This window comes from Buteo buteo, chromosome 12, assembly GCF_964188355.1.
Source record: "Buteo buteo chromosome 12, bButBut1.hap1.1, whole genome shotgun sequence".
Lineage (NCBI taxonomy): Eukaryota > Metazoa > Chordata > Aves > Accipitriformes > Accipitridae > Buteo > Buteo buteo.
In genome coordinates, this window is record NC_134182.1 from 6,603,589 (window position 1) to 6,675,677 (window position 72,089).

Below are 72,089 nucleotides of genomic sequence, written 5' to 3' on the forward strand. Positions count from 1 at the left end.
TTTAGCTCTGCACATCGTGTGTTCAAACCACGAAAACGCAGCCCTACCCCATTTGGCTATGGGCCTTCCAACCACGACCGCTACCGAGCACCTGGTTAGCACCAGGTCGTGATACTTGAGCTTTGGGCACTTACCCTGGGGAAGCGGAGCGGGGACACTGCTTCAGCCAGGAGCACACGCCGCGCTGTAAGGGGATCCATTTCCAAAGCATGGAGACACTGCCAGCAAGTCCCTTTCAGGGGGAGGGGAGGAAAAGTCTTTTTTTTTTTTTTTTTTGGCTCCCCCAGTATTGTTTTACACTAGAAGCCTTTGGCAGCACGTGGCTGCGCCCACCACCCTAGAAGGCAAGGCTCTGTGGGGCACCAGTCTCTTGCTAAATAAAGTCTCCCGAGGGGCCGGCAGGAGGTCTGGTCTTCACATGGTGCCAGTGGATGGAAGCAGGGGACAGCCCCAGTCAGTTCAGCAGTACAATACAATTTACAGCAAGCACGTTTCTCAAGACATCTGCAAGGACAGAGCTTCATTGAGCATCATATATACGCAGACAGTAGAGGAGGCTGAGCTGAGTCCTCCGCTACCATGAAGCAGTCAAGGATGGACTCTCGGGGTAGGGAGAAAGTACCACTGGTTTGCTTTTACATACTGTACATATATCTATTAATAGCTCCTTGGCATTTGATGTTTGCCGCCGGTTTCCTTTAACAGTGAGCATAAAAAGGAGGCAAAACGTCTTCAGCTACTTCCTCCTGGGAGGAGAGAGAAAGCAGCATCTCCTGCTCCCCCAGCTCAGCTGCCTGCCCAGGTGCCACCTTCGCCAGGGGTGTCTCCTCCTCCCGCCACCTTCCTCCTCCTCATCGGCCGCCCACCACGTGCTGGCCGGGGCCAGTCCTAACCCATGCCGTGCTCGCCCCATCTCCGCTGCTCAATAGGATCAGTGCAAGTCTCCGTCGGCTGCTCTGCACCTCCGCTCCGCTGGACGGGCAGATGAACCGGGTTCAGACAGAAGGAAACAAAAGAAAAGTAAGAAGAAGAAAGACAAAGGGTAATGAAAAGGTCCGTGGCCCACAGCTGCCAAAGGGAATCTCTCGCCGTGTTTCTCTGACCATACTTGTCCCAGCCACTACAGCTGCTGTGGGATCCCCTGTTCCTTGTAGCCTGTGAGGAGGGAGGGGAAGGGAACATGATTAGTGTTAATTCCTAACGAGGACCCTCGGCGAGGCTCAAGCGAGCCGTGAGCCTGGTTTACTGGGAATGGCAAACCATGTGGGAGAATAGGGGGGGAATGCCAGGCTGCCCCGGGGCAGGCTCAGCCCGGCAAGCTGCCCTGCCTTGCTTTTGCCAACACCTGCCCGGTGCAACCACGGTCCTGGGCACGGCGATGCGGCTGCCGGCGGCCAGCCTTGCCGCTGCAGTGCCTGCCGGCCACCGGCCCTGGCGTGGGCAGAGGCACATCTACTTGAAGAGGTTATAAAGGCACAGTCGGTACCGGTGGCCACCAATTCCAGTACAGCCCAATAACCTAAAACCTTTACAGAGCGTGTTTTTTGTATGCCCTTATATACTGCTCCAGAGACACCGCTCTTCCCAAGCGCTGACCTGGCAGCTTGCTGGCCGTGCATCCGACGCACTCTCATCTCTACTTGCGATCTACATCCGAACCTTGTCCTTCCAGAGGACTGCCAGGTAGGAGGAGGCTGGTTTCCTCTATCCACCTTTTAGTTCCATGCTGGCCTTTGCTAACAGCTCTCCAGCAACAACCAATTTGCGCTGCGGTTTGCAGAGTTGAACAAACATGTCTTGGAGGAGAAGGGGGACGCCTTTAATCACAGGCTGGCATGCCAGAGTTCAAACACAGACCTCGGGATGCCTCTGTGGGCCCTTTCCCTGACTATATTCTCACTGCCTTGTTATGCACTTGCTTTGCTCCAGCCCAGCAGAATTACAGGTGCTTTTGTCAGGGCACAGCAGCCGTCCAGTGGCACTGGAGAAAATGGAGCTTTCGAGCAGCAAAACTGATTGCACTGGGAAACTGCCTCAATCCCTTCTCCTCCACCCCTTCTCCTCTTTCCCTGGCCATGGAGTCTAATGCACCTCCTGGCCAAGGCAGCAAAGCCCTTGGGGGGTCTCTGTGTTGGCTCATGCTTGGCCCCAGCGGACACCAGGGCCCTGCTGCGTTGCAGCCACATGGATGCTGCAAAGGCTAAAGCAGCCTGTCCCGCTGCTCGTCACAGCTTCTCCAGGGCCTGGGGCCTCACTTTGTTTCCTATCCTGTAGGTAGTGGTTGAGGGGAGGCTGCAAATCCCATAGAGGAGGGCTCCTTCCCCCAGGGGGCCAGGGCAGGGAAGGGCAATAGGAGAGCACCCACTGCTCTTGTGCCGACACAGGATAATGAGAAAAATATTGGGGTTTTTTAACACTTTCCTAGGTGGTTGCAATGACTGCACCAGAAGCTTTACCTGCTTTCTTTTTAAGAGAAGCTGGGATTGTTGTTATGATAGTATCAATGCAAAAGATCTCCTTTTTAAAGAAGCAAACAAACTCTCCTTACCTGAGCTGCCTGTGATAATGAAGGTCTTTCAACTAGAAACCTTCTAAAAAATCTGGAGCTTTTTTTATTTTGCTTAAATAATGTAAGTAGCTTGTCATTTTTATGTTTTTGAATTTCAAATGAGTCTGGAATTTCACATCTTAGAAGAATGCTTAACTCATCAAACACTTTTCCATTGACGCTTTTTAATATTTATTTCCAACTCTTATGTCAGGCTTTTGTAAGTCCTTTAAAAAAAGCTGAACACAAAATACCAGTAGGTGCCATAAGCCCTAACTTTAAGGGACTTCTTGCTGAACTAAGAATTGCCTCTGGCAAATAAATTTTGCTATACTCTGGAAAATCCATGCATGCCCCCAGCCTTGGCAGTCTGGGTCTCCTGCTGCTAAATGAGCACAAGGAATAGAGGAGATTAACGACACTTATCAGCACTGCACTGCATTGCTGCCCATCATGTGCAGCTGAACAGAAAGACTCTCGCCTTTTTTCAAACAGCTTTTTCTAGGAGGAAAAATGATGTTTTCTTATACATTTATGTGCTAAGTGTGAGTTGGCTCTGAAGGCAAGATGAGCTGGTTGGAAACCTGTAATATGGGCTTGTCTACAGTATCGGTTCAATTTGTTTAGGGAGCACAGTAAAAAAACCCAAAACAAAACAACCAACCACATGGACCAAAGAGTTGGGGCATGCCATGAATCCTTAGCTAAAGTAAGCAAGCTAGGTTATGCTTACAGTAACTTGCTTGTATAGCCATGCCTTTTATTAAGGCATACTAGAAATCCTTTCAGTCCTGCTGTGAGTTTTGAAGCTGGCTAGAAGACAGTTACGGTGGCCAAGCCTGTATCTCTCTTTATGTGACCAAAGTAAGCCAGAAGATGACCTGTCCTATGCTAAACTTATTTATTAAACTACTTCAGACTTAACTTGTTAAATAGTTTATATATGGAAATAGTTATTATATTTCTTGCATAGGAATAGCTATTCTGTATGAAGCAGCTTTATGTTAGTACATCTGCAATACAGTTAAGGTGCAGTTCTGTAAAGCAGACAGCTCTGGGATCAAGATTAAGTTGGTCTGAGTATCTGCGCACAAAATCACTGATTTAATCAAGTTTGCTTGAAATTGCACTTCTTCTGTAAACCATTGCAAGTAAGATTCAGGCAAAAATAAACCAGTCTGTGCGCTGGTTGTCTTACTGGGACTGGGTTCATGCTGAGGGTGGCTTCAGGATGCTCTCGAGGCTGAAATGGGCTCAAGGGTGCCCTTGGGGCAGCCCAAGAGGCATTTCAAGGTTGGGTGGAGAACATGTCCCCACGGCTGAGTGGCCACAGGACAGACAGAGAGACAGGTGGACACAGGCACGTACAGGCACATGGCTGGACTTGGGCTGGGAACAGGCAGCACTGACCAAAGCGAATCCCAAATGGTTTGCCCCAGCTGAGCGCTCACTGCTCTCCATGGGGAGCTGCCACGGCAGGGGAGGAGGAGGAGGAGGAAGAGGAAGAACGGAAACAGACTTACCTTGTGAAACTTTGATGGTGAACAAATGGAGGCAAAGGAACATGAAAGAAAGAGAGAGGGAGAAATGTAACTGTAGACAATATATCCGAAACACATGGAGAACCAGAAAAGAACAAATAAATTGGGGCTGCAGAGTAAACGGAGAACAGCTGCTCTACCATCAGACATTCACACCAGGGCTAAACATTATTTAAAATCCTTGTACTTGAAGTGGATCATTTCATTTGGGGCTCTTGTTTAAAGAAGATGGGGGAATCCTCACGTGCTTTCCAGCTCACCTGCCCTGAGCCGGACAGGCTGGATGAACTAACACCTCTGAGCGATGCTCCCACACACACTTTCCTCTGTGACATTGCTATTTCACAGGTTTGACCAAAGGGGAACTGCTGAAGGAAATCAGCAAACAAGACATCACAGCGTACCGGATGGCACGTGGCATGGTGTTTATGGTCCAAGAGCTGGGAAAACTACACCTGATGGCTTTTTGGCAGTTTTGCTGCTGAGTTTGCTTGTGCCCAGAGATAACTCACAATGGCAGCATGCCTCAGCCCGGCTGGGTGCTGCAGACCCTGGTGGTATTTAACACTCCTACAATATTTTAAGAACTTACCCTACTGCAGCATTTGGTAGAAAACTGCAAAAAAGGGTATTTTAACTACTTTCCTCAGGCATAGTTTGGGGCATGGCTCTATTTAGATTAAAAAAACCCCAAAACATAATAGGTCTAAGCCAGCAATATGTCCTCAGAATTTCCTTCATATAATGAAGGGTTACCAGCTGGTTTAGGATGTTGCTCTCTTCCAAGTCTCAAGCGCTTTCTGCTCCCTTTCCTTCCCAGGGCAGCTGCGTTACCTGCCCTAGCAGGGACCTTGCAGAGAATAGAGGTTCAGTGATGCTTTCCAAAGTCCCTCGGAGCCCGAGCATACAGTAACCATGCAATCATCTGCTGCTGCTTCTGGCAAGGTCTGAGCACTGTAATTAGCAAAGGAGTGACAAGTGGACAGCATGATTACAGGTAATTTCTTACTCCTGGCTGGCAATCAGTCCCTGAGAGTCAGCTGCGCACTGCAGAAGCAGGGGTTGCAGCAGGAGTCCCCGTTCTGTGACACCACAAGCAATGGCACCTTTGCTCGTTCATAGGCGCAGCCATGCAAGTCGTTAATTCAGGGGCCAGAAGCTGAGCAAGGGCTTCCTTCAGAACCCAGGCTTGACTTCTTGGCTGCGTTCATTAGAGACAAAACAATGCCTGGACAAACAGTCCCTGACTTCTGTCCCCTACGCCACCTCAGTGTGACATTACTATATTGATTTCTATGGTATTTCTGTCAAGAAATGGCATAAACCTTTTATAACGAGCTCTGAGCAGCTAGGGAGTTCCTGGAAAGGCCGTTCCCCTGCGTTCATTCTGCACAAAGCAGCTAATGAAGACGTGTGCTGCGTGGGCTGGGGACAAGGTGTGCCTTTAGCAGAGGGAAACTTGCCCAGAAAGCCTTAGGAGGCTTATTTTCCAGTTGGCCTTGGCCAGCTAATTAGCTCTCTTTTGCCTCAGCTCCATGCCTCGTCCCCACAGCTGTGACAAGGGGTTCGAGGAGAGCACAGTGCGGCAGTGCTGCCCAGCCACCACTAAGGGCAGGTGGATATTTGCAGCGGCAAGGGGAGAGTCCAGTTTGGGTTGTTTTTTTGGGGTTTTTTTGCAAAAGAATTAAGTGCTTCCTTTTAGTCTACCTTTGCCTTCAGGCAGCAGGTAAAGCAAAGGACGGTTTCCAAAGCCATATGGCTGCTTAAAGAAGATATCTGTGGCATTTAATGGGGCCAGCTGGCAATTCATTTAAATTAGCAGAGAAAATGCCCCATGCCATTGTGCTGCCAAAAGTAATTAAGTGTGACAGCAAAGCTGCATTCAATTAATCCTCCTTCTGGGATATATGCTGCTAAAGGGCACCTTACAGGAGATGAGAGCTGGACGGGACCCCCTGAGGTCAGTCAGTCTCTTGCTGTGTCCCACCTTGTTCCTTACAGATGTGGGTCTACTTGCTCTCGGGGTCTTCCAGTGACGGAGAGGGCAGATCCTGCCATGCCACCTCTTCAGCATTTTGACCTTACTGGAGCTAAAGTGTCTCCTGACTTCCACACAGATCTTTCCTGCTGTTATTTAAGCCTGTCTTAGGCTAAATAGCCTGCTGAACTTCTTCATTGCCTGCTGTCTCACAGTCCCCTGGACTCTCTCCAGGTTGTCCCCATGAAGTACACCCTCCAAAGCTGGACACAAGCCTCGCCGCAGCTTTACGTGTGCCGAGAAAGGCGAGGGCACCAGTTAATGTCCTACAGGCTCTGCTCCTACCTGCCTGGGCAGTGTTTGTTCCCTCCACAGCAATATACTCCTGTGCAGCTCGTGACTCACTGCAGCCACCACATCCTTCTCTGAAAAACAAGTTGTTCCCTAGTGTGTATTTAAGCAGTTGATTAATCCTTCCTTAGTGTCTTGGACTTGTCTCCACTGAGTAGCATTTATTCTTTTCAGACCATTTCTTCGATTTGCTTGAACCTGCACGCTGCCCTCCCTGCGCCTGCCATCCTTGCAGCCACCGGTGGTGCGGGGCTGCTAAGACCCTTCTCCTGTCCATCATCAAGCTATGAATGAAAATACTGAACAGAGCTGGATTCAGGAAGGACCTTTCAACACACCTCTCCTTATATCTTTCCGGTTCACGAAAATGCATTTAGAGAACAGTTCTCAAGTGCATTTTCACCCAGGCCACGTCTCCCTGGCTTGCTGGTAGGAACGCTGTGCGAGACAGCGTCAGCGCCTGAAAGTCAGGAGGGACGGCTGCCCGCCGCTGCCACTCACAAAATGAATCCCTCTGCCACAGAAGGGAATCAAGCCAGTCTGACATAACTCGCTCTGGAGAAACCCAGGTTGACTTTGTTTCTTTTTATTTTCTAAATGCATGCAAGTCACTTGTTTGATTACTTCTTCCAGGAATTGAAGGATACCTGACTGGCCTATAATTCTTCTCCTTTTCCCTTCATTAAAGACAATATGACATCAGCCCAAAGCTCTCCCCTCGGAGCAGGCTCCCCCTTTTAATGGCTGAGAATTAGCATGAGAAGATGAAAAACTGCGACGAGCCTCCCTAACTCCCACCCAGCTCCCTACCAGCTAATAGAGAGACCGGCCCTGATCCAGGGAGCGAGGCACTCAGCCCCCAGGGAAAGCCAGAGCGGTGTCCCCAAATCCCAGCTGCTTCCCACCCTTCTCCTCGCTGTTAGCCCCCATCAGGTTCAACCCCACCCGCTGTGCCCTGCCTCTAGCCCATCGAAATCGTATGGCACCCTCGCAGGGACGGGTGGAATTGGCCATGTGGAATTGGCCATTTCAAGGTGAGGAAGACTAGAGGTGAGCAGTAATTTCATATTTTTTTTAACTGTTTCCCACCCACACGCAGATTCAAGTGGCAACGGTGTAGAGTTTCTGTCCAGTGCATCAAATTGTTTGTTTGTATGCAAACAAAACCCAACCAAAGCAAACTGTTTCTTGGCAGTGTTTTTAAATTAAATGTCTTGTATTTGAAACATTGTTTCCTTTTGAAGTTTGGTTTTTGGTTTGTTTTTTTTTTTACATGAAAACAAAACATGAAAAAACAAACCATTTTGGGACTGACAGGGCTGTTTTATCCAGCTGGGAGCAATTGATCACTTCTGTTCTTTGTTTTGATTGAAAAATGAGTTTGTTCTTTTATTCTGCATGAACCAAGGGCTGCTTTATTTAGCCATTATTTTCTCTGCATGGTAAGTAAACTTAAAACCCAGCAATTTAATGAGACAGCAAGAAACTGCCAAGGGCTGCAACTTGTCAGATGATATATAGCTGGTTAATATAAGACACGTTGATTCTTCTTACCCTTCCCTACTGCCACCAGAGGGGCCAGGATGAAATACTGTTGCTGGGGTCGGGGACCTCTTGGCCTGAGCATCCCCAGCACACGGTGCTCACCCACCCTCTGCCTCCCAAACCGGTGGGGTCCAGCCAGGTGCAGGGAACAGCTTTGGGGTGGTATTTCCAAGCTGTATGGTTTCTCCCAGGAACCAAACTGGAAAACCAGTAAGACCCTCCTGAGCTCCAGCCCCTCTACCCAGAGGATGTACAAGAACAGGACTGTGGAGAAAAGCAAGTCACGGTTTCAGCTGTAGCTCTTTAGCTGGACAGGTGCTTTTCTGCCTTTCCCCACAGCTGCAGAACTGGGTCCTGCCAGACAGCAAACCGTACACAGAGGCTGTCCAGCAGAGCAATGGCAGAAGAGCATATGATTATGAACACGTAATTATGGGATTACACACAAATTGGGCAGGTTCTTAAAGACACGTCACAGATGTACACCAATTCACAGTTTATCCTCAGAAATAACTCAGGCTACCCCTGCTCTGCGGGTACATCTGAGAGGAAACTTGGCAGGTGGTTTGCAGGGAAAAATGAAGGGCAGCCCTGCTTTGTCCTGAGGAAAGCCTTTTGCCTCGCTTATGTTCAGGTTTTTAATATCCATCATTTGCTCTGGGTGGGGATTGCCTTTAACTCAGCCTGTAAATTGAACCTGGCTCAGAAATCAGCAGGTGGTTTGTTGAGAGGGTTTAAACCCTGGGTTTGGCAGCTGAAGATGTGCACTGTTTTCCTGCTGTTTTTTTCAGTTTCATCCATTTCATCTTTAGGCAGGTGCCTGGCAATTTCCTGAGATCCTCTCTCCTCCTCCGTCATGCAGCCACAGATGTCATCAGCAGAGATGACAAAGTGGAGCCCTTTCAAACCAAAGAGCCAAAGCTGCTGGTAAGATGTTCTCTGGGAGAAGCGCTTGCTTTGGGAACTGTCTGCCCTGCCAACCTGAAGGATCTCAGACCTGTTTGGTTTGGGGCAATGCCCACCAGCCTGTGCCAGCCTTTGGAATGAGAGTGGGGTCTTGCAGACGTAATCAGCACCCTGAGTTGTGGGCTGCTTCTGGCTTTGGAGGTGAGGTTGTCACCTTAATTCTCTGTGATATGATACAACTTTTACACCAGTAAAAGTCTTTAGCAGAGAAAGTTACAGAGCCTGTATTCTAGATTGGTAATATATACTAACTGGGTGATCTAAATTATGTATGTTCAAAAAAGGTTTCCTCTCTTCTTCCCCTAGACTAATGTTTTGGAGGCTCCTTAAAGGGTGCAGGGGAAATCCTTCTAGGAGTAGCTAAACAGTCCTGCACAGCCTAAGAACTTGGTGTGAAACATGAAAAAAAGCCCTCGGGTAAATATATCCTGGGGAGGAAGGAGAGGGTCCAGGATAGTCCCCAGGGCTCTCCTGGGGACAGCTGGCCCTGCATGCTCCCTGGGAGCAGAACCAGCCTCGCAGGGAGGTCTTGCTAACCGGAGAGATGCAGCTGGAGTCATGAGGGAGAAAGGGCTCTCTCCTTCAAACACGCATGTGGATGCGGCCAGGGCAGAAGGGACTCCAGGCAGCAGAGTTCACAGTGCTGGGGGCCTCACCCCTTCCTCCACTTTCCATTTGATAAAGGGGAAAGGAAGATCCTAACCCGTGTGGTGGGATGGGAGCCTCTTCCAGATGTGTCACGGGGCCTATCCCAACTGCCTCCCAGCAGCTCCTCTGCCTACTGTGTTTCTCATGGACTTGCAGAGCCCATCCTGTGGCTCTTCTTCCCTATAATGCAGTCTGATGGCTTGCGGGGTTGTTAGCTGGCACCCAGCAACATGGCCACTGAGGGGAGAAGTCGGGGAGGTGAGTGAACTGTACTTACTTGCAAGAATGACCATGTCCATCCCCCAAAATATACTCATAATCCAGCCAACCATCACGATCGCCGTCAGGATCTGAATCAGAGCAGCAGCAATGTTCAGCCAGAAGACACAACACATGTGCCTGTCAGGGAGGTCAGTCCGGGCTCCGCACAGCACGGTAAAAGCCGATACAAATGTTCCTAGGGAGAGAGCAGCAACAAAACACCCAGTGAAAGCCACGGCTTCGTGCCAAATTCCTTCCCTTAGACCCACTTCTCATAGCATCCCACTCCTTGTGCTCCCACTGCGGTGCTGAAAAGCTGGAAACACTTTACAGGAGGACAAATGGAGGCACAGCCCACATCTCACTCGAACATACTACTGTCTCCCATTGAATTATATCGATACGTGTACCTGAAAACCAGGACAGAAGAAACACTCTTTGGGTTTTGGCTCCTTTCTCCCCACCCAACAGTAACCACTTATGCACTGTTGGCAGTTTACAAGGGAGTGCTGCGTGTCTGTGGAAATACCAGTCTACCTTTTTTCTGCCTGGTGGCTCTCTCTGGGGGAGAACATTTACTACATAGAAGTTCTAAAAGGGAAAATTGCACTCAGAGTTAGAGCAGGACTGTGTCTAGAAAGCTATATGGGTCTGGCAGTCTGTTACTATTCACAAATACTGCTCTAGAAAGAGCACACACAAAAAAAAGGGTGCTAAGGTGGCACTGCATCTCGCACAATGTTTCCCCCAGTTGTAAGTTGTTACCTGAGAGCATGTTTTAACAAAGCAGAAGCAGCTAAACCAGGGCTGGAGCCAGGTGACCTGGCGTTGCAGCCCTTGGCTCTGCTTGAGACCAGCTTACAAAACTTGTAAACACCCTTCAGACTTCCTAAAACAATTCAGATGAAGGATCTTGTTGACATATGAAAGTTAAAGCTGGGGCGAAAAAACTACACCACAGCAGCCTTTACAAAGATTTTTCCTGAATTTACCACATTGGACAAGCCTGATCATTTATTCACAGCTGATGTCCGGGGTTCATAGTTAGCTGAAACCCGCAGCTCAGGGAAGCCTTGTCTGTCCCACAATCAACCTGCAGAAATATGCAACACAGGCAAAGAGCAGAAGAATCTGTTTCTGACGCCTATAATGTACAAGCTGTTGGCCAAGAGGTTCACTCACCTGATCTAAGTATGTATTTCAACACCTCTTATCATTATGAATTGTCTTTGTGTTTTTTTAATATAAACACAGCATTGCTAAGGTAGGTACAAAGGTGTAATGTGGATTGTATTGGATAATGTAGTTCTGTGAAATGCTTTATTTAGTGAATGTCTTGAATTAAAAATCCTGCAGCATGACGTCCAGTGGTTTGTACAGAAATTGCCCTTTTTCCTATCAAATGATGGAAGCCTGCAAACACCCTGTAAGATGTGAATGAATGAGCTCATCTTCGATGCACGCAAGTGCCTTGTTGAACTCGGGGGAAGGAGGGAGTCCTTTGGTTTGACTGAAGATGGGGAAGAAACATTCAGTTTACACCCACCAGAGAGAGAGGAGAAGGATCTGGTTAGGAGCAAAATACCATTTTGTCCTGCACTGCCAGGGTGGTGGAAGAGATAATGTCTTTCATTGCTGCCTCTTCTTCAGTGGGTCACGAGGATAACAGGCTGTTAAGATGCCGAAATGCTGAGGAAGGCTGACTACAGCCTATTTTTAATCTCACCATCCTCTGCAGGCTTCAACTCCAGCATATTCCTAACACTCCACCAGCTCCTAAAACCCCGCTCATCTTCCTGCCGCTGGCTCAATCTGATTTCATACTCCCACCCGCTCCCTTCGCCGCACGCCGAAGCCGGGCACGGAGCAGCGGCAGAGTGACACTGTGGCGGAGGGGAGTGGGTGAGTGCTGCTGGGGTGGTGGGAGGCAGCCCCACGGCAGAGCATCACGGGCAGGGAGAGGGGCTGCCTCTTCTCCCGTGGCAGAAATCCCCCCTGGGCTTCATCGTCTGACTGTTTAGCTTCCACAGGCAGGGTTTCATCCCCTTATCCACCAAAACAAAAGGGTCTGCACAGAGGAAAAGGGGAAATCATTTTAATCCCAAAGGATGCTGTGTAAGTCTCCCCATTGCTTGTTAAAACAAAGGCTGTCTTTTGCTCTATGGCTTTGTCTTCCATGTTTTTTGTGTCCTCCACATGGGATTATGTGAGATCTCTGCCTCGCTTCACCTACCTTTTTTTTCCTTTAGAGTTTCTCCAAGCAGAAGGAAGCCTGGAATATTCCCCCATGCTTCCTGAAACTGTTGTCTGCAAAGGTACACCACAGCACTCTCTCAGATTAAATATGGATTGAGGCAAGATCAGAGACTGAATGTTTACATTTTCCCATCAAGATGCAAAATCTTGCCAAATGGAAATACATGTCTCTTTTTAAAATGAAAATCTTCCCCTCTCGCCTTACCTTTAACTCTTCCAAGATGTGTTACAAAAAAGGTTGTAAATGAGTAATAATTCTTAAGCTACAGCTTCAAATCCTTCCAGTGAAGCTTTTAAGATTTTTACATCATTAGAGTGAGGTGCTGAATTAGCTAATTAATCCCCTAAACACCACAGTGACTAAGCTAATGTCTAGCCCCATTCAGAAAGGAATAAAGCAAACAAAGCAGTTAAGTGTCCCTCTCTGGACAGGGAACTGATACAGAAATTAGGATTAAAATCTCATGAACCTTGGCTTCCGATTCCCTCTCCAGGCCACCTTCCTACTCAGAGGAGCCAATTAATTTTCCAATGCCAGTGCATTTTCTTTATTAATTATGATTAGCTAATCTTTGGGAGGTTGTTGGCATTTTTAAATGCAAGACTTGAGACATGCCAGCAGACATAAGACGGAAGTATTTTTCCTCTAGTCCACATATGCTTTAAAATGTGAAGCAGAAGAAAAAGTCTTAAATGCATTTGCCAAGGTAGATGTTTTCCCCTTAAGAAGCCATCGTAGTTACACATTGCCGAATATGGAAGCGTTTGCATCTGGAAGCAGAGAGGTGGAGAGGAGGAGGAAGGCAAGCAAGCTGCATCTGCTGATACTGCCTGGCTGCATCAGAGCTGGGGCACTGAACCATTTCCCTTCCTGACCAAGCATTCAGACACTTGAATACCTATAGCCTAGAAATCATAAACTCAGTATGCAAACTGCAGCTGGGATGATGTGGCCAAATAAATCACCTGTCCAAAAAGGTCTCAGGCTGTGAGTGTAACCAGCAGATGCAAACTGCTAACTTTGCCAGCAGATGTAAACTAAAAGCCCCTACAGCTATGCCAGCATAACATAAGTAAGTTATATCAAGCATTTCTTATATCTTCCCAATGCAAAAATACCCAAAATGCATTCAAATCTGGGATTATTCTAAATCGTGAATTAATACGGCCTCTTTTGGGACAGAGGAGACGTGGTGGAGAGATGTCCCACACTACCTAACAAGTCTGTCTGTTCAGCCTCATGGTGCATCAGGGCCCATTGCAATCACCTGGCTGAGCCACACAGCCCACCTGGCACCCGGGGCCAGCAGGTACCAGGGACTGGGCAGAGGGATGGGTGGGAGCTGAGGTTTGCCCTTCTGGAGCAGCTGGGGGGCAGAGGGTGAAGGCACCATGTGCAGCGACGCTGAGAGGGGATGAGAAGCCGAGCTTGCTCTTTCAACTCATCTCATCTCACTTGGGGCAGTGTCAGCCAGCCAGGACACTGTGTGCCATTTTCAGCAAGGGAAGAAAGCCTCTGGGAGCCTGTGTTTGCTTTTGCTGTCAGCAGAATTGGGGTATTTTTAGATTACACCAGTAAATATGGAAGGCTTTTTGTTTTCAACAGTTTAACCCATTGAACACAAAGGGGATGTGTTATCTGTAGGACAAAACTGTAAAGGGAGAGACAAAGGAGGGGCTTTTGCCCTTTTTCTCCTCTCGGGTCCATTGTCACCCAGGATAAAGTCCCCTCTCCAGTGTATGCTGGTACCCTGGCAGCCATGGCCTTCCCAAGAGAATCACCTGCTGGTTCCTGGTGTCACAGAGTACGTCAAATTAGTATGAGAGAGGAATACTTTGGGTTTTTTCTCTTGGAGGAGAAATTCACACCCTGGAGAGAGCTCTCCTGGTTTACTACTGTTTGGGTCACTCATCCAGAGTGGAGGAAGACATGAGGTCAAGCCCACGGTCTGTCCTGAGCACAGTCTCCTCCGTGCTACCCGAGTACAGCAGTGACTATGTTACGGAATATCTTAAGCTGCATGAGGGAAGTTTTTCTCTCCTGTTTTTGCAAGAAAGCCTGTCCTAGGCATTTCTGTAGGAGCCTTAGCCAGACATAGAGCTTGGCATATTTCACGTGAAGGACCTGGCTATGAGAAAACTTCTGATGGCACCTTCCCAGAAACATCAGAAGTGGGAGCCTGGTTGGAGCCAGGGTGCAAACCAGAGCAAGACAAGACACTGATGGCCACAGCCTAAGTGTAAGTAATTTCAGCATACAGATAACTTGTTAGTGGGCTTCCCACTGACTACCAGATATCTGAAACTTCACAACAGAAAGCATCTCTGCTGCAAGAAAATCACATCCGATGAGCTGCCCTGTTACAGGTGGAGGAACAGCAGAAACCCAAATTATTGCAGTCATGGTCCCTACACTACAAAAGCCTGGAGCTAGGGAGGGGCTGGGAAACACCCCTTGCTCTTCCCACAAGCCTGGAGTTCATTTAAGATGTTCCCCTATAACACTGGGAGTAAATGAGGTGGTGGGATGGTGCCTCCTTTCCTGCTCTCAGAGGGAAAAAACGGAACCCTGTCAGGATGCTGGAGCACAGCTGCAGGTAAGCACAAGCAAAGACGGGAAGGAGAGGGGAATGAAATCTGAGGTGTCTGTAGGAGCAAGGAAGGCTGTTGGATCGATGGTGGGAGATGTAGTTAATGTGTGTGTTTTGTGGGGATGAGATGTACCTGTATAGCTGTATTGTATCAGGGGAGTGCTCTGTGTGGGGACACGTCTGATGTGCCTTTGAATTTTTTAAGTAAAATGATTATTAGCTGTCATTAAACAGTGTTGGCAGGTATAGGAGGTAGATGTTGTGGATGTGCTGAAAATTCATGAGATGTGCTGGCTCCTGCTTGCGTGAGTCAGAAAAACTGTGCGAGAAGGGTAATAAGGATTGCACTTGTTTGCTCAGTATTACATGAATGTGGTATCCATTGGTTAAGACATCCTTGGGTCCTAAGTCTCCTGAATTTGTTTTTATACTCTAGTTTGAACTGTAAGAAGTTGTTTCGGTTGTGGAGGTCTTTCATCCTTGGTATCAATCCACATGCTAAGCTGTAGCCCTTTGGATTATGATGAGGGAAATTAAACTACTAAAACTTGCCCAAGAAAGGGCTATAGCAGCATCTGCTGATGCCAAAAACCTTTCCCCACTGCTTACAAGGGTAGAGCTGGGCTACACAATAAAATGAAATTGCAAAGCATTAACATTCAGGTTGACTATCTGCTGAAGTTTCCTAAAGCAGAGAATTGTTTGTGTCTTTGCTTGAGAAAACGGACACAAGGTAAAACCCCCTGGAAGCGTTCTGGCCAGCACAAGTCCTCACCAGTGTCCCCAGTTTCTCCCTCACTGGAACTCAATAGGGCTTAGGCCATATCAGAGAGAACCTGCCAGTGCAAGTGTATCACCCAAACCCTCTGAGATGAGAGCATTCTCTCCAAGCTTACTGCAGGTCTCTGAACAGAAGAGGCTAGTCCAGAAGAGCACTTGATATACCTGTGTGTGAGCTACCGTGGCTCTTGTGGGCAGGGGCCATGCAGCAAATCTCTCTGGTTCACAGCAAAAGTGGAGGTGCAGAGGCTGGGGGGTGTCCTCCTGTGGAAGCGAACCATTCTCAAGTGCCTGGGCCTGGCTCCATGGCCAGATGTGCTCCTCTGTTAGGAGGCATATTCCCGCCTGGTTTCCTCAGAGGCACTCGAAGCAAGCAATGGAAGACACCAACCCGCTCGCCATTCAGGCCCCTCTGAAAATAGGTGCACACAGCTACGGCTGCACTCACAGCATCCAGCTGAAGTGTCTGTGACCGCCTCGCACCGAGCAGCTTGGGACCGCTGAAGAATTTGTGCTGCTGCTATGGGTTGGGGCCAGTGCTTAGTCCAGGGTACAGAGACTGTTATTTACACAGCAATTCTTCACCTGTTAGTGGGTGCTGGACTTGTTTCTCTTGAAATATAAAGAACATAGAGATGGTAAGACTGCAACACAATGCTGCAGCATCAGCAAGGTTTAGTTGTCCCACCCAGGAGAACATGCAATCTGAGTGTCAGTGGCATCCTTCCCCTTGTAGTTCATTTCAGCTATGGAAGTAAGCCAGGACTCAGTGCAATTACCTGGTTTTCTTCTAGAAATAATGGTGCTTTAGACCAACATCTTAAAAGCTTGGGGTTTAGGCTAAAGTTTAATTAAATAGCCATTGGCAAGCTTTCTTCCCTTTCCAGTATCCATACAGACTAAAGCCTACCCCTGTCAAATACAGTGCAAGGGGGCTAGGGTGGATGGGTGGCTTAGAGGGGGAAGAAGAGCAGGAGCAGTGGACAGCTTAGAAAACAGGAGGCTTGCTTGGTCCCAGGCAGCACCTCTTGGAATTGAAAAATCTCAATCCCATGTGCACGGGCCAGGCATAACAAGTGCTGCTGCAAGGGGGGGGAACATCAATGATGTGCAGACCCCTGGCAGCAAAGTGGTTGCCTGCAAATGCAGGTCTCGGGGACAGCAGTGTGGGCAGGACCTGGGCAAGAACAGCGGGAACTGAAGGGAAGGAGAGGGAGAAGAGAAAGGGAAGGAGGAGAGAGTGGAGGCAGCAAAAGTGACAGAACCTAGATGTTGCCATGGAGAGTAGCTCATTAATTTTCCTCTGTGGCCTGCTATTAAAAATGCTTTGTTTAACTTCTGCCAGCACGTTGTTTTTATTTTCCCCTTCCATATCGGAAGGACATTCAAAGTGAATTCTGGCTCTGTCCGGTCCTTTTGGCCTCACTATGGACAAAAATATACAGTTGCTTGACAAGTAAGAGCTGGCGCTTGCAATTCTTGTCTCCACAGGATTTGTTCCAACTCGAAGCCTGCAGAAGGCAGGCTGTATATAGGATTAGCTTCCTGGTTTCCCTACATACATGAAAAATGTCCAGCATGTCCCAAAGCATTCTACGTCCATGACTGATCACAACTGCTTCAGTACATTGCTGTAGCTCCAGCACTGAGCTCTGCATCTGTTTGTTATTAGTAGGTTTGTGTCGTGTGGTCAGAACAGACTTGACAGTGTTTATGTAGCATCTACAGCAGACAGCCCACGTGCAAGTAAGATAGCACTGCCTTTGCACCAAAAATGAGATTTGTTTCATATTTAATGCCATAGAAAAAGTTAACTCTTCTGAAAATGAGGAGTTTTTTAACACTACCTTCAAAACTTGACTGCAACAAACTTTCACAGACTTCCAAAGCTAAAAATACACAGAGAAATCTTAAATTATATCGGGGGGGGGGGGGGGGGGGCGCTGCATGAAGGTGAAGTGACTTACTAAAGCTTTAATTATACGCGGAGCCATCGGCATTATTTTTACTCTGCAGCACCGCAATGTTTTGAACACTTAAAAGCAGCCACCCATAAATAGTGAGATTGCAGTACAGCTTGTTCCACTGCCAGACATTCCACAATCCTTGGGTGAAGTTTTCCAATCCGGTCCTGTGGTTTAATTCTGTTGACTTAATGCTTAAAATTAAGGGTGTGCTTGAAGTATTTGAGATTGGAGAATTTCTGCTGAATGGTGATGCAAGGCCCCACTGCACAATCCACAGTGGTGGAGCAGACCTCAGACTTCTGCCAGGACTTTCTGTTGCTGAATTATTTTTGCAAGGTGTGCCTGCCTGACTCCCAAACTAATTTTTTCCCCTCTCGTATAAAAGATGTGGTCCCAGAACTGCCACTGACATTTTGCATTGTGCTTTATAATAGCATGAACCACTGGAGAGGACTTGTAATTTCCCAGAAGTAAAGGGGGGAAAGGAATGTTGCTACACAGAAACCTAGACATAGAAAATGGGAAGGGTGCACTGAACAATACCTACCATCTACAGTCACAGAAAATTAATTGCTTAAGATAAGCCTGTCTACACCAGAAGTATCGTATTTTGCCATGCTTCCAAGATAATGTGCCACAAGGAGAAATTCTTTGCCACTTATCACAGTATCTTAGCTGACACTCAGGTCAACTCTCTGAACACAACAGCAATCTGTTGCTTGTTCCCAGCTTCTTCCCGATGCAATGCTAGTACCTCATTAACAAACTTCTTCCTCTCCAACCTGTTCTGGCTCCTGTTTGGGTCACTTGAGAATCCCTGGCTGTCCAAGTAGCACTGTAGCTGTTCACTACACCTGTCCTTCTGACTGTGGTGGTATAGAGAGATGCTTTGCTGAATGTAAAGAAGTCATCCTTTGGGCACAGCGAGCAGTCTAGCAGCTTGAGCTCTGCATAGACTAATCTGGCTTGCTTCTTGCCCACAGCTAGATTGGCTTGGTTAAAGCTAATACAGTTCCCCAGTAGTACTCTGCAGTTTGTAAGGTAGATGTTTGCTATAAAGCAGACCGCAGGCTGCCTGCACATTACAGACAGGGAACAAAGAGCCAGGGAAGCTAAATGACATGTCCCTTGTTCTGCTGCTAGCCAGGAGCACCGCTGTGAAAAGAACCGAGACGCTGGAGCCTTGCATCTGTTCGATGCTTACTTTTTTTCTTTGCTAATGGAATAAGGAGAGAATTTTAATTAATTTGCATTCTTATTAAGGATGCCAGCATTGAGAGAAATAATGTAATTGGCTTCCAATTATAACAACAAACATAAGGAAGAACAAAAGGTATGACCACCGTTTACAGCATAGGGCACTTTGCTATAAGCTCATCTGCCATAAGTGGATGCATTCCTGCTGCTCTGTAACTTCATCAGCAACTTAAAACTCTGTTTCATGGAAACAGCTCTACCTGCTGGTTTCTCTCTGCTGTCTCCTGCCATGCAGAACTTTCTGTATTTGTACTGTCTACTAGTAAACCAGGTGCTTTTTCCATCTCAGGCTCCCCTCTCCTCCCGTGAGCTACCCAGGAACACCAGCTTGGGTGCTTTGCCATGGCTTTCCTAGTCCCAGGCTGCTCTGTACCCACCCGCTGCAGTAGCTTGTGATCCAAGTGGCAGAGGAACCAAGGAGACAGAAACAACCTTCCACTAAAATAGCTCTTCTTTTTAAGACTATGATCCTAATTCAAAATTCTCAAGTACCTCCAGAAATCAATTTTCTGTTTTCTTGATGTACATCCAGAAACAAACTTTGAGCCATTCCATTTTATGCTATTGATACTGAAATAATTTGGATGTGGCTTTTCATCCACGCTTTATAAACCTGGAAGTTTCAAGAGCAGAATGTCTGGAGAAAACCCCTCCTTGTTTCAGAGTGGCTAGGAAACCACCTGTAAGGAAAGATTTTTGGCTTTCTGATACCTCCAGTTCCTAAAGGCACCTAGAAATAAGAGCTGCCTAACAGTGGAAAAACAATGAGGAAAAGGCTATGGATTCTCAAGAGCTTTCAAAAAGACTCTTGCCAATTATACATTGATGAACTGAAGTTTACTCTTAATTGTCTGTGCCAGGGAAAGCTCTTTCTTGTTGGGTACAGAGCAGGAGGTGTGCATGCATGATCCTCCAGTCTCAACTTCCACACTACTGCAAGGGCTCAGAATGGCACTCGGTATTTTACTGGGTGAAGCCAGATCAAATGCTTACTTGTTTTCCTGCCTCTGCCCTCCCACAGGTTAATTAAGTGCCATCAGTGCCCATCTCAGGGTGCTCTAATTCAGCAGAAGGCGAGCAGCAGGCTAAGGGCAGTGTGAGGGTGTCTCTCCTGCCCTGTCTGTCTGCATCCAGACAAGCAGCCACAGTTCAAGGTGAGGTATGCAGCTGCATTGCCTCCTCGTCCGTCTTTCTGATCACTGCCTTGTAATGAATTTAGCCCTTTGAAGCTACCTTACAGCATTTGCTCTGCTCGTGGAAGGATAGATTAACTAATTCTAAGATTCACTGAGCGGTAAATCTGAGCTTGCTGCTATACCCTGGAGTCCTTAACTGTGAAGACAAATCATGTTAATTAGAGACTACCAAGACACAAGACAGAATTAATCTTATTAGAAAGTTAGATGGGGATGCAGAGCAATTAGAGGTTTTGCTACAGATCAAGACACCCGACATGGAAGTGTAATAAAGTGCGCCAGCCTCCAAAATTACCCCAAAGTACAAGCTATCTTTTAAGTAGTGTAGGAATGTAAAACAAAACTGTGACATAAATGTTCAGAGATCTGCAGTGATATGTGTGCAGGACACTAACAAAAAGCCCTTTTTTTAATCCAGAAAACTCAGTGCATGCATTTTATGAGCCAAGGTGTCTCAAGCAGGGACTTAAAAGGGACATGAAAGTTGCACTCTGTAGCCCAGAGGTGTGCTGTGGCACCCAGGAGTCTGGAATATGATTTGGGAGACCAGAATTCAGTCCTGGCTTTACAGCCGCTTGCTAAATAATTCTGAAGCTGTAACTTTATTCTTGTAGCGCCGGAGTAACATTATTAAGGTGTTAACGCTACTACTTTCAAGCGTCTTTTCTATTGTCCCTCTTTTCTATCCTCCTTGTCCCAGGATATTTACCATCTTTCATGCAGCTGACATGACAGGCCTATATCCCTGATGTTCTGTTCAATGCTACTGTAAGTCAAATAGTGACCAGGTCTTGCTTTTAAAGGACAGTTTTCACAAAAGCACTATTCTTAAATGAAAGGTAAAGCACTTTACCTACTAAAGCCACTGCAAAGTTAGTTTTACTCATATACATAACATCTGAAATATGTAGGAGATGATGCTTTACACTCTTAAGTTTGGCTTTGGTACCTTCAGGTGATTCAAACAGATAACAAACAAAAATTGCATTTCTTGATAGTTTACCTAATGGAGAATATAAAGCTGTCCTATTCTATTCAGCAAAACCATAGGGAACATTTTCTGCAGCTTAACTTGTATCCATTTTAACTTGAATTTCCCACACTAACATCCCTGAACAGCAGATTCAAACACAATCAATTCTGTAGAAGAGCAGTGTGGGATGAGGAGGACAAGGATCCACACAGAGCTGGGCTGCAACCAACCCACGCTCTCTTTGGTGACGAAGGCGGGCGCTGTCATTGTGGAGGTGAAGCACATACCCAGAGTGAGCCTTTACACATGACCTGCTGTCTACAGTCTTTCCCCTATGGGGAAGACAGGGAGATCTGGAGTCTTCCAGAGCCTTTTTGGCTCCCCATGGAAAAAAACCAGGCAGACCAAGAAAAGCAAGTCTTTGCTGGCAGGGGAGAAATGAGCTGTGGTACCTTATGCCTGACATCACCCCAGTGCAGGCTCCATAAATAGAGCAGGCTGGGGTGACCCGTGACTTTACAGATTCTGTGAATATGAGCATCAGCCAAGACAAATTAATTCAGCCCAGCTAGAATAGTTTTCTAAAAGGAAGGTTTCTTATTTGGGTGGAGAAAATGTGGATATTATGGAGGCTACTGAACTGCATCGGCATCAGCAGCTGTCCTGGGATATTGTGGTCAAGGACCTGAGCAACGTGCTCTAGTTTAACCCACTTGGAGGAAGGACAAGATGACCTCCTGAAGTCTCTTCCAGCCTCAGCTATTCTGTGATATGTCAGTAACTTTAACTACTCTGTGCAAGGCTTAGCTGATCTATCTCAGGCTTTTTTCCCAGAGCTGTGTCCTTCTGCCACTACACAACTAACAGCTCTTGAACATAGGGCTCTTCATGATTTGTCAATTTATTTTTGAATAGGTGTTCTGGTTCTTAAACATCAGGTGCAATTACTCTCATAGCAATCAGTACACCCGAGCAGAAAGCAAGTTTGTGAGTTGCTGACCATGCCAAAGCAGGTGAACTTTAAGTCAACAGCCCCCCTCACTTTGACACTGCCCCCCTGAGCACATGCATGCTCCTGTCAAACAGCTCAGCCAGCCTCTGAGGGGAGCTGCCTTTGTACTGGGGGAAATAGCACTTTCTATAGAAAAGAGCTATCAACTTGGACAAAATCATCATTCCTGCAGGGCAGTCCTTTTTTATTGTCTGAAAGCAAAGCTAAGGGAAACACACAGCTTATTTGAGCAGGTCAGAAACATAGACAAATACTGAGTCCCGTTGAGGAGCTGGGTTGTTCACAAAGAGTTAATGCCACTTGGCCAGCCAAGACGTATCCAGCAAGGCCTGGGCCTCTGCACAGCCATGTAAGTGAGCTTGTGGGATTTTACATGTGCTCTTTTCATCTGAATGCCTCCTGCACACCTCCATCTCTAGGAGTTCTTGCATTCCCAGTTTGCAGGAAATAGCATCCAATTTACACTTATTTCCCTTACAGGACAGATTTTCCCTTTACCAAACAATTTCCAATATCTGCCATCTAGCTACTGGTCAGCATTAGATAAAAATACATATCCATTTGTTTGTAGATATCCCAAAGAACCAAGTTCCCAACATCACAATATAGCACGTAATTATTCTGAGTGAAATATGAAAAGTAATACCTCTACTATACAATGATTCAAGGACACCATTCTTCAGGAGTTAGAGGAGATACATATGAAGTGAGATGTACCAGGGAAAGTGTTATACAAGGAGAAACTGGAAATTATCATAGCCTCACCTTGTCCCTTGTTCTTTTTTACAATTCTCATGTTGAATGAGTTACAATAAGGTTAGGGACAACGGTAAAATCATTCAACTCCCCCACACAAGACTGCTGGGAGTACTTATCTAAATGTTAAAGGGTGTAGCTGAGATGAGATTCAGACTTTTAAATGTCTGTTCCTGCCTTACCAAGAAGCCATCAGACTGGGGGCAGGGGACCAAGCCTGACAGCTGACACTGACATTGCAATACAAGACTTCACAACCTAACCAAAGGTGTTGTTTCTCTGCTTCTGTATGTCCTCCAGTTTGACAAACTGGAATTCACTAAGGTCAGTTCTTGCCCAGTTTTCCATGGTGTTTCCTAAACGGGGCTTGTTTTTGGGGGGTACCAGTCATGCAGAGGAAAGGGAATCCACATTTGCTACTTGTGTGCCAGCCAAGGCCAGGACTTCCTTGTGGTAGGCAGTGTATGAACCACAGAAGATTCTCCCTGTCCCAAAGAGCTCATACTGCAGTTCTTGAATATCCCCCAAACTACTCCTGCCCTATCTTCTTAGGAACTGGTGTTAGATACTATCTCTCTCAAGAGCCTGTGGGGCTCTGGAGCAGCTCAAAAAGCTCCATAACCTCCAACCCACTGAGGACCATCACTTGTACCTTGCATGGTTCCCCTGGTTCAGGACTCCAGAGCAAGCAGTAAGGAAGGCAGAGGAACACATCTCCTTGGAAAGAAGTGGTGGGCGTAGAGGGAAAACACTTCTTGAAAGGGCAGGCTCAGCTGAGGGACCATCCATCTAGCCTTTATTCATTCCTGTGCCGGTGTTCTTTTCCTACTGCCAAAAAATACATCTATATTGGGCCCAGATTCATCTCTGACATAAATCCATTGACTGCCACAGAGTTACACTGGGGATTAATTTGGCTCATCAGGCCTAACCTGATCTTGGCAGAAACTCAGAAGTGCAAATAGCAGAAAGACAGTTCTTTCAAATAATAGTAACAGGCCATGGCAAACATTATATGCCTGCTGCTCTGTGTGAGGCTGATGAATCAAATCCAAATGGGAACTTGAACAGGGCTAACATAAATATGCATCCCTGCAATTTGAGCAGAATTAGAAATTGTAGAAAATCGATCCTATATGCATACACACACTTTCCTAACTTTTTAGCAAGTCTGTTGTGCTGTATGAGGAACAGGCTCTTCCCCATACATCCATACAGCAGCCGGTGTTGCTCTCCTTGCTCCCTAGCTGAGCAGGACCATGGTGCCCAGTGATCCAGGCAGGGTCTCCAGGCTCACCTTGTGCCCAGAAGCTGTACAGCTGGGAGACTAGTTAGCCAGCTCCTGTGCATGGACGCTTTCCACTCTTAAGACTTTACTTTTGGAGCTGATGAACATCTGTTGCTGTTAGCATTTATATACCCTGCAACATAAACCCCCTACCCTTGCATTAAGGACCTGTTGTACTTCCTGTGTGACACAAGGTAACTTGTTGCAACAATTTATTTCTGTAATTAACAAATGTCCCCATTCATGTTAGGAATTTACAGAGGTTAAATCAGTTAATCACTGATTTTTTTTAATACTCCTTTTTTAAGACTAATGAATAGGTCAGATACTTTTCTGACACGTAGATATCTGCAGTTCTAACCACCAAAATGACAAAAAGCTATACTTTCTCCTGCCCAAAGTCAATGAGTAGTGGCAGAAAGCAAGCTGTTCACTAACAAACAGTGGTGAGTCCATGCTTTCCCCCCGCCCCCTTAAAGCACAGGCTACTGTGTGCTCTCTGAAAGAGTGGACCATTGATACACTGCTATATACCACGATGTTCTCTTCCTACTTAGGAATTCCTTACTCTTCTATGCTAATCGCTATAGGTGCCTAAAGTGTGTTTCTACAGTCATTAGAGCTTCCTACACTTAACCATTAAATAACCCCACATTTCTAGCTAAAATAATTAATTTTTCTTCCATTTTAGTGATAAAAATATAGCATTTTTTCTTCCCTCACATTTTACAAAATTTCTAGTACAGTATTATACAAAAGCAACAATTTGACACATTAGAGCTATTCTGCTATCTTTTATTGTGCCTGCAATGAAAAAAAAGCATGTATTTTTAGCTGACTGTGCTACACAGAACAATCTGATAGCAGAAGCCTGTTATTGTCATTCAAAGGAACATTTGTTTAACCAGATGCAGTCATGAAAAATTACCTTAAATTTTACAATTAGTATTTGCTAGAGAAAAATGTCTGTTCCATGCAAAATCCAAAGATGTTAATGCATTAGGACCACATCACAAAGCAGCTGCATCTTATTAAACTCTCCTTGGAGACAGATTGGAACAGGACCACCGATACTCTGGGACATTAGAGCCATCCACAGCAAACCACATGTCTGTATCTCAGATCCTAGGGCAATTAGGACAGTGCAATAATCTAAGCAGAAGGGCCTACTGTGGGATGTCAACTCCTTAATGATTACACTGTGCTTTACAAATGGAACCACTGTCCTACGACAGCTGCTTGCAGGGAAAGGCAATGGCAGGTTGGCACACAGGACAGCGGGAGAGAAGGAAAGTTTAGGTTCAAGATCCACAAATTGAACTCCTTAATGAGAAGTTCCTAAGGGCCATGCAGACTTGACTTACTTCTCACCCAGAAAGTACTCCTCATGTAGAAAAGGAATTTCTGCACACAGTAAAAGTGCTGGGTGCTTCTGTCTGAGCTGAGCTAAATCAGAATCGTGAGTGGGCCTGGGGTGTAGATGGAGCAAACTAGCCTAAATGCATGATTCGTGAAGGATTGCTAAGCACAAGAGGTCAGGGCTGGGGAGCTCCCCTGGCAGTTCCTACTGTATTCCCCTGCAAGAAACCAGAGGCAGCCCAGGACTCTTTAGAAATCTTTACATTTGCCTTTGCAACTTGCTCTGTGCTCTTCTCAACCACTGCAGAAGATCCAAGTGTTCTGGGTCCAACACCCAGATCACCCTGCCATTTCCAGAAAGAGCCTCAAAACCAACCTGTTCCTGCAGAGGTAGAACGAATATTGCTGCTTAAGCCCCCTAGTAACTCTGTCTCTGCTCTTGGAGGGAACTGGGCAAACATGACCTGCTGTCAGGATTGTGTTTGGTCTTTTGGCTGAATGTTTGGAAACTGGGATGATGCTTTGCACAAAGCCCACCATGCCTTACCTGAGAGATGGTAAGGCTGGCAGCAGGATGTTTCAAGCCAACGCATGGGTCACGTGGAACTAGCTCTTCTTTTTTGCCCATCTGACAGAAAGCAAGACCAGATTTGGGGTGGGATGAGAGTGGGAAGAGGACTGGACAGAATAAAACAGTGTGATCAATTCTCCTCACTACTAATCGAACTAATTCCGGTCAAAATACACATAGAAGAAAGGTCAGTCAAAGGCTACTGCAATACAGGGATGCAATTACAACTTGTGGCTTAGGAAGTCCCTAAATCACAGAATACCTTAAGGAAGAAAGGAGTATCAGGAGAAGGTGCTGGCACATTTGCTGACACACTGGCTGGCTGTACAAAGCAGGCCCTGTCTGGTGCTGTGGGAAAGTTGAAGCTCATCACTGCTAGATGAGTGGCAAATCATACAAGACGGGCATAGTTTGCACCATTCACGGAATCCATGTGAAAAATCAAATTTCTAGATCTGGGATTAAGACAATACAAGTTTATTGGAGAAGTGCTTTTTATTTTCCAGTGAAGATTAACAGCTGAGCCAAACTGCTCAGCAGGGAGGGAACACGAACATAGTTCTTATCCTTCTCAAACGTCTGGCCCTAAACTATTTATAACCCTTCAATATTTTTTTAACATATGCAAATAACTCTGCATATATTTCTCTACTTATCCAGTTTTGAACATACTGCCACTTCTCTCCTAATGTCCATACTGACCAAAAGAAGCACTTCATCTAGTTCTCTTTATCTTAGCATTTCATAAGTACTAGTGATACCACAGTGCATGTCTCTAATTGTGTATGCTAGCATTCTCTTCCTTCTGTTGAAGAACAAAAGAAGGAAGGCAGAGAAGCTAAAGCATGGACTTTTGAAAACACTGAGGCACTTAATTCCCACTGAAATCAAGGAATTCCAGGCTAAATCATGCCTGAGGCCATAGTGAAAGAGCTGTCAGGTTCCTCAGTCAAATTCTGGCTTTCCTAGTTTAGCCTCACTGCCCTCCAAGGCTTTTGGCTATAATGAAAGTGAAACATACAGATCAGGATTATGAGTATGTACCAGAAAATGAGGATACTACAGGATATTAAAGAATGTTTGTCTGAAAAGAGTCTTTCCTGTGCTGTCATAGTTTGCATTTCTTCCTGTTAAGCAGTGCTAATGATATGTGCTGGGGTTTTTTTATGACTTGAGGAAAGCAGAACTTGTCCAGCAGCATACTACCAAGTGCTTATGCTGTACAACTATATGAGGACTTACAGGCTGAAGAGGACCAGCTGCCAGGCAATTGATCTCTTTAGTATAGGTTATAAGCCCATATCAGACTCAACAGATGGGAACATGTATCTGTGCCACAGCAGATTCAGTGCAAAGTCTTACCAAAGATTTCCTCAGCTTAAACTTAGCTTACTTTAACCATGGCTTTGCACTGAGTTACTAGTAGATGTTTTCCTCTGCCATCTCTTGATGTGAGGTGGTGTAATCTCCAGCTAGAGCATGGAACAGGCACTGTTACTTCAGCTTTAACTGCTTAAGCTGCCACAAACAAGTTTCTGATGGAGTTGTCAACACCCCAGAAGTCAGAAGAAGAGTAAGAAGGGAAACCTTTCTATGTTAGTCATCACAACCAGAGATTACTGCCAGGCATCATCCTGGTTGGCTGGGGTGAAGCGAGGAGAGGTGATAGCCAGTTCTCAAGATGCATCCAAGTTCACCTGTCAGCCCCATTAGTATATATAGCACCTCTCAGTGCTACTGATATGGAGCATGCAAGGACGTCTTCCCTACTTTCTATCCCATAGATAATGCATAAAGGAAAGAACATGTGAACATCCAGCACGTCCTTCAAGGAAGGGATCTAAATATCACCGTGAGCAGTGTAGCGAGAACATGTGCTCAGGGTGTTCCACAGTCAGCAAAGCTAACAAGATTTTAGGTGGTACCAGAGGAGGGATGCTATGGAAGAGGTTATAACGGCATTACAGAAATCAGTGATGTGCTGTGGCAAGCTGACCTTGGCTGGCTGCCAGACACCCACCCAGCTGCTCTCTCACTCCCCTCCTCCTCCACAGGACAGTGGGAGAAAATAAGATGAAAAAGTTTGTGGGTCAAGATAAAGGCACTTACCAATTACAGTCAAAGGCAAAACAGACTGGACTTGGGAAAAATCAATTTATTGCCAATTAAAATAGGTTTGGATAGTGAGAAACAGGCAAATTAAAACACCACCCTCCTCCTCCTTATTTCCCCCCCTGCCCCCAGGTGCAACTTCACTCCTTCATTCCTGATTCCTCTAGCTCTGCCCCATTCCAAGCAGTGCAGGAAGGATGGGGAATTGGGGAAGGGGGGGGGGGGGGCTGTGGAGTTCACAGCAGTTCCTCTCTGCCACTCCTTCCTCCTGAGGCTTTTCCCCTGGTCTGGTGTCGATCATTCCACAGGCTGCAGTCCTTTGGGACAAATCTGCTCTAGCATGGACTCTCCAAAAGCTCAGTTCCTGTCAGGAGTACCTGTTCCAGCATGGGCTCTCCATGCATGTCTTTCAGCTGTTCTCACAGACATGTCCCCACTTCCTTGCAGCACTATGCTGCCAAAACCTTGCTACCAACACCCAATACACAGTTTGGAAAAGAGCTAGCAAAGAGCTACGGGGAAGGGCAATGATAGTAATTACAGAAATTAAAAGTTTTTATGTTGAGGCCTTATGAGAAAAACAGGAGGTCTCAGCTTCAAAAATACACAAATTACATGAGACGTGGTAGATGTATATGCATTAGGAAACAGCATGGAGGTCAGACCTACTTATGAGTTCTTGTAAGGACAAGACAACATCCAGAAAGATGTGTGGGCAATGCATGATGTATTTTGAAACTATTAAAGCAAATGCCTTATTTTGCAAACCAGTTAATGGGTAGCTTTCATCTGACCTAACTTCAGATATCTGCAAGGGAGGTGTCTCACTCTGAGCCAGTTAGCCTTTGCCGTCAAAAAAAAAAAGAAAAACAAAAAAAGAAAAGAGAAAGGAGACGGAGGCCCCCAGAGGTGTGATTCACTTAACCTATTTTAGAGAAGAGATGAGTCACACGATGGTAGTGCCTAATTCCTCCCCACAGATTATAACAGCAACCAACTCAGATGCACAGGTAGATGAATCCCATCTAATATGCCCAATAAAAAGAACATTTGCCATTTAGCAGAACTATTTTGACTAAATACTACTAATAAAAATTATCTCCTGCTTTGGTGTATTAGCTAGCTAATCAACTCCTTTAGGAGGAGCTTTTGCTACAGGCAGGTTATTGCATTCAACTCTGTTCATTACAGATCTTCCTCTGAAACATCTAGTACTGGATACAGTATGAGGTACAACAGAGCAAGGACTGTGTTCTGCAGGACTCCTGTGCCCTCAGTGTAGAATACAGCCATGTTATTATGGATACAGAGCAAAGACGGGACCTAAACTATGGTTAATGGTATCCCTGTAATACCAATGCACGTATTTTTAAATGTTATTTTTGCCATTCTTCCCTGTTGAGAAAGAGAAGTAAAGACAAGTTCTTTGTTCTGATCATTACAGTTTATCAAAATGACCTTGGTCATTGCCTGAAGGCTTTGCAATGCTGATGAAATGCTCCTGCAACAGCAGGAAGACATCTAAATTTGATGTTTCTAGCTCCTTTCATATTGCCTTTCTTCTTGAGGGTATCTTTTTCCAACATGACAGTGTTTGCATGGCTCAGATGAGCCCTGTTGCTAAGAAACAAGTCCCAACTGTGCCTTTAAAACTCTGCCTTTAAACATACAACTCAAGGAAATATTTTTCTTTTCATTACACTGTATTATGTGTTTTTATTAAGATTTCTTTTAACTCAGATTTGACTCTTGGGGTTACGTTTCTATCACAACCTTCTGAGATAGGACCCATTCTTTTTCCGTTGTCTGTACAGTGCCATGGGCACCTACACAGTTGTATAAATAATGTATTTTAAAATAGTACATTTTAAGATCACAGTAAGGCCCCATTTTGCACACAATTCTGGTGTAAACAAGAAGGAATACAGTGGAGCCTACTTACTGCAAGTATCTACTAAACTACAAAGCACAGTACAAATCAGTGTTCTTTCAAACGGCAACTCTAGGGTGCATTGGTGCTTGCTTGGCTTTGGGTTTTGGTTTTGGGGTTTTTTGGCATGTACTAAAACATGCTGAAGTCCCCCTTGTGTGTACAAGATAGTCTGTAGCTTTCACAGGCATAAGGCAGATCATAGGATCACATGAGGAAGTAACCAGCACATCTGAACTACACATTGCCTTGTCCACCCTATTTATTGTGTTTTCACTAATGCATGGCACAGATAACACCTTGCTTCCTGACGAACACAAAGTCCAAGCATGATGGAGGTAGTTCATTAAAAACAGTTTCCTTGGAAGAGAGTAATGGAAACTAAAGTACGGCTGCGTGATTTGAGGCACTGAATCGCAAGAAGTCCATGTAGATTCTCTTGCCAGTTCTGCCACCAACTTCCTGGACAATCTTCAGCAGGTTATTTTCTCTGACTTCTCCATTCAGACTGCAAACATTCTAAATGCGTGACATCATAATCCCTGTCTAAGTGTGTGACGTCCCCATCCCTGGAAGTGTTCAAGGCCAGGCTGGATGGGGCTTTGAGCAATCTGGTCTAGTGGAAGGTGTCCCTGCCCATGGCAGGGGGTTGGAACTAGATGATCTTTAAGGTCCCTTCCAACCCAAACCAGTCTATGATTCTTTAATTCTTCCTTCATATTTCTCTATCATAACAGGACCTGAGTTTAGTCTGCACTTCACAGTGCTACTGAAATAATAGTGTAGTAAAACCCTGCTCAGCTACTACTCAGCACTTCTCACACCAGTAAACAGTGGACTTCTCAGGAAAGTCCTAAATCACAGTCACTGGAATAAGGTCTTGTGTCATTTAGGTATCATTCCTTTTACAAAATATACTAAAGAACATTTACTAGTGTAAGATGAAGTGTCATAAATATTTAAAACAAAACCACATTTGTAAGGCAGAAAGGAAAGTAAGTTTCGTGATGCAGCAGCCTCAGATTTTTAGCTTTGGTTGCTAGCTCATTTGGGAAATACAATTCTCAGTTGGTGTCCTACTTGGTACTGCAATTTAGGAAGAGTCTTCTCTGGTTTTAAGTGCAATGTAAGAGCTCAGTTCTGCAACTCTTATTTACAGTAAGTAATACTTATTCAAAGGAGCAACCTCAAGGGGACAGCTCAATGCTACAAGAAGCAGCAAAAATGGTTCTAGAGGCTCAGCACTACACTGCTTTGCATGTTGTGGATTCTCAGTTCTGACAAGTGGGTTTAGCTTGAAATGGGAACATTTTATACCTTGTTTTGCACTGGTTCAGATGACTGTTTGTTGCTCCAAGCAATGTGACCTGGAGCCCACAGAGCAACAAGAAAGGGGACATTCTCTCTGTCCAGTTCTGCCTTAGCACACAGAGAGTAAATGAGGACTGAAAGAACACCCAGTGGACTGAAAGCACTGATGTGAGAGCAGAACACATACACACATGGGCCAGATTTTCAGTGGTACCATGTATACCATATTTTAGCTAATACAGAGAAGAAAAATCTTTTATTCCTTGTGTCAGTAATACGAAGGGTGGAGTGTTACCATTTACTCATCACAGCTTCAGTAAAAAGATTCACTTGCTGAGCAAGAGCGGTTCCTGGGAACTAATGCTCAGTCTAAACTCCATTCCTGGCTCCACCACAGGTTTCTTCTAAGTATCAGCTGCATGCAGCACAAGGAGACAGATCCTACTTTTAACTACATTGCCCTGAATCTACCATCCAAAGTGGGAATACTGAGGCTTAACTCTGATGGAAATGAGAATTTGCATGTTGGCACCTTTGTGTGTAAGGAGTTATTTGGATCAAGATGGGTTCGTGACATGGAATGGCTGATGGCTGAACACAGAGTCCTCCCCATTCTTCTATCCACACTCATAGCTTGGTTCAAGCTCTGCTTTGCACTTGTACAGCTATCTACACATCTGCAGTGTGGGTGTAAAAGAACACTGGTCTTCTGTGGCAGTATACAATGTAAGGGGCTAGCTCTCAAGGCACAATAATCAGGTCACCATGTACAGCTGACCAGTGTAAACAAGATGCAAGTTAGATCACCTCAGGGAGTCAGCTTCAAAGGACTACCAGGAGAATCTGTTTCAATGTTGTTTTTGTGGGATGCATGGGAGGAGCAGAGGACTGAGTGAAATAAGTACTCAGATGCAAGTCAATGTATAAAATTACCTTTGAGCTTTTAAAAGAGAAAACAAGAGAGCATTTTTGTACTTACAATTGCCAATGATTGTAGTTCCTGTGCTCTTTTCTCTCTTTTACATGAGACAAGGAACCATCCCACCAGCTCTCTGTAGCCACAATGAAATTTCAGTAGGAGGAAAAAAAATCTCGTGATGCTGAGTCTAAAATATTGTCTTTAAAAAGATTTAGTATTTGTTTTCTAAAACCCCTGCTAAGCCTTCTCTGGTATTGATCAGTTTGTCGGGTGTGGAGCTAAAGAACAGAGACATGCAGCAAAAAACAGTATCATCCTTGCAATACAGATAGGAAGATGTGGCAATGTTTTCACAATTAAATAGATCAAGAGATAATTTAATGGCCCAATCCAGAGCATCCACACTAACTAATTTGTCTAACTACATCAAAACCAATGTACCTACTCTTTCAATGGATTACTCGATAACGAGTCTGGTCCAAATGAGTTTGGAAACAGGTCTGATTTGTCACAATCATTTCACAAAGACAGAAGGAAGGTATGGGGAACCATGCTGATCCCACAGCTAGAAAGGGATTTTCTTCTGGCTACACCTCACAAATGTCTCAATGTGTGACCAGTCCTGTCTCGCACTCCTAAATCCTTTGTGAACTCCTCCCACTAGGACAGCAACTCCAGAGTGGGTTGCAGGGCAATGAGAGTTGCATGTCCTTACAGCTGCTTTGTGTATGTAGATCCAAGGAGGTCCAGCTGTACTTTTAGCTAGAATTCAGTCTTCAGATTCTTGGAACCAGTTTTCAGTGGAAAGGAAACTTAAAGCTTCCTGACTCCAAAACAGTGTTTGCAAGAAGATACGGGGAAAAAACAAACAAACAAACAAACTTTTCATTTACAGGGAATATAAATACATAAACCTTGATCCAAGAGCTTATTTTATCTTACTATAAAGAACCTGGTCCTGACCACTGTCAGTGAAAGAGGTCTGACTATATGGGCCTCTCCGCACAGTGATTTCTATGGTGTCAAGTTGCCATCTCCTTTCCCCAACACAGCATAGCAAATACAATGTTGGATATTCACGCACAAAAAAATCATGTTTATGGAAATCAAATTGTCATGGCAACAGAAGAGGTCTTGCAAGTATTTTAAAAATAGCAAATTAACAAAACCCATTTATGAAATCTAAAATCCATTCTTTTATGAATGCACTTAAAAAAACAGATACAACAAATTGTTTTCTACCTACATAAGGGAGAAATCATTTAAACCCAAGATCTCACCTCACCATATGGGCATATGTAATAGATATATGCATACAAATAAATACATATTTTAAACTTAAAACAGCAAAACTGTTTCAGCTGGACAGTGTTATACTAATGTGATCATTGGGCTTATTTTATTTCAGGTAAAATATTTTCATATAAATATTATGATACATACTTTGTAAAATAACTCAACTATTTAACATAGTAAACTTGTAACGATGGCTCCTTATAATCTAAGTCTATTAATCTTCATTAAAATCTCAGTTCTTCAAGGGCTTGTAACACTTACCTAAAAATGTACAAATACTTCTTTAAAAACATTCTTATTTGGTTCAATTAAAATTTTTTCCAACACGATCTCAATATTAATTTGACCATTTAGCCTTTGCATTCTTTACAAACTTGCATGTATTATAACTGAAACAAAATTATCCACAAACTCAGAGCAGTTGTAAGTTTTGTGTGGCTATTCATCTATGCTTGTGGCAAACTGAGAGCTCAGTCTAGATAAATGACAAGGTGGTGAGATGTTGGATAATTATCTGTGATACGTTTAAATTCCTATACCCAAAGACGGCAGCCTTAGTCCCCTGCACGGTTCCTTGTGTAAGCATTATTAATGAAGTTATAAATTCAGTACAGGTTGAACCCCTGCAGTGAACGCAATTATGTTTCCAAGAGCTCCTCTATTGATCGTATTCAGTCTTTCCTCTAGCAAGATTGGACCATGATCCACTCTGGGCATATCCTTTGGGTATGCTTATTGTGGAACTTTTAATTTAAGTTAGTATATTACCAATCAGCTTTCACCAACCATCTCATTTATATTTACTAGTCTGGGTATTTCATGATCATATGCTCAAAGACATGAGTGTCCATGGTTTTGTCTAGTCTGGCAGAGTTGTACATCAGTTAGCAAAGTATCTACTTTTTTAATTTAAAAGCTCAGTATAATATTGCCATCCTCCAGTGCTGAGAAATCATCAGTCAGGTTCTCCAAAACTGAGACTGTAAAAAAAAAAAGCTATTCATTTCCTACCCCCATCACACCCTGCCCCCCCCCCTTTTTTTTTTTTTTTTTGAGACAGGATCATAACTTCAAATCCTGCTCCAAAGCCATGAGAGTTATATTTTTTCTTTTCTTGGAAGCAGAGATTCTCACCTAATCAGGAGCCTCAGGGTACAGGGTTCTAAGGAAACACCAAATATTGCAAGTCAGGATTGCATTGCTAGGCCTTCTGAGGGGCTGTCAGGTAGTTAGAGAGAAACTGTTTGGCCTGTAACTCCCTTGGAATGGGAAAACTGAACTTTGAACTGCCTTTATAACAGGACTACATTGCTGGAGGAAGGAGGGTGAGAGCAGCTTCTAAGTAGTAAGACAGAGAGAAAACAATCTGTGGAAATGAGTATTTTAAATCAAATATTCAAGTTCTGTCTACTTATTTTTACCTTGACTCTATACACAATGAAACCCAGTAAGTTTATAACATCAGAAATCAACACGTGAAATATAACTAGGTAGAATGGCATGTGATTTTTCTCAAGCTCTACAATATTTTCATTTGGGGGCTCCTAGTTAACACAAATGCTCAAAAACCCTGGGAAGAGTGGGAAGAGGAAAAGGGATTAAAACTCCTTCACTTAATGAAAAAGCTCCCAATCTTCAGCAGAACCAGGGAAACCCAGGTTTCACATTCCTGGAATCTCTAAAGCAAGCTCTGTCAACACAAACTTTTCTTTCTCATGAGAGGCTGGCCCCATGCTGTTGTCATGTCCTGGGTCTGACTTGTATTCAGTCATGTCTAAGGTTGCTGTACGATGCTGGCTCCAGCTCTCTGCTAAGGAATACTGCTGCCATACCAGCTTCCTTATGTGTGCATCATACCACAACGGCTCCAGTTCACAGACCAGCATCTGAAAGGCAAATGAGCTCCAACTGCAGTTTCAAATAAGATGTTGGACTGTGAACTGGAGTAGCTGCAGCAGAGGTGGCCATTCCCTTCTGCTCCCCTTGCTGCTGGAGCAGTAACTTCCAGCAGAAGTTGTGTAAGGCACAGATAATGATTTTAACTGTCAGTAAGGTTTGCCAGATGCCAGAACCTTTATGCTAGTAACATCCCAAGTCCTGGCCATAGGTACAACACTCTAAACTGGTTTATCGTCTTCCAGATACGGGCTGGAAGGCACATCTTATTGAAGAGCGGCTGAGGAGTCTGAGTTTGTCTAGTTTGGAGAAAAGGAGGCTGATGGGCAACCCCATTGCTCTCTACAGCTTCCTGAGAAGGGGAAGCAGAAAGGGAGGTGCTGATCTCTTCTCCCTGGTATCCAGTGATAGGACACGTGGGAATGGTTCAAATATGTGCCAGGGGAGGTTTGGACTAGATATTAGGTAACATTTCTAGGGTGGTCAAACACTGGAACAGCCTTTGTAGAGAGGTGGTTGATGCCCCAGGCCAGTCGGTGTTTAAGAGGCATTTGGACAATGCCCTTAATAACATGCTTCAACTTTCAGTCAGCTTTGAAGTGGTCAGGCAGTTGGACTAGATGACCGCTGTAGGTCCCTTCCAACTAAAATAGTCTATTCTGTTCTATCTTTATTGACCAGCATTTTTGTGCAGTGCTACAACTGAGTCCATATACATCCACTGTAGTGGTGCAACTGTGTAACTTTAAAGCTGTAAAGTTCTAAAATGAAGACAAGTCCAAAGACAGAAGAAAGAATGTTATATGTCAGATTGACTTTGTATCTCATAGAAAAGAAGCAAGCTCTTTTCCTTTTCTCCTTTCCAGGTTACCTCTGAATGAAAGTTTTCATAAATGAATTGCAAACTCCAGTCCCTTTTACAAACTTAGGGACTATTTTAGAATCCCTTTACCATCCAATCACTCGTTTCTCCACAAAATTCAAAATTGTATACAGATTCTAAAATTCACCTTTCTGCTTTATGCCAGCTGCTGCCACCTACGGGTGTGTTTGTGTTCAGGGTGCTGCAGCGCAATTCCATGGGTAAGAAAGAGACTGAGGAACCTGGTTTTTGCTTGCTGCTCCTCCCTTGGCTATCCTGAACAGCTCCACAACTCTCAATGCTCTTTTCATGCTAGAATAGAGATAAAATGGCAGGGAACTGCTGCAGGCAATGGTGCTTTATTGGAGTTTGTAAATCTCTCCGACACCCACTGATTCGGAGTAGAACAATTCGCCTCCATCCTGCAATCCAGACTGGCCAAAATTCACCCGCAAAAGCATTCTCCTCATCCAAGTTACTTCCATCTTCAAATCCTTTCACTCCTTTTCTCCCTTGCTGCAAGAAGTTCCAGTTCTTTGGCCTTCTCACCAAATCTCTGTGAATGTACTTTTCTCCTTCTGGGCTTGATTCTCTATTTTTCTCCTCATCACACCCTTCGTCTGGAAAAGCTTTCCAGGCTCTTTAAAATTCAGTTGGTTTACTTGGCCATTTAACAGCTCTTCTCTGCTGTCTGCTCCCACCTTCACTCTTAATCTTCAAGTACATCTGTCCAAATTGCATTAAATGACAAACGAGACTGCGAGGTGCTGAGCAAACGCTGTCTCCTTACGTGTTTGTTAAGTAATGAATACCTCCACAGAGCTGCTGCAATGACAGCAGTGAACAAAAACGTCACTGGCCATTTCTTTTGTCTTCTATTTTGATGGAAACAGAAGGCATGAGGGAGGGGAGAGAAACTTGTTTGCATTTAAGTTGGTCTAGCACTGACAGCAATTCAAAAGCAGCAGCATTAGGTTAGTGCACAGCTTGACAGTGAAGTGAACCAAAAAGTCGTTATAAACACAAGTAGAGCTCAACAGCTGACTTTTACCAACTGCAAGGACTGGAGAGCAAAACCTGACCAAAGGACATAAACAGTACTAAATATTTGGACTGTGACAGAGACTGTAGTCAAGAACAAGGTGTTGCTGTGCTTTTGCTGTGTATGCCCATAACTGCATTTGTAAAGCAAGGGCCACAAGAGGGTGATGAGTAAAAAGGCATGTATATGTATGACTATTATGGCTAAGTGGATAAACTGAAGGAAAAGATCCAGTGTAAAACACATAAAATGAAATGGAGAAAGAAGAAAAATTTATTAAGTATTCAGGCAAGTATGGGCTAATAAAATACAGCTGCAAAGCGGAAAGCAGCTTTCTTCCTAAAATATAGCAGGGCATGCCACTGGACACTGGATTAAAACTGAGGGTTCGTGCCAGATCCCTCAGCAGAGAAAAAACCCTATTGGTTTTTTGCTGATCAGATACACAGGCTGGAGTTGTCTCAACCATGGATCTACAAACTTGAAATAATTTGGCATTTATTCTGATCATAAATTATCTGTGATTAGTTTTCCAAGCTTGTTTGTCATTCTAGATGGTCCAGACACTTCAGGGCACAAAAATATTCCAGACTACCCTGTGCTGGCAAGATCATTGAGTGACTATTCAATATGATCAGCCAAGTAAGTTATATAAGATATTTAGATTTCTCACTTTAATCTGTTTAAACAAACAAACAAAAAAGGAAATCAATGGCCTTCTCCATACTGACAAGAACAGGACCTGCAGGAGCAGAAACCTGCAGATTGAGTTGTTCTTGTGCCCAACTTCACCTCACCATGAGGAATATCTACAGCACAGCTGATACCACTGCTACCAGCAATGGAGCAGTAACCTGGATGCACACATTTTATCACAGGTCTCCTTTCCTACCTTGCACAAGCAGATGAAGAAATTACCATCAAGAACTTCTTGATCTTTTCAGTGGAAAATACAAAACCCAACAGAGTGAAGTCTACTGACAATAGGTTTGTTTTGTTTAATTATGCTCTCATGAACAAATAGCTTGTTTCTGCAGACTACCAGTAGTCTGTACATCACAGGCTGAAAGGCAATGTTAGCTAAAGAGTTCCAGCAGTAAAGTTCACAAACACAAATTCATACAAACACTTGAAAAACCTTTGTTATACACAAATGAGCTTGCAAATCACCCAGATTCATTGATTTACATGTCCATGGGGGGAAAAAAATGATTTAAAACGATCATAAATGCCAAAGCAAGTTTGAGATTTTAATGCACAGATGTTTGAAAGCCCTGACTTCTTTTCTGCAATATTTGTCCTACTATAAATAAGAAAATGTGTTTTTTCCTTGAAATTCTTTGTTTCAATAATGAAGGCAATGGATATTTGCTTGAGGCATCTATTTACCACTCCAACAACAACAACAACAACAACAAAAAAATGGGTATTGATAATTTTATGCAGATCTCATCCCTGCAACTTTCCTGAGTGTTGTGTTCTGTACTTCTATTCAGCTCTTTGGAGAGCTCATTCTGCTGAAGAGAGCTGTGGCTTCTAATGAGAGCCTTCTGCAGATGCTTGGCTTCTATAAATCGAGTATTAAAGCCATGTTTACATGGCTGAAGGTCTAGCCCTTGAACTCTAACAAGGCTGAAGCAGAATAAACAGATGGTAGAAGACTCGTGATATGGAGCTGACACACCCAGGGAGAGCTATATACCACAGAAGAAAAAAGTTCAGTGGTCTGGGAATCATCCCTTCTTTCCCCAGCTGTCTGTGAGACGCTGTCACTCATGATGTCCTCCACTGGCTATTTCATGGCACATGGGTGGCTGCTCTCCTACCTTGCACTAACATAATTTTATGCTACGTATTTCAATTACTCCCTGCATAAAAATAGTATACATGTATAATTCAGGCTGTGATCCAAAAGTCCACCCCCTTCCTGACAGAAGGGATTAATCTTGGAGAATACCTCATACTTTCAGATAATTCCACTCACTTCTCACATTTCCCTCAAGTTCTCCCCCTTCGTTTCCCCCCTCCCACACACGTGATGTCGAGGGAAGGAAAAACGGGTAGGAAGGAGGGCAAGATTCCCATGTATCAGCTCAGGGAATGACAAGGAGCCAGATCTTCTCCCACGCTGACTGGCACGCGGCAGCTCCAAGAGAACACAGTCTGCCAGCTAAAGGGCATGGCCAGCCCCTTCTCTCAATTGCCATCTGCAGCACGTACCGGCTGGAGGTGCACACTGCTCAATCCTGCGGGAACTGAAAAAGAGAGCATACACCACCATTTATCTCTGCTGGCGTCATCATCTTCCATTCTCCAGAGCTCATCACGGCATGATTTGGCACAGAGTCCACAGAGCCTGCTCCAGAAGCCCTAAGCCAAACTAGAGGTTACAGTGTCTGTGGCACAGGGTGCCTGTGGCAGAGCTGGGATGCTGGTAGCCAACAGCATGATGACTTTTGCTACAGCACGCGCTGAGAACACCAGCTCCCTCTTCTCCCTTTCATACTACCTGCTCCTTTTATGAACTTGAGCTAGCGAGACCTTTGTTACAGCTCAGCCCTGCAGCCCTATCAGATGCAGATGAGGAAGACGGCATCGGACCATGGAAAATTCTGATCCGGGATGTCTCCAAGTGGTTGCATCTATCACAGTGAATGGAAGCAGTGTGTAATTTCAAGGCTGTTCTGCAAAGCAGATTACAAGTAGATGGGCTGATCAAGCTTTTTTAGGTTGTATTTGGTCTGAATTTTAAGTTTTGGCAAGGCAAAAGTTAACATATCCCCTGGGTATGAAAAATTTCCGAGGCGTCTTTTGTAACATACATGCAAAGAGGAATTAATACCCAGTTTACAACGCATCTTAAAACCTGCAGTTCTGGGTTACTACATAAAACCCTGAAAATTAACCAACTGAAAAAAATAAACTGACTATAAACAAAGTGTTACTTTCCTGTCCAAATACAGTACTACTGCAAAACATAAAGCAAAAAGGAAAAATAAACTGGATGTTTAAAATTCTCAGATTTCACCTTCATAGATGACTTCTGTAACATAGGAATGATAATTTAACTCAAAAAAGTAGAGGCTTTCAGATGCTGAGAGACTGTCTGAGTATTTGGTAGCCTGCATTGGAGCACAGATTCTATTTGGATATCACTGGTTTGAGGTACTGGGCACTAATGAACACCTCAAATGCACTGGTCTCCAAGCAGTGGAACACTTGGTTTATTCGGTTTCCCCTTTTCTTGTCTATTCCAGTGGCTTCTGACCCTTCATTGCAATCATACTGCAGAGCCTACACATGAATGATAACCATGTGCAGAACAGATGAGGAATGAATTCAGGGGCTGAAAAATAGAGAACTTCCATTACCACCTAAACACAGTCACACTCTCCACCTAAACAGGCAAAATATACAGCAAGCCTGTGAAACATCATTTTAACCTGTTATAAATCTGGACTACAGGAACTGATGGGAATTTTGCCATTTACTTCACTGGGAATAGGCTCACATACTAGATTTGAATACTTCACACCACTGGAAATATTATTTATTTTACAAGTGTTGCTCAGCTCATTGAGATGGCTGAAGTGTGACAATGACACAAGATCTCTTTTTACCGTGACTATTCCTGCCAGTAGATTTGTGTTTCTCCTGTTTCCCCTTGCGTGTGGGCTATGTGATATATGACAGGATAGAGCTGAGATTGTAAATAGCTATATTCTAGTCAGGTATATTATCTCAGAGTAAACTTTCTATCAAAATGCGTACAATATTAGCAGTTTCATTAAGAGAATGGTTCACTTACGTATGGACTAAGTGCTATGTTTTGCATATAGAGTTTGGGATGCATCTCCAAAACAATGCTTTTCCCCAGTTTGTGAGAACACCACATGGAAGGATTTCTTTTAAGTTGTAGTTTGTTTGTTTTGCTACTTTTGCAACAGAAGACTGGGAGGAACAGTGGTATAGGCAGCCAGAAAGTACTACTGAAATCAGTGCATCAAATGGAAAACAAGTTTTAAAAAAAAGATCTCCGCCTGCTAAAAAAAACAAAAATAGAATTAAAACCATTCTGGGCTGGTCCAGCCAGTTGGTGATAACACAACCAACATGGCTGCAAAGTCCATATTCAACTCTCAAGCTTTCAAACCAGCATGGACTGGGAGCCCTGTACACCCACCTTCAGAAAGGAAGCGCTATCTGCTGTCATTCTTTACTGACACCTTCTGTGTGAGGGAAGGCACACCACTGCCTGCCTCCAGCAGCCATGCAGCAGCAGCCAGAGAAGAGCTCCGGGCAGATAACCACACCTCAAGCCAATTCTGGCATGAGGATGGCTTATGGGGACCTACCATCCTAGGATGAAGGAAGAACACTGAGGGTTTTCTAGTGTGCTGTGCAAAGCAGCACAGTGTGAAGTATAAGGTCATTCAAATGAGGAAAAGGGCATGGTAAGTCAGGGTTTTTTCTCATACGTCTACAGTGAAGATGTAGCATCTTCCAATGCCAATGGAAACCCACATCTTCACTTTGAAAGCTCTGGCTTTGAACACCTCTCTCTGAAGACAGTGGGGAACTAAGTGCTAAATAACAATAACCTAAAACCCCATGAAAGCACTCAACTGGAGAGCTGCTGTTTGATTCATCACGCCAGGTTCTTCAGGTGGCTGCACACAAGGGCTGTGAAAACAACACACCTGAGCAGGCAGCATTACATCTGGAAGCACATATACCAATGCCATTCTTTCCACAGGAGAATTCTAAGGTATTTCAAAAGATGGAAGTTTTCCTCTGGAATACATCTGTAGGTTCAGAGCAAACACACTGGAATAGCAATGGTTTGTATATGTTGCACACAGTATACCACTCAGACTTAGGTAATACTTTAATCAGAATAACTTTAAGAATTTCAGATTCATTAAAGAATTAAGCCACCTGAAACACATGAAGCAGGGCAGGGCACTAGCTCTTTAAAAGCAGGGCAAGCAAGGAGATAATCCTACACCACTCTTGCAGTGCCTATAGTAGCAGAAATTGTGGCTACAAATGGACTATGAGAGACTCAAGGTATGGGCTAATGGTTTTTGTTTCGTTTAGGTGTTTTTTTTTAAATGTGACTGTTTTGCTTGCAGCTAGGATACTTGTATTTAGCCTTATGTCCCGGGTGCCTTTGTAGTGTTCAAACTCTAGGCTCCAGTTGCAGTAAGCAAGTATTTTCTAAGTAAAAAGGAGGAAAGGGAAATACAGAAGGGGTTACAGCCACAGCTTAGGGATGCGTTACCCGAGTCGCTCACTAGGGACTTCACGTTGAGAAACTGTGAATCCCCAGTTTCTCTGGACATCGGTTCCTAAGAGTAGTGGTACAGGATCAGCATTTTTCAAGGGTCTCCTTAGGCAAGTCGGAAAGAGGGGCTCCGAAAGCTCGTCTTTGCTGGCGAGCGACGTGGCCGCTCTGGTCTCGGTCCTCTGACTAAAATTACAGTTTGCAAGAGCCCGAACAACTGTAGCCCTTTCCCGAAATCGCAGGATTCCCAGCTCCGGGCCATGCCCTACCTGAAGAGAAGGGAAGGGTCGGAAAGCGCGGGGGATGCTCAACCCCCGAGGCCGGAGACCGGCCTCTGCCCCGCTCAGTCACCCAGCGAAGCCCCACGGGGGGCGGACGGCTGCCTTTCGCCCCGGTCACCGGTCCCTGCCTGCTGCCCGAGGAAAACATGACACACACACACACAGACACACACCCCCCCGCTGCCTCTCCCCGAGTCGCACGACGGCGGCGGAGCCCGCACCGCCCGCCTCCCCTCCGCGCTGCGCGGACGCTGCCCCGAGGGACGGGGCGGCCGCCGGCCCGACGGCTTCTTCCCCCGGGGACCCCCCGGCGGAGGCGCCGCCCCGACCCTCGCCGTAAAACTTTCCGCCGGGGCGGAGGGGCTCGCTGCCTCCCTCCCTTCCCGCGGCGCCGTCGGTGGAAAGTTGTTGCCGCCGCGGCGGGGTCCGCCGGCCCCCGTTCAAGTAGCGGCAGGTGGGGAGAGCGCGGCCGGCAGACGCTCGCCCCCCCGCCCCGGCTGCACGACGACGACGGCGGCGGCCGCCCTCCCGCCGCGCCCGGGGCTGTGGAGCTCCTTACCCAGCCCCGGCACGAAGGTGTTGAGGAAGAGGCAGATGACAGCCACGGGGAACGGCATGTAGGGGATGGCGGCGCGTAGGGGGCCTTTCTTCTCCCGGACCTGCACCACCACCCCGCTGGAAGGGGCAGAGCCCCGGCTGGGCTCCCCGGCCGCCGCGCTCTCGCCGTCTTTGGGGAAGGGATCCATGGCCGAGCGCGGCCGAGGCTGGCGGTGCCCCGGCGGGCTACCCAGCTGCCGCCGCCGCCGCGCGCTCCCGCCGCCGCGCGGCCCCGCCTGCGCGCGCGCCTGGGTGCCCCCCGCGGCGGACCTCTCCCCTCCCGCCGCCGTTCCCCGCCCCGCCGGCCGCGCTTCAGTCAGCCGCGTCCCCTCCCTTCCTCCCTCCCTCCCTCCCTCCTCGGGCTCTCCGCTAACCGGGTCGAGCTTACCCGCCTCGGCTTACCCCGCGGTCGGTCACCGGCGGCGGTTGGAAATGCCCCCGCCCGCCTGAGGCGATTTGAGACCAAGGGCCGCGCTGCCTCCGCCGCCTCGCGCCCTTTCTGTCAGGGCTGCCCGCGCGCCCGGCCCCTCACACACAGCTTCACCCCCCCCCCACACACACACACACCCCGCCTCGGGCCCGCCGGCCTGGGCGCCGACACCGAAATTTGCCCGATTCGTCCGAAAATCGGCGGGGAAAGCGGGCTGGGGCTGTATCCAGGCTGCTGCCTGCCGGTCCCCTTCCCGAGCGCGGCCCCGTGGCGGGCGCGCTGAGGTGAAACACCCCACGGCAGGCTGTTGCTCGCCCAGACCCGCCCGGGAGGTGAGGAGAGGGCGAGGAGCTGTTCGTTCAGTTTAACCTTTGGGAAGGGGAAAAGCCACTTCAGTACGAGAGAGCGTAGAAGCGGTGAAAAATAATGCCCTGTGCGGTTTTAAAAATAGCTGTGCTCTGAAGGTGTAAGAAAAGGTGTAAATTAAGCCCACACTCGTTTGTTGTTTGAAAAACCCTGCTGTAAGGGGGAAGACAAGGAAAAGGGAGGAGAGCCATGAGAATTAGAAGGAAAGGAAAAGAAAAGAAAAATAAACCCCTGAAAAGCTAATCGCCGTTTGGGACGGTATGAAAATGTATCTTAATTCACATCGGTACCGCTAGATGAAATATCCTTTCGTAGGGCTGGTAATTATTGTTCAGTACACAGTTTAATGGATGAAATGGCAACAGAACTTGAACACGTCTGTAGTTAAAAATGATGATGAGGCTGGTCATTGCAGATAGGGTTCAGCAGAGAAAACAGGAAAAATATTAAAGACATTAATCCTGATATAAAATGTACGTGTGACACATACAGGATTTTTGCATAAGAGATGGAGGGTAGCCTTTGTCTTACTGTGCATTTCAGAGCTGTATTTTTCCTGAGGAATTTAGACCCCAATGGAAAATCTTGAAGTACTATATATATGCCACAGGAATGCCACCTGACAAATACATGATTCAACAGTTTAATTGATTTCAGTACAAATTAGTACAATGAAGTTAGTACAATGAAAAAGTTAGTTAAACTAAATGACACAGATGCAGAATCCTGTTCCAAGATTATATTTTTTTCATTTTTCTAACAGCTGGGTTCTGAACCATAAAAACAATAGACATCCTGTGTAAAATCTCCTACTAACAGGTTTTCTTTGCTTATCTTCCGAGTGCCTTTCATCCAAAAAATCTTCTGACTTCTTTTCGATTAAACACACAGTTTAGATGTGTTTCTGGAGCATATTGGCCAACCTGGCTTGGCTATTTTTTTTTTATGGTGACATTTATTTCTATCAAAATAGTTCATGACAGCCTATTATATCCCTTAGACATAAAGCTGTTGGAGGGCTGCATCTTTCTCTTGGAAAGATCTGTTGTAACTGACATAGAATTCCGTCTTTCTCTGCTGGTTGATCAAACTACAGTCAGATGAGAAATCTTTATGGTATGAATACTGACTAATTAGAGCCTGTACAAAGTAGAATCCACAGTTGGAAACACTATCAATAACTTGCAGTGATATAATTCTCTATAGACTCAACCAGATGATGAACTGATAAAGGTTCTGGAAATCGTGTGTGGGTAGCCCACATTACCTACACTAAAAGCAAGCAAAAGGCTATTGTGAGAATAGCCCAAATAGAGAATCAAAGACTAAGGTTAATTACAACAATATTTTGTCAGAAATACTTAATAACAGGTTGTGCTTTTATGGAACATTTCCTTGGAAGATCTCAATGCATTTGACAAATGTGAGTTAATTCATTTACTTCTTTAAGATTAGTTGGCAATATGCAAGGCTTAGTCTACCCGCTATTAAAATGCAGCCACTTCTAGACTGAACTGCATCATTAATTCTGTGCTGCCAGTGTTCATGGAAGTTCTCCGGCGCCTAAGGCAAAAGTTATGACTGACTCAGAGTATATTAAAGATACCATTGTGTAACAAGTTGTGACATTTCCAAGCTTCTCTAAACAAGTGAATTGGTGGCAACATTACTCTGCCATGATTGTTCCACACTCCTCAAGTGGTACGTGATAACCATGCAAACCATCTTGTACTGAGCACCTGTGTGCTGCATGCTTTACCGTTACTCAGGAGACAAGATGCTATGTGCTGGAGAGCTTAAGTGAGGACAGACAGTTGTTAATGAAAAAGTATGCTGGGACCTAGGTAAAAACATGTGACCCAGGGCTTTTTTTTTTTTTTTTTTTTAGGAAAATAAAGATTATGATTTATAAAAAGCAGTAATAATTGTGAGTATTAAGAATACTAAGATTTGTTCAGATTTGATCTTTGAAATATTAATTTCACTTCTCAGCATGAAAACAGTTCACGGAACCTATATACATAACATTATTTGCAGTTGAGACAAAAAATGGTTAAAAACAGAACAAACCTGAGTTTGAAGTGGTGTTTCAGACTGCAGGACTCCCCTGGCATACCAGTGTATTGACACACAGGACTGGGGATGCATCCTCCCCAAGCCTTCTCCAGACTTCTCTCCATAGTAGTGCTGCAGGAGACAAGCCCTGTAAAACAGAAGACAAGCATTGCAGCGGTGCCTCAAGAGCAGACACTTAGTAATCTTAAGAAGTTGAGATACCTTAACCTCCTGGATGTCTGGTGAAAAAGTAGGCATTGTAGTTGGCAACAAGACTGCAGGACCTTCTGCAGATGAGTGGGCCTTCCACACTGTTGTAGCTCTTAAAACCAAAGAAGTCTGGCCTCTGACTTCCTCTAGTCTTGAAAAGAGTACCTATAGTTGCCAGACCCTTGATAAGCAAGCATGAACAGACAACCTGTTTGTGAAATAGCCTTGTCTCAGTGCTGTCAAGACTTAAGCTGGACTTTCTGACTGACAGAAGCTGGTGGTCTTATTGTGAAGCCTCTGTGTTAGTTATACTGCATGTGGACGGTGCTGTGGGAAGTATGTGCTGGAGCTTTGTTTGGTATCCTGAGAGTTTTATACGAGTCAGGCCTGGAGGAGTCCCAACACATGGCTCGTGGCCACCAAATTCCCAGTCAGAGGAGGCTGATCTCCCAGAGGAGAGCCAGAGGAGGCATTTATGTTATGGTTACTAGCTGACTTTCAAGTAGCTGTGATACAAGATTTTATAATGGGAGATTTTTCCCTTTGTTGGGTTTCCACAGTGGATAAGCAAGCTGTATTTCAAACATTTTGCAGGTATGGGCATTTTTAGTTTTATACAAAAGGCTAAGGGAAGTGTTGTCAGGCCAAAGGGTATTTCCAAGATCAGCTGGTGGTATGAGTTTGCCTTGCTGTTGTAGAATAACTATTTCTTCTTTCCCTGCTTGTACTAGTATTGAAGTTGTTCTTACGCAGTCAATGAAGAATTAGAGATTCTGCAAAATGAAAGGATGGTGCTCCTTTGTTACAGTGTTCTGAGGACCAGGCACACTGCAGTTTGCCTCTGACTTTGGAAAGGGACAAAATCTGCAAATTGAATTCCAATGACATACCTACAGTAACCAGGGGTCCATCTCTTTGAAATACACCCTACTCCTGAGCTTGGATCCTTTCCAAATCAGTCTTCCTAAGTACCATACAAGCATGTTATGAGAGATACAAAAGTAGACCCCAAAACAAATCAAATTAGAAGTGTTATTAATGAAGACAATAAGAAGCCAAGCAGGGCTGCTGCTCACTAACACTCCCGTGGGGGCAGGAGGAGCCCTGCAGTCTGCACTCCAGTATACCACTGTAATTCCAGCATTGCTCCAATATTGTGATGGAAAGCAGAGTTTGGTTGAAGGAGTCCAGCTTTCTCCTAACAGAAGAGATCAATTAATTCCATTCATGTGCAGGAGATCAGAGTTACTGGATCACAGATGTGACAATGTCATTAATAAATCCATTGTATCAGCTGAAATTGGGGCTGGGGAGCCCAGTTTCTTCACAGAGACAAACGTACCTCTGCACAGAGGAACAGTTTATTCATTAAGTACCATTTGTGGCCCGCGTAGACTCTGTTCTAAATGGGACTGTCATGGCACTGAGACGACAGATGTCAGACAGTGACATGAGGCTGGGTTCAACTCAGTGCAAATGAGAGCTACACTTATTGCTGACACAGTACATGGGTATATCCTGCACACACAAGACTCCAGATTAGTTTTGTTACAGACTCCAGAGGGACATAAAAAAAAAAAAAGCTGAAGTGGATTCTGTGTGCCCAGTCTGGCAGAAATCCTGCAGTGATTCCGGTGGGAGCAATAGTAGCCTCATTTATTAATTCATCTTCTGTTACATGAATTTGTCAAAATAACAGGAAATCTACCCCTTTCCATAATAAACTTCTATTAGCCTAAGACTTTTAATGGTGGCATTTGCAGCTGTGTCCTGCTATGTCTTGAGAGTATGTGATGCTACCAAGATCACCAAGGAATGCTTTGGACTCCAGCACAAATCTGTTCCCCTGGTTCTTGCCTTCCTTTCCAAGCTTCAGTTAAAGCATCCCTTCATCTTTACAGCCTGTGCACAACCGGTTGCAGTCATTTCTAGGAAGCATGAGGATCTCATCACTGACAGTCCTGATGTTTTAATGCATGTAGCTGTTTTCCTTTCTTCCCAGCTCATAGTGTTCATGCAGTTATTCTTCCTCCAAACAGCTTTGGACTGTTATACATAGACACCATGTGTCTGTGTCAGGCTCTGTAACATCCCCTAAACTCGCCCAATGTGAGCTGGATAGCTCAGAGGGAGAAAATCCACAGTAAGTAAATCCTCCCAATACAGAAACTGGGAAAAGATAGTCAGGAAAATCTGTCCCTATAGTAACAATGAAAAGATAGGTGAGAAAAGAGGACAGGCACTAGAGAAACATAGTAGACATACTGGGGTGGCCCAAAGAAATTCTGAAAGCTCAAACTTCTTTCCCCCCACCCCCCCTACCCCCCACCCCCATTCCGAGTCACACACACTTGCCCTGAAAGTAGAGCGGATACCCCAGTCACAGTGGCTGCAACTCCTTGTGTAAGGAGCCCAAACACAACGGCATGCATTAAATATGCAATGAAACTGAAAGGCACGTGGTTCTTCTCTGCTTTGTTTCACTTTTGAAGTCCAGTGCCAGCCATGAGGGCTTCTCCCACATAACCATATCAGACTTGTCTAGCACTGTCTTGCTGCTAGAAGGCATTTTCCATAACAAGTTAAATGTCAGTTGTCTTGGAGTTTGAGAAGAGAGGTGACTTTAAGCTAGAGCAGCTAGTTCAGGGTCTGTACTTTAAACTCTGTAGTCTCAGTCTTCCGACATTCCAGGTTTTCCAAGAAAAGCGAGATATGAATGGAAATCTGGAGCTCAATCCCTTCATGATTGCATCCCAGCTTTAGGTTTAGGTCTGTCTCCAGTTCAGTTGCTTGTTGCTCTCTTAGACTAGTATGGCTTAGGCTTATTGTCAGTCTGCATCTGTCTAAACGATTTGGCAGCACCTCTAGCACAATCTCTAAAGGTTCAGAGATCATCCTAGAATTTCCCTGTGAGTGTTACAGGTTAACAAAGACATTAACCTGTAGTGAAACCTGCAGCAGTGTCAGGCAGCTGCATCTTGTAAGATAAAGCAAGCAACCTGACTAGAATCAATTTCTACCCTACTTGTCCACTAACACCAGCTGCTTGTCAAATGGAAGTCCTTCACTCTGAATTGTACCCTGTTGATAATTCTCTGCCACTGAAATGATGTTCTTTGTCTTCGTCTTTCTTCTTCCCTGTCATGAAGTCTTCTGGTGGGAATGGACTTGAATGACAAAATTTAGAAGCAGATTATTAATTCACCTCCAAACTTGCCCCAAAATCTGTAGGGAAGAAAAGGAGTAACTTAGTTTGGTCCTTGCTCTATTAATTTCATACTATCTGTATTTTTTCTCACTTCTGTCATTTAAGCAAAAGTACTTATGGAAAATATCAGGAAGGCTATAGATTTACACTATTACACCAGCAGCTGCCAGTGTCACATGTGGTGATCTTGCAGCACTGGCTATTTGCTTTGCCACTGATTCTTTTTTAAGAGTCTTGAAAGTCTCTATCCCCATTTGAGCTTATGGAGATTCTCTTTAACTGCTGAAAAGTTCCTTTTTCTTCTTTCTCTTAATGTAACCTCATTTCCCCCTTTTACTGCCCCTTTCTCTGTGAAACTTTCTTCCTTGCAACACAGCTGTCGCGACCCACTCAGAAGAGGAGGGTAAGTGACTCAGATTCGCAAATCCCCAGCGGCGTGGACTAAGGTGAGACAACTCTCAAGGTCCATATGCAAACATTTATTACATTCCCACAAGGATTAATATATGTCTTAAACTAGGATTTCTGATAATTGGTTAGGTATAAAACAAATTATGGCAAGCGGTGAGGTACACCTTGCGTTACTTAAAAGAGAAGGGGAGGTAAAGAGATCAGCGGTCCTGGTTCCAGCATTGGTCCAGCCAATGGGGGGTTTCTGGTTCATAAGAGCGCTCTTCTGCGACATTACACACACACAGTGGCACCTATCTTCCCCCTTTATGTCTGCCATATCAGTATGACCCGCCCTCCTGTTATGGTGGCAGCTTCGTTTCAGTTTCTCCCCCTACCCCCAGGTGATGTGTAGAATGATTTGAGTTGAGAGATGAGTGATGTAGTCACATATGTTTAGCGTGATCTCCATAATCTTCATTAGCATATGCAGGGTGTCAACTTTAATATGCATTCTGCTGATAATGAGGCAAAGGTCATTCATCAGATGTGATGGCCCCGAAAACAGAGAGTTAACAAGCTTCACCAGAGCAGAACCGTCCTGTCTTCACAGGGCTTCTTCCTCTAGCTGCATCCTAGCTATTCCTCCTGAATGGCTATCCTTATCAGTCCATTGAGCACAAGGCCTGCATTATTCAGTTCAGGGTACTTGCAAGTGTTTGAGACTCCTCAGAAATGCTCGGAGGGCTTTTGCCCCCCTCCTCCCTTATCTTTACCAAGTTTTGTGTCTTGCCATTGTTCATGCTTCCCTCAGGCTGCTTCTCTCAATCTTTTTTCTGGGAGTTACAAGCTGTCTCCTACAATAGCATAGACCACTTTGTTATTCATCTAGTATTTTCGTGCACTTTCATCATGTTCTTTGATTTAAGTGGTCTTCTCGTCTCCAGCATGAACTAATTATTGATCACAGGCATTATATGATGCTCCTGTGCATTCACTTCTTCTAAGTGTGGGCAGGACAAAGTTTCTAGGAGTTAACTCTTAAGACATTTAGTATCCTGGATTATTCAGTCCTCTTATGCCATGGTTCAGTAGATTGGTTACTGTGCTTGGAAATGCCCAAGGCTTGCTGTTTTAAACTGTTTGTGTTTTCCAGGCCCATTCCTACACCTCACAAATATAGTCTCCTTTTTTCCCTTTTCCCACTGGTCACAATCTCTTTGCCCAACCAGTCCCGATGTCTCCACGTGATGATCCATTTTTTCCTCGTTCTGCCTTGTCTCATAGCTTCCAGTACCAGCCTTACTCAAACACTGCCAGGTTCTTGCTGTCTGCCAAGACAAGACCCTGTTCCTTCTCCCCTTCAAAAACTTTTATCGTCCTCACTGTGTGATAGTTTGCAGAAGGAGGACAGAGAACAGACAGGCACAATTTTGTCATTTCTTTTGCCATATTCTGGTCCATCTACAGCAGTCTAGAACTGCCACAAGTCCAGTCCATTGCATTTAAGGCATTTTGTCCAAAACAATCCAGTTTATCTAACATAGCCATGCAAGTTCTCTGTTGCAGTCAGTAGAGAGGCAGATCCTCAGATCTTCCAGGAATTGTCAAGTCTGCTTAAGCTGAGCATCTATTTCTCTGGTTAAGACTGGGAGGAACCAATAGGAAATACTAGGTGTCTTCATCCATTTAGCATGCTTTCTGCTACTCCCTTTTTGGAGGACAAACATTTAATGGTTAAGTATATTTCATGCAAAGTAGAACCAAGTATCAGTGTGTTTGATTTCCTGGGTGAGTATATTCTGCCAGAGACTATTGTTTTAAAGCTGAATACTCTCACCACCATGTAAGATGAAATTTGTCATGCTCCAATCATGGCTTCCTCAAGGGACCTAGGCAGAGTTCAGAAGTCTAAAATAAACCACAGCAGAACTGCAGATGGAAGAGATACACCAGTCTCCATAGAGGAGCACTAATGAGCAGCAACAGGCAACTAAAATTATGTAATAATGAAATACCCTGTCTGTGTAGTGAAGCACCTCTAAATTTAGGTTCCTGAAAGATTAAGCAATCCTTAAAGGTAAGCGGGAATGGATTACTGTGCAGATCTTAGTGGGTTTAGGGTATCTGAGCTACAACTAAAAGCAATATTTGGACAGACCAGATTCCTTTCTATGTACACTTGGATTGACCCCCTCAAGGTCATATTCTTGGACATGTTTTCTAGTATGAGTGTGAGAGGAGACAGAAGCCTTTTGTGTACAGACTGTTTCTCTTGGATTGTGTCTGAGGGAGTCAAATTATGATCTGTGACTTGAGAACAACATCAGTCTATCAGGTAAACTACTGCAAAGCCGTCATGCTCTGCCTTAAATTACTCAGATCAAATTTCTTGCCACTTATATAATACTTCTTATTTCTCAATAAAGGCTGGTTCAGACAGGATTAAACGTTATATATTGTAAGACAGCCTTTTTGGAAAGCTGTGAAATAGAAAAACATATGCTGCTCCCCTTTCTTGAGATTTACTTGAATTGTGATGCTGACAGAGGCTGGTTTGCCAGCATACATAAATTTTGATCCTGGAGAAAGGTACCTGTCTATTTGACAGCTGTGAGGAATGAAATCCTCTGTTTACCAACACAAGAACACTGGAAGTACATACTCTTCTGATAGTGTTCTACCTCTTATCTGGAGGGACCAGTTTTAAAAGTGAGTAAGAAGTTCAAAAGTATGAGCTATTCAGTCATTGTTTCTCTGCTACAGTTGCCCATAGCTTTGTAGTCTCAGATGGAAATCAGCAGCTACTCTGACATAGGTTACATCTGAACAGGTGTAAGCCATAAGCACTGCTGGCTAGCTCAGGGATTTCCAGCGGGATGGGGAGTTTTATGCATGGAGTATAAGAAGTTTTATATTCTCTTAAACACAGATGCCTGGGCTCTAGTCCATGTTGAAGGTGCTTGTCCAGTGCTTTGTGGACAGCAGTAGGTCTCTGGTCTGTTCTAAGGCATAGATATTGTCACCAGGAGTTTAACCATTTCAACCAGACTTGCTGAGAACAGATGAAGGGTTTTGCCTGAGGAATGCTTTCTCGAGATCAGTGATGGGCTGTGAAATGTAAGGATCTCAGGGAAGGGACTTAAGATGTAACCCAGTGGACTTCAAGCTTTCCAGCAGGGATGGGACTCAGTGGGCAATCACCCTGCGAGCTACAGGAGAGTCTCTCTTTGGTGTGTAAAAACCTATGTAGAACCTATGTCCTCTGATGCCTGTTGCTAGAGACTGGCCTGTTCAAAAATGCTTCAGAAGGTCTTCTGTTATGTTCAAGAGGGAGGAATTTTATCTATGCACTGTCAAGTACTTATTATAACGTGAACTGTCTCTGATGCTGCCAAGTCTTTCTCTCTCTTATGAGCAAGAGGAGACTTAATTTTCTGAGACTGTACTTGCTCATTTTGTAAATACTACATTGACATGCAACAGAGTCCTACAAATTGTAGCAATGTTCCATAGCTATTAGGAATTAAAATACGAGAAAAATGGTATTTTTTAAGCTTGTTCAGCAAAAGAAGAAATTGCAAAGCTTCACTTGAAGCATAATGCACTCAACTAATGTTGGCAAGAGTTGGGAATGTAAAAGTGAAGATTGTAATAATCAAGAAGGCAATAATGACAGAAGCTGCTTCTCAGGCAATGGGAGCTGCTATTAGCAGCATGCAGAGGCACTGAATGTCCTGTTTTAAGTGGACTCAAGGAAGGATGTGTGGGGAGGGAGGCTGGTTCCTCATTTTTTAGCAATTCATCTAACTGTAAAAGAGCTCTTGTGGTATCAATGAACTATCAGTCTAAACCACTGCTTGCCTAAGATATATTCATTTTCTTCCTGAGATCCATCTACTTCTTTCCTATCTCTCCTAGATAGGAGAGCTTCTTTCCTATCTCTCCTAGAGCTGAAAGATTACTTTAAATTATTTCTTGGCATAGAAAAACACCTGCTTAAATTCCTTTTAATCTAGAATGGGAATAATGTTGCATTTGCTGATCTCCTTGTGAGTTATTCTCGCCCACAGGAAGGGTAGACCTGGTACATTAATTTAGAGAGATGAGTCAAGTGCAATGGGGACTAGGCAGGAAGTATTCTCTAAGCCCTGAAAGGGATGTTTACAGTGGAAAGTATTACATTTCCAAATTTCCCAGGCAAAGAGGGGTAGCAGGTAGATAGATTCTGGATAGAGGACTATGGTGAGCTCAGGGAAAGAAAACAGCATAGCTGCTTTTGGTTTTCAAAGGCTGAGAGAGAGAGGGCAGCCTGCAGTTTTCCACCCTTGAATAAAACTGCCTAATTTAATCTGAACTGTTTTTTCTGAGAGATTGTAGTTGTTGGTGTCTCTCTCCATCCCAAAGTGATTTTCTGTGTTAAAGGAGGTCTAGGGGTCTACACTGAGGAAACATGCACTGGGCTCTATGTCATGAATAGCTGGCAAAAATCTCACTCCAGCATATGATTCTCTAGGGCTCTATAGGAATGCTGGCTGAGCCAGCTGGAATACTTATTAATCACACGGTTGTAGGGAACTGCCCAGTCATGTCACCAGAGACTGGGAGATTCAGTCCCATGATCTCACCCTAAGTATCGTAGTGCTTTATCTGCAAGACCAGTACACATCCAAAGTTTCTATTCTCTCTTATGAAACCCTTACTCTAGTTACTTGAGAACCTTTGCCCCTGTGTGCTTACTTGTTAAACAAACTTTAATATTAGATTTTACTGCATTTAAAAGAGCATTTCTAATGTCCAATTAAACTGGAAAATCCATGCTCAACAGATTTGTTAAGTATGATTCTCCATCTAGTCATTATCATTAACGAAGTCATAACTTCCTGAGTGGTTTTTGTGTGTCCTTAATTAGTGCCTCCATTCTGTGTCCGCCCCCTCACTGTGGAAGTCAAGCTGTGGGTTTCTTCCTGGTTCTTGGATCCCTCATAAACTTCAATATGCACTAGCACCTCTCCAGCCCACTGGGTCCTTTTCTCCTGTGGTCTCTCTGGCTGTTTTTTAACGCTCTTGTCCCAGAGTCAGTGTCCACATTCCTCTTGCTCGACTACCAACAGAAAGTGCTGTGGACAGCAGTGTTCCCCAAAGGTACATGCCATCTTTTCAGATGGCCGCCTTGCATGTAAAGGATTAAAATGGCTGCAACTGTGTGAAGTTTTTCCCCATGAGAAGCTGGATCCTCCTGAGTTTTACCTTCCTGTGGCATATTCAGCATGGCCTTTTACTGAGGCTGGGCAGGGCTTATTTCACTCAGTTGCCCATGTGAAACTGGCAGGGTGAAGCATGACGGACCTCATTCCTTTGATTCGCTGCTGGTTTTTTGTGGTTTTTTTTTTTTTTAGTTAATTGCTTGATTTTTCTGAGACAGATCCCATCTGGCCCTGATGTTTTGTCAGCCTTGTGACATTCTAAAAAATTTTATAACTATTTTTGGCATGATCTCAACTTCTGACAGTATTTCTGCTTTCTTCCCTAGAAAATGTATGGCTGTTCTTGGCATCTTCTCCGCATTCCCCATTCCTTATAAACATTGCGCTGAAAATTTGTTTTATCAGTGTCTGCTGCTTCCGTATAAAATTTACCCTTCTACTCTTCTGAGGACTTGTCCCCTCAAACATGCCATGTTCTCCCACTATCTATAATTCTTCTTTGTCAGAGGAAGCCTTTGTGCAATAGTTCTGTCATTCTCCACTTGCTGCTTTGCTCATCAGCTTCCTGTGCACTTCTGATTTCTTTGTGTCTCATTATAGGTTTCTACTCACCTCAGGTAGTCTGCCTGGGTTTTTAATCCCAAATTGCCTTCTAGCACATGGAAGGGGAATACTTACAATTGCAAACTTTGCAGTAGGCTGCAGATGCCATGTAATATTCCAGCTGAAACACAGTGGAGTTAGTTCTTTATCTTTCCAAGACAGATGGATCTAATCCTAAAAATCCTTAAAATCACTTTCAAATCATCTAAAAGTAGAAAACAGGCCTTCATGGGGAAGGTCAACAGAAGATTTGATCACTTTATATAGATATTTATGCAAAGAGATGCAATTCGAGTGTGGGTAAGGCTTTTCAGCCTTGTTGACAAAGGCACAACTAGATAGCTAGTGTGCCATCTAGTTGTGTCTTTCTTAGTGACCTATTTGATGTCTGTCTGTCTTGCTCATGAATGGAAGGTTAAACTTGCCAAAACAGAAAAGAAATTCCAGATTATGACTGGCGGGTCCCAAATCTCTTTGCTCCCTTTTGTTAATTAAAAAAATTATCGAGGGTACTTCTGAAGTTGTTTGCTGCTGTACCCCAGGCTCCACTCATTTCATAAAATGAATTGATAGTCCTGGAGCTCTTTGCTGTCCAGTTCCTAACCTTTAATCTTTTTTGAGATATTGAGATAGTTTTCTCTCTGTCTCCATAATCTATTGTCCATATGCCTTCTGTTCAGCCCGAAAGCTTTCCAACCCAGCTATTTCTGTGCACATAAAAAGGTATCATGACATTACCCACTCAGATACTGCATGGTTCTGGTTTGATGGTTGAACTCTTTCCACTCATATTCATCACTGACCCCGATTTAATGGAGAACTAACTAATCTAGCAAGTTGCAGGCTGTATGCCTGAAAGATATAGGCAGCAAACAGGCTTCACAATTGTGAGCTATTATGATTCTGCAAAAGTCTGTCACTACTGTCAGGGACAGAAGTGATTTGATAAGTCTGTCAGCTTAGCAATATGACAATACTTCAGGAGAGTTTCAAAAACTTCCCCCATATTTTCCCATGTCAATAGATTTGTTATCATTTGGAGCCTGCTATCCTTTCTATAGGCATGAGAAAGACTTCTGCCAGAAATATTGTCAGAGTGAACTCCCCTGCTTTCTGAAAAGAAAAGGTAAGCAATCTGAATACTGAAATAAAGTCATAATTATTAAGATTTGGAGGGACTTCCTGCAGTAGAATGGGAATCCATCCAGTCCAACACTCTGCCATTTGCTGGGACCTCCGATGGTCCACTCTTAGCTTGGTTTTCCAAGGATATTTTTGTGAACCTCACTCTTTGTCTACATGTGCCTTCTAGTCTGTGGCAAGATCTCCTACCTGTTCTGGTCTTCGTGGCTTCTCACAAAAGACTAGTTTGTATCGCTACCAATGCTAATTCTCTAATGATGTGCTGCCTACTGTAGTGCTTTTTGTATTTCAGAGCTCTCTCGGTAGTGCTGGTCAGCGGGAGAAAACATCCCATAAAAACCCTCTTGATCTGGATCTCTTGATACCAAGGTTGCATCAATGGTATCTCAGTAGGAATGGAGCAGCAAATAGGAGGAATACTGGGATCTGTAGGGAAAATTGTGTGGGCAGGGTCGCTCTCCCTCTCTTCACTTAGTCTCTTAGCAACAGCAGGCCCAATGGGTATGGCGCTGCTTGCTGGGTGTGTGCAGTCCTCTTTGTCAGATGAAGAAGAGCAGAAAAGATTTAGCACAGAGGAGATGGTGAAAGGGGAGAAAGTAAGAGCATGAACCATATCACACTGGGAGAGAAATGACAGAAGATGGCTTACTTGATACACAACCATCAATGAATAGGTTATTCTTTTAGTAGCAATGGGATGCCAACAAGGAAAAGGTGTCTTGAGCCTTCAAAAAGAAATGCATGTGTGCAACCTTGGGCATCATTTGTATCCCTTCCTGTTAATGATCCTCACTGAGGCTTTTGACATGGGTAGATATCATTCATTAGTATCTGAGCCAGGCAGCTCACCTGCTGTCATTACCTGACCCCAGAAACATTGCCTGGCTCACCTGTGCCTTGTCTGAGGAACAGTGGTGTAAGCCCTGACTAAGACCTCCTCTTCATGCTATCTTGTTGCTATAGCACAGGGCAGTGGAAGACCGTTTCTGCAAGACAAGAGGCAGGTGCTGAGCTTTGGTGCATTTGTCACTCAGATGCCTAAGCCCTAAGTCTTTCCTCTGCATTACAACCTCTTGCTCAGTTGGTTTCTAAGGGTCCCTCCCCATATATTTCTTGGGCCTGGAGAGTTTAGTATGCAGTGAGGTACCTAGAAGCTGTGTGTTGCAGCCAAGTATCTGATCCTCTGTGCTAACTACATCCACTGTAGTGGTGACCTTGGTCATGCCAATACATATGTTAGAATACCAACTGAATCACACGTTAGGTCTTTTCCCACATTACTGCTTTTCTGAAAAATGGTTTATGTTTGCTATCTAGCAGGTAGGCTGTGTTTTTTCCTTCATTTAAACAGCTTTTTTATATATGAAATATGTAAGTCTCAATTGTAATGGGAAAGGAGAGGAGAAAGGAGAGTTGGAGAAAGGAGGATGGGACATGAGTTAAAATATTCTGCTTAACCTTCTTCCTCCTGCTGAAAAAACACCAGTGCTTTCTTTTCTCTAGAACTGTGTCATTTGCTTCTTTATACAAGGAGAGGCATTGTGTTAAAGCCATTATGAAACATTATAGGTGGTGATGGCATGGAAGCAGCATAACTGTAGCTTCCAAAGAGCCTCTTTTTGTAGCCGGCAGGTCGATGCTGAATTGAAGTGCCTTCAGAATGGAAGTATTATTTCTTCCTTACCTTCATAACTTTCCTTTTCTTCTAATGCCACATTAACACATAAAACAGAGAAAAGAAAAAAGGATTGTCATTTTTATTTTAAACCTTGTCTTTGCAGCTGGTAATGCCACTGGGAATCACGACATACAAACTATTCCATAAGTCAAAACTAGATCTTGAAGTCAGAGCGGTAGCTCTAGACTGGCTGTCTCAGCGCTGGCTGGTATAGTTGGACCTCAGCTTCTCTGCAAACACAGACCCTGAATTCTCTTCCAAAACTAATCCAGATCTAGTTCTGAGCACTTTGATGTACCTCACACCACAAAGTTCCTGTTCAACATGTTGACATTTACTTAGAGCTGCAGAAGGTGTATCTGCCTCCACTCCCCTTCCAAAATATGCCTGAAATAGATACTTTTAAGACAACTGGTACTATATTATAAGGGAAAATTTTTCATTGCTTGCAGCAAGGGTGACAGCAGATGATCTGATAGACTGTCTCCCATATCTGATTTCTCTTGGGGGAGAGTATTATATAGGTACAGCATACCTGCAACTACCACTGATTCTAGTTGTAACTGAGGGTACGCTGAATTGTGAAGATGCCTGATTACTGGCACCTCTAACTTAGACTGCCCCTAGCAAATGAACCGTTAACTTCATGGTGTGTTTCTACATATATTGGCCTGCATGATAGCTACAGGTGGTAAGTCTTCTATAGTTCTCCCTGTAGTGTAAGCCACTGTAATATCTGTTCAGTTGCTGCCATATCTGACTGTGTTATGAATCAGAAGTGAGAGCTAGCAAACACAGAGCTGGTGTCACTAGCCCATCAGGCAGTAAAAGGAGAAATTAAGGAAGATGAATGTACTGAAAAGGAGAGAAAGGATGTACGTGCCTGAACCTTCAGAAGAAAAGCTTTGGGGGATATTTCTTATTCTCAGTTAGCAATAGTGACCTGTGGTAAGAAGCTGCGGTGTCAAAGGAGATGCTGGTAAAAGCTGGTAGAGGTGAAGGAAGTAAAAATCAAACTGTATTTGTAAAAAAATTCTGAACACATGTAGCCAATTGGAAGACCTATGAGGACTATATACACCCCTTTATTAAAATCAGTAACTACTTTTAAAAAGCAGCCAGTTTGATCCCGATACTGCAAGGTCCCAGGTATGATCCTGAGAGCTCTACACCAAGCTGGCTTTTCCTCCAGAAAGCAGGAAAATTGGTTTAGATGTTAACTCTGTAAAAAGCCTAAAAGAAAATAGAGAAAAATCAGCAGGTCTCTTAAAAAGAGATTCATGTCCTATAATTTCATATAAAGTGATGCTGCTTCAAACTACATTAGCAAAAAATTTGGCTCCATAGTCCTGACATTTGTCTTTTAAGCTTGAAAAATTGAGGGCTTAATCTGAAAAACATTGAGTAGAAGGAGTATGGAAGCTCGCCATGACTTTTGGAGCATGACTGTGCCATAACGCTTGCTTTGAAATCCCTGAGTCTGTATTACAGCAGAGAATCTGACCCACAGACTTATCCCCTTCCTGAGAAACATGTTCTGTCTCTCACATCACCCAAGCAAGAGAAAATCTACAAATAGCTCTGAGCTGACAGTTCTCCCAGTAGTGCCAGAGACAGGACGGAATCCAGCTCATTCCTCCGTGCTTGCTGTTTCATTAGTAAAGATAAGATTTACAAAACAGTAGAACAGATAAACTGAGTAAGAATTCCTTCTATAAACTCAGGTTTCTGACTTGCTTTTTAAGGTGTTCCTAGCAAACTCTGCTTTCAAAGAGTTCAGAGGTGATGATGTCAAAACATCCCATGTTTATTCTATTGCTCAGGCGGTGTTGAGAAGGTAAGGCCAGTGTTTTCCACAGTATTGTCATGAGCAAAGAGGAATTACAGCATCATAACTGAGTGTCTCAGTGAGGTTGATTTAAGAGGGTGTGAAAGCTGACTTGCAGCTGATACTTGTATCAAGATGGAAAATAGCCTTTCATTTATATTCGAAATGTATAAGGTTCAGTTCTGGAATCCATACTGAGCCAGAAATACCTGGCAGTGAAAAGGAGATTCACTGTAAGAAACACAAAGGTCTCCTTGTTGCAGACTTCTGTATATTGACCCATTCCTGACTGAGCAAAGCTGCATCATTGCCAGGGGTTTGGTTTTCTCATTTGAATGCTCTGAAACAATTCAAGGCTTTTGCCCAGTGTCATGCTAAATTAGGTCAGAGATTGAATCAGAACTCTGGGTCATGACTATGCGTGCCTAAAAGCTGAATCCAAATATGAACTTTCCATCCAGGGACTAACTGTAAGACAGTTTAATTAATTTAATGTCACAAAGTGAACTTCACAGTGCAACAGTTCAAGGGTGTATTTCTTCAACAGCACAGCAAATGCTCTTCACCTTGACCTTGTGTCCAGCTTGGAAATATCTCAGGAGCTAATAGATCTCATCTAACATGACTCCGAAATGTGAGCAGTTCTTTCCACATCAGGTATCATCTCTGTGTATACATCAGTGCACAAGCTATGCTGTCACTGCCACGTTCCTGAATTTTATTTACTGCTGTAGTCTTACTCCTCTCTAACAGGAGATTTGTAAAGTTTTGCCTTTTCTAAATGACGAACACAAGCATTTGAATTTCATTCTCATTCAAATTCAACACCACCACTTGACCCTTTAAAGTACAGACACTGAAGCAGTGTTTAATCTAAATGCCATTTCTAAGCAAACACCCACGGAGTTATTAGGCATTTGATCAACACAGTACATCCAACTTACATTAAAAGGACCAAACTGAGACCCATCTGCTTTTTAAACATTATTTGGCTCAGTCCCCAAAGCCAAGAGCAATAATAAAAATTTTGAAAAATAGTGGTTTGTGATTATCTTATAAAATCTCTTAACAGACTATATTAATTTATCTCTGTAGCAGTACTTGGCATGACCCAAAACTGTTCCTAATGTGACTGCCTCACTAAGAGAACGTGTTTTTACAAGTACTTTAAAGTACGGTTGGTAGTAATGCACAGAGGATTATGTTGGCGTCTGCAGAATCGGGTTTGCCCTCCTAATGGAAGGGAAAGCTCTGCTCAAAGCTTCATCACGGTAGACTTGGGAAACAGTGGAGCTTTCTGCAGAGGGGAGGCGAGTGGACCTTACACACAACCTGAATAAAATTTAAAAAATGGACAGTGTTTTTAAAGCAAAGAAGAACTTGAGCAGCTTCAAAAGTAAAACAGCCTTGTGACTTTTTCTTGTTATCCAAAATTGTTTTCAAAATACCTGTGTGACAATGGTCTATTTTTAACATTATCAGCTGGGTTTTCATCTTAAAAACAGTCACTGTTAGCTTTAATTTTGGAGTAGAAAAACAAAAGCTTTTATTGAAAGTATCTTACAAAAGCTCCTCAAAACCCCAATTCTATTTAAAGCTTTATGTTTTGTTTTTCACCTAGAAAGCAATGAACTCTACTGAACAGTCCGTAGGAAAATGCTTGAGGAGTGTATGTGTTTAGGTGAAAAGAGTAGAGCTGAATTCAAGTAATTTAGTACCCATTTCTTTGTTAAGGAAAACAAAACTGCGCTACCACAAAACAGTACATTTTACTTGTACAATGAAATGTTATTCCCTTTGGAGCTAACGATGATTTTGCGTTTACTGCAGTGAATCCAGTATTTCAGCTATATCCTTTATTAGAGGTGACAGCCCTGTGACAGGGATGTGCAACAACTTTTCAGAAGCAAAAGAAAGGTCTGTTAATTTGGACAAAATATATTCTTCTTTAATATCTTTCCATTTTGGATGAACCTTCAAAACTAATTCAAACTCAGCCAACATAGGAAAGATCGATCAGCCCATGTCACTGAAATGCATCCACGTTATAAGACATCAAAAGTAAAGGAGACATTTTAATTGCAGGCCATGCAACCAGTTCTACCTAGCAGATCTATATATACAAACACATACAAATTGTCGTTTATCGCTCAGGGAAGGTATTCTCTGAGCCATCCCAGCACACAACTCCAGCAGCTTACTCAGTAAGCTCAAGCGTGGATTTCTCAGCCAGTTGATGTAAGGCCAAGGGACCAGCAGCTATTGAATCATTTACTGCAAGAAACGTGATTCAGTGTGCACTTTCAGCTGAAAGGACAGAGAAATTGGTTCATTGGATGGAGCTGAGCCCCAACCCCAAGATTTTGACAGTCGATCACTGCTGTAACTTTCAAATCAAACTTCCTTCCCTCCGTGTCCTCAGTGTGAACACAGGATGATCCATTTGTTCTCACTGACACACAGCCACCCGAGCGGGTTCAGTGACTCGCAGCCTTTGTGTTTGTTTGTGTCAAGTGTGCTTGTACTTAAGTCTTAGCACTTAACTTATAACAATATTGTCCCACCTGCTTATGAAATAAATGAACCCAGAGATGAGAGGGAGGGTGTATTTTAACTATTCCTTAAGGTGGACAGTCTGCTGTTTACCTTATGTTGTTCTGTGCTATGAACCATCACTCTTCCAAGCAGGTAACTTTTAGTCTTTTCTGGACTTGGGTAGTTGTCCTTGTCAGGTACCTGCCATTAGTTATTTTATTTCAAAGGAATAATGAGGATATAATTTTGGATGCTTTGCCTCAAAAAAAGTAACTTAAAAATCCACAAAACTCTTTCAAAAGATGCTATAAAGATTAAAACTAATCATCTTCAACTGGCAGCTTTTAATTATACAGGACTGTTCTAGAAAAAAAGTCTACCAATAATGTTCAATGGATTGTGTACTGAGGGCTTCAGGAATCCTAGACCATGAAAATCAACATTCGTTTCCTTGCTAATGACAACAAAATCTTGTTGACATCAATGAGTAGGCCAAATCCTTCACTCAGTCAGAATCACACTATTGGCTTTTTGTGCTCTGTCACATCATTTCTCTGCTTGGCCTGTTCCTTGAGACAATTTACTCTTACTTGTTCTTTCAAATCAGTATTTCCATTTCACACTGCTGTCAGACAGGTTAATGTAGCAAACATGTTTCCATTTGGGTGCTATAAGGCTTTTCACTCAAAGATTAAAATGTGCTCTAGGACTATTCATTAATTAAATCTGAAAGCATCAAGATGAAGTCAGTGAGTAGTGCATAGAGACCATTTCACTCTGGACACCTGTTTGATTATAGCAATACTATGTAATGCTTTAGGATAGACAGTAAAGAAATTGTGAGCTCACTTGAAGCCACATGGGAATTGCATTGCAAACATTGCATTTATTAAAGGAACACCAGTCGACAGATTAGACAGCAGCTAGTGAGGATATTTCCCCATCAGGTACTGTGTGCAGCTGCAATGGTAAACGCCCATGTTTGTGGTTTGACACCCTCATGGAGTGCTTGGAGGAAGACAAGTTGTCTGTGTTCCAAATAAGCCTGTATAATCCAAGGAAAGCAACTGGTCCAAATTGCTCTCCAAACTCTTCACAGAAAGGTTGGTAGGAATTGCTCTTCTAGTGACTCCTCATTGCAATACCAGTTATACCTTTTCTTATGGTTTTAATCTGAAAAGCTAGAAGAAAATTAGAAAATTTAGAAGCAATAGCTGATCAAGGAGCTACTAAATAGCATGCTTCTGAGTATTTTTGCTTTTAATGCGTATTGTTTTCATTATGAAAACAGAGGTATGTATGAGGAATTTTAAGGATTGAGATAATAGATATTAAACTGACATTTTTGTCAGCCATAAATTAAAAAGTTCTCCTGCTTTTTGTAACTGACGGTTTGTCATACTTTACACAGGAACATCAGAAAGGCCATACTTGCTCAGAGTAAAGGTCCATCTGGCTCAGCACCCTGTCCCTGGGCAGTGGCCAGGAAAGGATGCCTAGGGGTGAGTATAAGAACAAGGAAAATCAATAGTGATTCTTCCTCAGAATACATCTCCAGCCTTCAGTTACCAGTGACTCAGGAACTTCCCATCTTACTGTCTCAGTGCATTTTCTAAGACTAACAGAGTCCTATTTGGTATTCAAGAGGAAGAAAATGGTATTTGGCATGGGTGGCTTTGTAGATCCTGAGATGTGCCTGTTGTCAGTGATGCCCATGGAGTGCTCAAAGGACAAAAGCTGTTTGGGTTCCCCAGCTAGTCTGTGTAACTCAAGGAGAGCAGCAGTTCCCATCCAGTCCCCATCTTGTCACTTCCCACAGATCACGAGTATCTCTTCCTGGTCAAATATGAGCTGCCCCTCTGTTCAGATACAGGATACAGTGTCAATCTTCTCCCATTCTTCCCTCGCCACCCTCTGTTTCTTATTCTCTCATCAGGCAAAGATGGACCATTTCTCCTTTGCACACACCTCCAGATGCAACGAGGGTGTACAAGGCCAGCTGCCCTCATAGTATTTCCAGCAAGAACAGGAGCAGGTCCCCCAGGAGCCTCTGCACAGGACTGCTGATCTCCCCAAGGCTGGAAGACAAAAGCTGGGAATTTCAACTGCCTGTGAAATTAGTCCAAGGAAAAGTATCTGTATATTTATGAGTAGACCTCCCAGTACAGTTTTCCTGTAAAGACCTTGACTGCATAAGGTCTATGCAGGAGGTCTGAGCCAGCTTGATCCATGTCACTACAGGAATGATCCAGCAAGATGAGAGGCAATCAAAACCTTGTAGTGCAGGTGAGAAAAGTAAATGCCCAATCAAATATGAAGTAACTTATCTGGAAGGCATATCCTGTTGTGTATTTTAAAATTAACAGCCATATTTTCTGTTTCCATAGAAACACTGAGGTGACTTAACAACAATTTGCTGTACAGTCGGCAGACTGGTGAAGCTCTGAATGCAGACCCCTAAACAAACTAAGACTTGCAGGTGCATGTTGTTTGACCTTTTAAAGTGAAATTGAAAAGTTGGTACAGCTTAGAGATAGAGCAAGGAAACACATAACTTGAGTGGGAGAATGCATCCACCAGCTGTGGTGTTAATAGGCTGTTAGAATGGGAATAATTTATTATACAGCTTTCCCTGTTAGTGCCTTGTCGTGGGCATAATTAAAGGGCTGTAATACATATCAGTGGGGGCCCGAGAACAATCTGCTATGTGGCTCATGTTTGATCCAAATTACTACAATGCTCTTCATTGTGTCAGCAGGACACAGGCATGTAGGCAGTTTGAAAATGAAGTTGCCACTCCAAGGAGGGACTTACAGATGTATGCATGCAAAAGCAATGTGTAGGCAGTCCCTGTGTTGAATCTTGCCTTCTCCACACAGCTGACTGCACACAAGTGAGTACACCCATGATGGATATGGATGCTATCAGTAGACATCTGCTAAGAACTGGACTGAGATCCTCCAGCCTTTTGATATCAGTTGCTGAACAGATGGTGAGCCATCATCGCTGTTATTTCATATTTCATATTCCAGACTCATGGAGAGGGGCTGTGAGCTGGCAATTTCTTTTTCTCAGCTTGGGACCAACAGATCTTTAGAAGTCACAACATTATTATTATGCTGTTAATCTCTAGGGAACCACTAAGATTGGGGCACCTCTTACTAAATACATGCACAGGATAGAGGCTAGTAAGAATTCCTTGTCCCAAACAGTTTAAGTATGGACCTAAATTTGACATAAACCTGTGAGCTATACTTAAACAAGGGGCACCATTTGGGTGTGATCAAGTGGATGGAAAGTTACTGTCCCTGCTCCCAGATTTTTCTAGCAATAACTGTTCATCATACACTCCTAGTGACCTGCTGAAGGTGACTTACCTGTACTCATTTTATGTCATGTTGGAACAGAGTATGTGTGTGCATGTAGCTGATGACTATGTTTGTTGCTGTTTCAGGCATGGTAACTTTTTAAGCCACTTTAGTGTGATGTCAAGAATTCATCTGATGATACCATTCATGTCAGATGAGTACAAAAGGCAACAAAAAAATCTTGGTGAACAATTTATAGTGTCAAACCTGAGCTGAGAAGCTAAAATCACAAGCATTGTCTCTGTTAGACAGCAAGGTAACAGAAGCTGCAACAAACTATTCTTATATAACGAAGCAATTATGTTTTCTCAGTCTCACAAGTTTTTGAAAACACAGCTTTCTCAGGCTTTCCACTGATAACACTTTGAGGCTCTTCAGGGAAAGTATGATAAATAAGCAGTCACTATTGCAAGCGTGGTTTTGATCACCAATTTTTCCTGCAGAAACATCTTACATTTTATAACTATGCTGATACACTCTCACACCTGAAATAGGTCAATAAGGGAAGATCCCTGACAGAATCGGAAATAAACCAAAAAAGTGCCATTGTATCTATGGGGGGAAGCAAGAAGCCTGGGTTAACTTTCATGGTTAGAAAGAGGACTAAGTAATGACACTGCCATGGAGTTTCTCCAAACCATTTTTTATCCTAATCTTCCTGAAATATTAAATTACAAGAGCTGCAGTAGCAGGCTCCCCAGACAAAACTGTGCCATATGTACAAATTAAAAATAAATTATAAATAGCTCTGTACAGGAAAAATTTAATTCTTCCCATCAAAGACTGAGGAGAACGTGTCTCTTATGGCTTATAGAGATACTTAAGAAGACAAGGCTACCATTTGTCCTTCTAAAGCAATATCAAGTAATTTTTGTGGCCAAATTATGCATTACTCTTTGCAAAGCAAGAGAGAGAACTAGGACTCTTTAAGCTAGTAAAGTGGAAAAATAAAGATATCTTTAAATCCAGATTCCAGGTACAAAGGTGGGGGGTGGGGGGGGTTGAGATCCAGACGTGAAATTGCACATGTTGAAATTTGGCAGCTCAAGTCTGCTTCCATGATAATAGCAGGGGGCCCAAGGACTCAGCCCACTCTCAGAATGCACTGGGCCTTGAAACCCAGGAAATGCCAGGAGCATGTGCAGAGTGCCCAAGCACCATGTGCATCAGCACCCATTTAAGTATGCAAGTGTACATTTCTGAGAGCACATTCTCCTGATCTTAATGCACTCAGGGAGGAGAAGGTGCTCAGAGTATTATGTGAGTAGTGCTCAGCTGTGTCCAAAACTCAAAATCCTTTGGGGCCAAATTCAGAGGTATGTCAAACACCTGCAGCTCTCCTCCACATTCTCTAGAAACTGCAGGAATCTGCTGGATGGTCAGTGTTTGGTTCTCTCGTAACAATGATTATTCACAAGCTTCTGGGAGAAATAAAACCTGTGGCAGTTTGTCATTGTTCCAGGCAGACAAAAGGACAAAAATACTGAATCCAAATGAAATTGCTGGCAGGATTTCCTAAGATAAAGTATAGCCTGCTACCTGGGTAAAATACCTATATACATAGTTTTGTTCTTGTGGGTTAAGAATTCAGAGTTCTTTAATGACCACAGATAGTAAGGACTTCCTCTGAACATATTTTGAATGGTAATAACTGTAACTATAATAACTATCAACAAAGTACCCCAAACGCCTAGCTGAACTCCTGCTATAGAAATGACTCAGGGGTATGAGGGATGATTCAGAAGGTGAAATATTACTTCACGTAGCACGTGGGTGTTCTAAGGTTTCCATCCAAGGATCGACCTTGTTTAGTTTATGAGATCTGACAAGATCACAGCCCTTGCTAGTAGACTGTAATACAAAGCACTACACTAATTCAGAGATGTCAAATCTGCCACCTCAGATAAAATACACTGGTAATATTCAAATTTCTTATTGAGCCCTCAGCCTTTTCAGTTGGTACAATTTAAATAGGCAAAGGGAGAATAAATCCAGGTTACATATTGAAAATGCTGCTGAAAATAGCCTAGGAAAAGCAATGTTAGTACTATGTGAAAGTCTATTAAAGTAATCACTTACGTATCACACCTAGTTGCAAAGCACCTCCTACACATTAGTTAAGCCTAAATAACCACCATTCCTGTGATATAGAAGTGTAGCATCTCTTTCTCTGTTTTAAAAAGCTACGTGAGACTTCCAAGGAAGAGATCATACACTTAGAAAGCAGCAGAGGAGAGGCTGTGACCCTGGACTCTTGGTGACCTTTGTGCCTCTGGAAAAGGTTAGGACTCCTTTGTTACTCCTTTTCTCCAAGTGGGAAAAACAAATAGAAAAGTCCCTTGCAGAACAGCTCCACAGGAAGACCCAGGCTGCACCCAAGCAGTTGAAGTGTGGCTCTTACACACCCCAGCCACATCCCATGACCACCACAGAGACTGCACAGGCACAGACATGCTGGGAAATTCCCCTTCCCCGAGAAGAAAAGGAGTCAGGCACCTCTGGGATCCTGTTTGCACATTGCTGCCGACTCCAGCTACGTGCCCATTACAGTGTCACCTTGCAGTGTAACCCCCTCCGGTATGCTACGATTGTTCCCTGCCTATGAAAATGTCCCTGAAATAAATGATGTATCTCTGGTGGCTGGATGAGAAGTTTGGCAGGTAGCTAGGGTAGGTTGGCTACTCCTGCCAAAGAGCTTGCTATGGGGCCACCGCATGATTTCTTTCAAACACTATAATCTGGCCATCATTGTGTTAGGGAATATCCATACACAAGTAGCCTCTTAATCTTACCAGAAAAAAAAAAAAAAAGTTTGTCATCAGGTACAAGGGCATAATTTCATTATTAGGGCTGTGCAAATAAGGCACTTAGGGAGATGGACTTAAAAGAACATCTTGTTAAAGACCTGTACAAGCAGCTAGCCTTTTCAGCTGGGAAGGTGCTTGGAGTCAGCTGAGCTCAATTCCTGGCTAAGATGTTTGAGTAGGGCCCTGGCTGACAGGGAAGGGTAGGAATATGTGAATGGCACATCAGGGTGCAATTTCTCATCAGACATTGATTTAGCTGCCAGCTAGGGAACGGGGTTTTCTTTGTCTGACCCCTATGTCGTCCTATGGCTTTACGTATACCAGCTCTGGCATTTGTCTGGCCACAGACAAATTAAATTCAGGTACAAAGCTGGCAGAGGCCCTAGCTCCACAGAAGAGGAGGAACAGATTTTCACTGGCTCAGCGTTTGGGATCTGGTTTGCAGTAGCAACAGGCAAGTGGTAGAGCAGAGCTGTGGAGGGGCTGGGAAAGGAATGGAGCAGATCCAGCTCTGAGCTGTGGCCAGTTGTGAGATAGGCTGTGATTTTGGGTCCTGACTGCGCTAAGTCCCCTTGGGACTATTTATTTTGCATTTGGAATTTTTTTCTTAATTTCTTTCTCTAATCAAAAATACTTTGTTTGATTCAAATTTGCAAACACTTTCCTGTAATAGAAGCAATTGTCAGGTCCTGTGAATAACTACTGCCTTACCTGCAAAGGTCTTTTACTTCCCCTAGCAACCCTCTGGTTAGAGAGCTGTGCTGGAAATATGCTCTGGAAATCCATTTTCAGGAGATTAAAGTCTTTGATGGAAACATACAGCTCGTAAGTGAATGTCCTTTTGTTACACTGAGATTGCCTACAGAAATGCTAGCAAAGTCTTCAACCACTACTGTGTTTGTAGGGTAGGAACAATTTAATTGCAATAATAACAAGGTGATTCTCAAAGATTAAATCATCTCTGCAGCAATCTATGCCTTAAGTGTAGATCACTGTTGCAGTGACATCTCCAAACAATGATTTATCACAGAAGTCAGTTAGCATGGGCTATGGAGCTCAGTGACCCAGCAGCTGGAACACGCTGGGAATAGTTTTCTTGTTATATTTCCTACCCTGACCTTTTCCTGGCGGTGGGGGAGAAACGGTGCTGTGGAAACTGAGATTATTTGTGTGTGGTTACCACAAGCAAAATGGCCTTTTCTGAATGAGCTGGGTAATTTGGGGGGGAAAGGGAAGAGCTTAATTAAGTAACTATCATGTGTGACTGGGAATGGGACTTGAGTTATCTTGCTGATAGACCGCCAGCTTGAAGCAGCAGTCACTGCAGCTCTTTGTCTTCTGAGACCTATGGGGTGGCTTTGGCAAAGCGAGTCTGAGCCTCTTGAATCAGCATTATGACAAGATGGGAAAAGAAAAAGGACCCTTCACAGCTGGAGGGGAGTATGGAAATGTTCACCTACCTCATAGGTGCTCTGTGGGCAAGTGAAATGAGGCATTCATTTACTTTTTTTTTTTTTAATTGGATATGTAACTAAAATAAAAAATACAAACTGCACTTGAATGCAATTGTAACATACATCTCTGGAAAGAGTTATTAACTTTTGGAAAGTGGAAGTGGAAGCTGTACAAATCAGGAAAGATTTCCTTATGTAGTTTGGTGTAGTTATATAGTTTGTTTCTTATTAAGGCAAATCTTGCCTTCTACATAAGCCTACCATTTTCTTCTCGTCTACTGTGGAAAATAGTTCTGACATGAATTATATCATTAATAAGCTGGCTGCTCAGTTTAAAATGACTACTTTAACTGGCAATTCTTGCTTTCTTTTCACAAATTGAATAAGTAGTCCTCTTGAGGAAAATCATGGAGGGCGTAAAGAATGATTTGTGTGTGTGTGTGTGACTATTCTTCTAATATGATTCTTGATCTCCAGGTGGTTTTTCAGCTCTCTGTTTGAACTTCAGAGGGGGCGGAGTTGATGGGACATGCTGATCCAAGTGTAATTCTGTTCCATTTTGTTTGATCATGGATTTAGGGATTTGTTCTGGGTCTGGATTCACTTGGATGAATTAATTTTAAAAGTATTGTGTCTGTGCAAACATATACCAAGAATTTCATTTTCTAGAACACAGATAAGTGAATGGAGAATGTATGAAGCCAAACTAATTCACATCTTCATTCAAGCAAATACCCAGGTAATATATTTGAGCAAATGACTAAACACTAGACTAAGCATGTATCTAGGGACTAATAATCATAGATTCTCCTTTTAGTCTGCCAAGTGCATGTAGCACTATATATACTCTGAATAACCAACAGGGACTTGTATTATATGTACTGAAATAAAACAGTTGCAATCATGCTGCTTCCATCAGCTGCTGCAGCTGCAGCTTATTTACATAAAAGAGAGAATGTTTTGAAGCTATTTCCTTTCCTAGTGGCACCAAGTGGACCAACTATCTCTAAAACGCTGAAATAGATCAGCCAGTTCAAATGAACTGAAGCAGGCCTGAAATTCTGTATTTGGATTCATACCTAACCCTGATCTCAGGCCTGTCTTGATTAAGCAAGTCAGTGTAAAATCATTGACGTACACTGACTTGGAAAGGAGCAGAGTTGAGCACTGAACTATTACAGAAACAGGCAGAATGGATCTTGGTGTTTTCTTCCTTTACAGTGATGAGCAGATTTATTTATTTATTTATTTATTTTTGTAGTTCCAAGTACTACTTTGCCATGACTTTAACCTGGTGGGGATCAGACAGCAAAATGCAAAGAGAAGGCATTCACAAGTGCACTTGCCTTGCCTTTGGAAGACCAGTGTTCAAGTTCCAGCTCTGCCACTGATTCACTGTGTCACCCCGAGTCAGATCAGTTAGGTCCATA

The 72,089-nt window shown here is 43.9% G+C and overlaps 1 protein-coding gene across 5 annotated transcripts; it reads right to left on the bottom strand.

The window, feature by feature from the left end:
* Positions 1–261: 261 nt before the first annotated feature.
* STUM (stum, mechanosensory transduction mediator homolog) lies at positions 262–43,608 on the bottom strand. 5 transcript variants are annotated; one of them, XM_075042518.1, is made up of 3 exons: positions 43,340–43,608; positions 9,855–10,034; positions 262–1,155 (listed from the first exon to the last, which is right to left on the bottom strand). In XM_075042518.1, the coding sequence occupies exons 1-3, from the start codon at positions 43,524–43,526 to the stop codon at positions 1,121–1,123; spliced, it is 402 nt and encodes a 133-aa protein (XP_074898619.1). In that variant the 5' UTR covers positions 43,527–43,608; the 3' UTR covers positions 262–1,120. The 5 variants fall into 5 exon arrangements, with proteins under 5 accessions (XP_074898619.1, XP_074898617.1, XP_074898618.1 ...); XM_075042516.1 differs by having other exon boundaries at positions 9,846–10,034; XM_075042517.1 differs by having other exon boundaries at positions 263–972.
* Positions 43,609–72,089: the final 28,481 nt, after the last annotated feature.

What these genes read in the sequence shown, in the direction of transcription:
- STUM (XM_075042514.1), bottom strand. Translation starts at nt 43,526, where the DNA reads ATGGATCCCTTCCCCAAAGACGGCGAGAGCGCGGCGGCCGGGGAGCCC. An exon ending in CACCTTCGTGCCGGGGCTGG is followed by an intron (nt 10,035 to 43,339) that starts GTAAGGAGCTCC and finishes CTCTCTCCCTAG; the next exon opens with GAACATTTGTATCGGCTTTT. An exon ending in GGACATGGTCATTCTTGCAA is followed by an intron (nt 4,081 to 9,854) that starts GTAAGTACAGTT and finishes TCACCATCAAAG; the next exon opens with TTTCACAAGGTAAGTCTGTT.